This window comes from Mobula hypostoma, chromosome 19 (genome assembly GCF_963921235.1).
Source record: "Mobula hypostoma chromosome 19, sMobHyp1.1, whole genome shotgun sequence".
In the NCBI taxonomy this organism is placed as follows: domain Eukaryota; kingdom Metazoa; phylum Chordata; class Chondrichthyes; order Myliobatiformes; family Myliobatidae; genus Mobula; species Mobula hypostoma.
In genome coordinates, this window is record NC_086115.1 from 17267349 (window position 1) to 17328296 (window position 60948).

The 60948-nt window shown below is 47.1% G+C and overlaps 1 long non-coding RNA gene across 1 annotated transcript; it reads right to left on the reverse strand.

Moving 5' to 3' along the window:
• Nucleotides 1-31577: 31577 nt before the first annotated feature.
• On the reverse strand, nt 31578-45511 carry LOC134358679 (uncharacterized). The gene is made up of 3 exons (XR_010020920.1): nt 45450-45511; nt 37758-37869; nt 31578-34780 (listed from the first exon to the last, which is right to left on the reverse strand). It is a non-coding gene; the product is annotated as an uncharacterized LOC134358679 (long non-coding RNA).
• Between the last annotated feature and the right edge of the window lie 15437 nt (nt 45512-60948).

The window sequence follows — 60948 nt, forward strand, 5'->3', positions numbered from 1 at the left end:
TCAGTCCTGCCAGGGTCCCAGACAAGTGTTGATGCTAAATCCCCTCCGTGAGGTTTCAGCGAACCACAAAGATCACACATTTACTGAGATAGCTGCATGAAGAGCCCTGGGGCTCCAATCTCTGTCCCATCCCTCCCTACATAAAATGCTGAAGGAACTCAGCAGCTCAGGCAGCATCTATAGAGAGGAATAAATAGTCGACATTCCGGGCCAAGACCCTTCATCAGGACTGGAAAGGAAGTGGGAGAGAAGCCAGGATAGGAAGGTGGAGGGAGGGGAAGGCGTACCAGCCGGCAGGTGGTTGAGGAGACCATTTGAGGGGAAGGGCGGGTAAGTAGAAGAGATAAAGAACAAGGAATCTGATAGGAGAGAACCATGGACCATGAAAAGGACAGTCCCTCCCCTTTCTTTGGTTTTATTCCAGAATGCCAGTGGAACCCATCACTCCTTGCCTTTCCCCTTCTCCACCGTCTCAATTTGCCCATCCCCCACACACTCCTCCTTCCAGTTCCCTCTTCTTCGGGCTCCCTCCCCGGCTCCATTCTTTATTCCATGGCCCACTGTCCTCTCCTATCAGATGCCATCATCTTCAGCTGTTTGTAACTTCCACTCAGCACCTCCCAGCTTCCCACCTCGTCCCCCCCCCCCATCTACTTGTGGACTCCCTTCACCTCGATCCACCCATCACCTTCCTCGTCCTCTACCTCCTTACGCTGACTACCTGAGCTTTTCCTTCCAGTCCAGGCGGAGGGTCTCACCGGAAACATCCGCTGTCAGCTTTCCTCCACAGATGGTCATCCATGCTGACCAAGGTGCCAACCTGAGCCAGTCCCATTGCCTGTGTTTCGCGCACAACCACCTGCACCTTTCCTATCTGTGCACCCGTCCAAATGTTGTTTTTTAAAGCGTTGCTAATGTACCTGCTCAATCACTTTTTCTGGCAGCTTCTTCTATGTAAGGACCACCCTCTGGGTAAAAACGTTGCCCCTCAGATCCTAATTAAATCTTCCCCCTCTCACCCTAAACCTCCGCCCTTTAGCTTTGGATTGGCTTTATCGTCACGGGCCCTTCCGCCCAACAAGCCCAGCGAAGCAGACAGGAAAGTGGAACTGAGGCCAAGCGTGACCGTAGGCCGTGGATCCGGGGAGCGGCTCCCCCCCCCCCCACCCCTTTCGCTCTGTGTCACCGGCTGCGAGCGGCGGTCAGAAGGCGTTGCTGCTCCGACGGCGGAGTCGGAGGTAGTGCGGGAGCCGGGGTCCATGCGGAATCCGGAGTCAGCGCAGTTCTAGTTGCGATGCGGAATCCGGTAACGGTGCGGCTCGGTGACCGCGGACGAGAGTCGGGATCGGTGGCTGGGCCGCTGGTATGAATTGCCCGGGCGCTGCTGCCCCGCTCTGTCTTCATCTGTCAGTCGCGCTGACAGTTCGATCCATCTCCGCGCCGGGCAGGGAGCGGTAATTAACCCGCGGACCAGGCCGCCGTGGGCGCAAATGCGCCGCTGCCATCCATTATTGCTTCAGTCAAACCCCTGACGGATCCGTGTCAGCTCCCGGCACCTGCAATCTCCCCACAATCCTCCTGCACCCTACCACAGACCCGACACCCGGGGAAATAACCACTCACCTTCGGGGCAGCTGGGCCGACACTGACCCCGGGGAGGGAGAGGAGGAGGGGAATGGTTCCCCGTCGAGACACGCCGCGACTTAGGACGATGGGGTCTTCCCAAAGGTGGATCGGAGGAAAAGTGGAAGGGCGCTGCTGCGCGGCGGGCTGGAAGGCCGCCTCCGGGGCGGCGGAACTCCTTACGGTCCTGCCGTGGGCCGCGAGAGTTTGGCGCATCTCGTGCCCTCTCCCCGGACCATTCCCGCGCCCCTCTGTCCCCTGCCTCCCAACCCTGACCTCTCCAAAACGGAACGGAAGCTTAGTCATTGATCGTTGGGCACTGGGATTTGTTTGTTAATGTCACGCGTGCCCAGACGAAGTGCGGACGGTTCACATACACATCAAATCATTACGCTGAGCTAGAATAAAGTTAGTCAAAAACAATGCAGAATAAAGTGTAAAAACTACCAAAAAGTCTATTATATGATCAGTCCATCTCATTCCCCGAGTTCGCCTGTCCCGATGTCTAGGATTTGGGGTGGGGGGGGGACATCTCTAGGCGCAGTATTTCAACTTTCCCTCCCCACTCTGGACTCAGAGCCATGCTCTGCCGGGGCTACAGGGCAGAGATTCCTGCAGTACTGAGAGCAGAGCAGTGCCTGCGGTTTCGGGTTGACCAGTGCTGTCCGCACATGGGACAGCAAAGTTTACCCGGCACGGGAAACCTGAAAGAAAGTTGCTTCTTGAATTCAACAGAGCTCCAGCCGTCACAATACGATCTGGACTCCCTTCCCTCACTCGGAATCCTCACTGCAATCGGGCGGGAGCGCAATAAACCCCGCGGTACGGTAACACAGTGGTTAGCGTAACACAGTACAGTGCCATCTCTACAATGATCTCGGTTCAATTCCCATCGCCGTCTGTGAGGAGTTTGTACGTTCTCCCCATGACAGCGTGTGTTTCCTCCGGGTACTCCGGTTTCCTCCCATTTTCCAAATGCTTAAGGGTTAGGATTAGAAAGTCGTGAACATGCTATGTTGGCAGAGGAAGCATAGGGACAGTTGTGGGCATCCTCAGACAGTGTTGGTCTTTGATGTACATCTAACAAATAAAGCTCATCTTAAATCTTTATCTTTAAACGCTGCCCTACAGTTGGACAACTTCTGGCTCTGGATGTACAACATGCATTTGGAATGGTTTGATACCTGTTGCCTGTTCCTGGACACTTTCTCCCTCGACACCTCCTCCCTGGATTTGTGCTCCCTGAGCTCCTGCTCCCTAGACTCCTTTCTTGGTTTCCTACCCAAGTGTCCAGGGACCTGGTCTCTGAACCTTCCAGTGGTCAGACTAGGCATTACAATTTCTGTTGATATCAGCTGAAGGTACAGTCACAACCAAGAGACTGCAGATCCTGGAGTCTAGACAACAGACAATATACTGGAGGAGCTCAGCAGGTTAGACCATAAAACATAGGAGCAGAAATAAGCCATTTGGCCCATTTTTCCTCTCAGCCCCAATTTCCAGCCTTCTCCTATACCCCTTCATACACTGACCAATCAAGGATCTATCTACCTCTGCCTTAAATATACATACAGATGTGGCCTGCACGGCTGGCTGTGGTAACGAATTCCACAGATTCATCAATCTCTAGCTGAAGAACTTGCTCGTCTCCACTCTAAAAGGACATCCCTTATTCTGAGGCTGTGTCCTCTGGTCTTAGACTCTCCCACCATAGGAAACATCCTCTCCAATCCACTCTATCAAGGCCTTTCACTATTCAAAAGGTTTCAATGAGGTCATCCCTCACTCTTCTGAATTCCAGTGAATACAAGCCCAGAGCCATCAAGTGCTCTTCATATGACAAGCTGTTCAAATCTTGAATCATTTCTTCATGAACCTTCTTTGAACCCTCTCCAGTTTCAGCACATCCTTTCTAAGAAAATGGCCATAAAACTGCTCACAATACTCCAAGTGAAGCCTCACCAGTGCTTTTATATTCTAGTCCTCTTGAAATGATTACTAATATCGCATTTACCTTCCTCACCGCAGACTCAACCTGCAAATTAACCTTTAGGGAATCTTCCACAAGAACTCCCTAATCCCTTTGCACCTTAGTTTTTGTATTTTCTCTCCATTTAGAAAATAATCAACCCTTACATTTTTCTACCAAAGTGCATGACCATATACTTCCTGATACTGTATTCCATCTGCCACTTCTTTGCCCATTCTCCTAATCTGTCTATGTCCTTCTGTAGCCTCTCTACTTTCTCAAAACTACCTGCCCCTCCACCTATCTCCCTGTTGTCTGCAAACTTTGCAGTCTGTGGAACACCACTATTCAGCAGCAGCCGACTAGAAAGGCTCCTTATTCCCACTCTTCGCCTCCTGCCAATCAGGCTCTGTTTGATCCATGCTAGAATCTTTCCTGTAATCCCAAGTGCTCATAGCTTGTTAAGCAGCCTCATGTGTGGCACCTTTCCAAAGGCCTTCTGAATATCCAACTACGCAACATCAACCAATTCTCCCTTGTCTATCTTGCTTGTTATTTCTTCAAAAAATTTCAACAGATTTGTCAGGCAAGATTTTCCCTTGAGGAAACCATGCTGACTATGACCTATTTTATCATGTGCCTCCAAGTATCCTGAAACCACATCCTTAACAATCAAGTCCAACATCTTCCCAACCACTGAGGTCAGACTAACTGGCCTTTCTTTAAATTTCCTTTCTTCTGCCTCTTTCCCCTCTTAAAATATGGAGTGATATTTGCAATTTTTCAGTCTTTCAGAACCATTCCAGAATCTAGTGATTCTTGAAAGATCATTACTAATGCCTCCACAATCTCTTCAGCCACCTCTTTCAGAACCCTGGGGTGTACACCACCTGGTCCAGGTGACTTATCTACCTTCAGACCTTTCAGATTTCCAAGAACCTTCTCCCTAGTAATGGTAACTTCACACATTTCATGACCCTGACACCTAGAACTTACACCAAACTCCTAGTATCTTCCACAGTGAAGACTGATGCAAAATATTTATTCAGTTTGTCTGCCATATCGTTGTCCCCCATTCCTACCTTTCCAGCATCATTTTCCAGTGGTCTGACATCCACTCACACTTCTCTTTTACACTTTATGTATTAGAAGAAACTTTTGGTATCTTCTTTAATATTATTGGCTAGTTTATTTTTGTATTCTATCTTTACCTTAATTACTTTTTAGTTGCCTTCTGTTGGTATTTGAAAGCTTCCCAATCCTCTAACTTCCCTCTATTACTTCTCTTCTTTGCCACGGTTGTGTCATCTTTGATTTAAAATACTTCTTCCTCTTTGTGATGTATACATCCTGTGCCTTCTGAAGTGCTTCCAGAAATTCCAGCCATTGCTGCTCTGCTGTCATCCCTGCCAGTGTTCTTTTCCAATCAATTCTGGCCAACTCCACTCTCATATCTCTGTAATTCCCTCTACTCCACTGTAATACTGATACATTTGACTTTAGCTCCTCCTTCTCAAATTTCAGTGCAAATTCAATCATATTATGATCACTTTTCCCTAAGGGTTCTTTTATCTGAAGCTCCCTAATCAATTCAGGATCATTGCACAACAACCAACCCAGAATTGCCATTCCCCTAGTGGGCTCAACCACGAGCTGCTCTAAAAAGCTATCTTGTAGGCATTTTACAAATTTCCCCTCTTGGACTCCAGCATCAACCTGATTTTCCCAATCTACCTACATATTGAAATCCCCCCATGACTTTTACAACATTGCTTTTTTGACATGCATTTTCTAATTCCAATTGTAAATTGTAGACCACATCCTTACTACTGTTGGAGGGTGTCTGCATACAACTCACATCAGAGTCTTTTTACCCTTGCAGTTCCTTAGCTCTATCCATAATGATTCAACACCTTCCGACCCTATGTTACCTCTTTCTAATGATTTGTTGTCATTTTTTTACCAACAGAGCAACACCACCTTCTCTGCTTTCCTGCCTGTCCTTTTGACACAATGTGTATCCTTTGGCTATAACCTTCTTTCAGCCATGATTCAGGGACACCTACAACATCATACAAATCAATGTGCAACTGTGCTACAAGACCATCTACCTTATTCCGCATACTATGCACATTCAAATACAAAACCTTCAGTCCTATATTCATGCTTTTCAACTTTGTCCATCTTTTATGTTGCAAGTTATCCTGTTGACTGCAATTTTGCCCAGTCATCAGCCTCTCCTTGCTAGGAGTCTCACTACACATTGCCTCTGTTTGTAAACCAACTACATCATCTTCACCACTATCACTCCAGTTCCCATCCCCATGCCAAATTAGTTTAAACTCACACAAACAACCCTAGCCAACCTGCCTGCTAGAATATTGGCCCCTCCTCAGGTTCAAGTGTAACCTGTCCCTTTTCTACAGGTCATACCTTCCCCAGAAGAGATCTCAGTGATCCATGAATCTGAACCCCTGCTCCCTGCACTAGTTCCTCAGCCACGCATTCACTAGCCAAACCATCCTATTCTTACCCTCACTGCCACATGGCACAGGCAGCGATCCAGAGATTACTACCCTGGAGGTCCTGTTTCTCAGTTTTCTACCTAGCTCCCTAAAATCTCTCTTCAGGACCTCCCGACCATGTCTGCCTATGTCATTGGTGCCAATACACACCAAGACTTCTGGCTGCTCACCCTCCCCCTTAAGAATGCCATGGACCCGATCCAAGGCATCCCTAATCCTGGCACCTTGGAGGCAACATACCATCCGGGTGTCTCTATCATGCTCACAGAACCTCATCTCTGTTCCTCTGACTAAGGAATCTCCAATCAACATTGCAGACCACTTCACCTCTCTGCTCCTCTAAACCACAGCACCAGACTCAGTTCCAGAGACCCATTCACTATGGCTCCCCTGGTAGGTCGTCCCCTTCAATAGTATCTAAAGTTGTATACTTATTATTGAGGGGAATGGCCACAGGGTACTCTGCACTGGTTATGCATCTCCTCTCCTTCTCCTGACAGTCACCCAGTTACCTGTCTCCTGCAACCTAGGGGTGACAACCTCCCTGTAACTCCTGTCTATCACCTCCTCATTCTCCCATATGAGCAGAAGGTCATCGAGCTGCAGATCCAGTTCCTCAGCACGTTCTCTGAGGAGCTGCAGCTCGGCAGGTGTGGTTATCTGGAAGACTGGAGGTCTCCCAGGCTTACCCACATCCCACACAGGGTAGAAGACACTGCCCCTGGAGCCATTGTCACTAATCTACTCCGCCCCAACAGATTAGGAATGAACAAATAAGGACACAGAGAGAGTAATTTATGAGACAACATACCTCACCCAAGCCTGATGAGCCAAAACCACTCTAATGACTGGCACACTCCTAAAGAATGGCCGCTCTGCTTGTACTTGAATTATTTTTATTGGCCCTTTCTAATGAATCCCACTTGCTGATTAGTTAGGCAGCCTCTGGTGGAGTGTAATGGGAGAGGAGCTGTTAACTCTAATTTAAGGAAACCCTATCGACCCAAACCATTGACAATTCCTTTCTACCCACAGACCCCACTGAGGTTGCTGAGTTCCTCCAGCAGCTTGTTTGTTGTTTCATCTCCTTTCTGTCACCTCTTCCTATAAATAACCTCCTGATAGTTTAAAACAAATTATTTCCACTAATTCCCACTGATTCCCATTCTCCTGTTGTTTCTTTGCTCACCATAAAGCAGGCAAGTGACTGTTCCTGGCGATAATTCACACGATCCTTCACTGAAGCCAACGGTGGCTCAGATGATCCTAAGGATTCACTGGGGCCCAGCACCAGGTTCAGAGATGCAGGCATCAGTGAGGCCACAAATAAAGTAAACCCCGCACCACAGTCAGTATTAATTTCATTGATCTGCCCCTCCTGCCTACTGACCAACATGGTTCTGGAGCCAAGGACAATCTTCCTCACCAACTACATTAATATTTGAGTCATCTACCTACGTAACTTTGTGCTCAGTAGACAACCGCATTCTGCTAGCTGTCCTGTAGACTTCTGTACGTGTCCACTACACGTTTGTGAACCAGGCACGAGGAAACCCAGATCTCTCTGCATCTCGGCTCTTACACCCTTCACCAGATGGATAATACATTTCCCTTCTTTTAATCTTTTCCACCCACAGGACAACTTCAACATTTTCCATTTGCCTGATCATTTCAGCTCTGAGGGGAGACAGGCAAAGTTGTGGAGACTGAGGAGTGATGGACTGAAATATTCAAAATTAGCAGGGAAAAAGATAGAGCAGGTAGGTGGGAGATGTTTCCCCTCAGAAAGCATAGGTCTAACGAAAGGGGAAGGAGATAAGTACACTCTGAAGTTTTTGCCTGGAGACTGGTCAGAATCTGGAGGATGCTGCCTAAGGAGGCGTTGAGGAAGAGACTCACATAACAGCTGAGAAGTATTTAAATAAGCACATGGAATGCCAAAGCATAGAGGGCTGTGTAGTACACATAGATAGCTGATTACCAGCACAACATGTACAAAATGCTGGAGGAACTCAACAGCACATGCAGCGTTATGGAAAAGAATAAACAGTCTACAAGCAGAGGTCACGGAATAAGGGTGAAAGGTGAAAAGTTTAAGGGGAACATGAGGAGAAACATCTTCACTCAGAAGGCCGTGAGAGTGTGGAATGAGCTGCTAGCACAAGTGATGCATATGAGCTCAATTTCAAAGTTTAAGAGAAGTTTGGATAGGTTCATGGGTGGTAAGGATATGGAGGGCTATGGTCCCAGTGCAGGTCGATGAGAATAGGTAGTTTAAATGGTTTAGCATGGACTAAATGGGCTGAAGGGACTGTTTCTGTGCTGTACTTTTCTATGACTATGACGTTTCAGGCCAAGATGAAGTGTGTTGTTCTGGATTTCCAGCTTCTGCAGAATCTCTTGGGTTTATGATTACCAGCACAAGGGGGCTCATGGTCCTGTTTCTGGCCTGTGTGAGTCCATGATTATATGATTGTAGATGTAAGGGTTTCTCCATCAGTTGTACAAGGCATTGCTGAGACCGCAGCTGGAGAACTGTGTCCAGTAGTGTACAGGTATACTGTGTACAGCAGAGTACAGGTGTACCATTATAAGTGTACTGTATACAGGTGTACTCTGTAGGTGTACTGTATACAAGTGTACTCTGTCCAGTAGTGTATGTACTGTAGTGTAAAGTAAAGGCATCCGATAGTCTTGCGAGTCTTCACTCTCCAGGGTGCAGGCCTGGGCAAGGTTGTATGGAAGACCAGCAGTTGCCCATGCTGCAAGTCTCCCCTCTCCACGCCACTGATGTTGTCCAAGGGAAGGGCATCAGGACTAATACAGCTTATCACCAGTGCCGTCGCAGAGCAATGTGTGATTAAGTGCCTTGCTCAAGGACACAACACGTTGCCTCGGCTGGGGCTCGAACTCACGACCTTCAGGTCACTAGTCCAATGCCTTAACCACTTGGCCACGTGCCCACACATGTAAAGATGTATCATATATAGTAGTATATAGGTGTACTGCATACAGGTGTACTCTGTCCAGTAGTGTACAGGTGTACTATGTATGGCAGAGTACAGGTGTACAATATACAGTAGTACACAGGTCTACTGTGTCCAGTAGATACAGGTGTACTGTGTACAGCAGATTACAGGTGTACAATATACAGTAGTACACAGGTGTACTGTGTACAGTAGTGTACAGGTGTACCATTTACAGTAGTGTACAAGTGTACTGTGTACAGCAGAGTACAGGTGTACAATATACAGTAGTACACAGGTGTACTGTGTACAGTAGTGTACAGGTGTACCATTTACAGTAGTGTACAAGTGTACTGTGTACAGCAGAGTACAGGTGTACAATATACAGTAGTACACAGGTGTACTGTGTACTGTAGTGTACAGGTCTACTATTTACAGTAGTGTACAGGTGTGCAATATACAGTAGTACACATTTCTACTCTGTCCAGTAGATACAGGTGTACTGTGTACAGTAGATACAGGTGTACTGTGTACAGTAGTGTACAGATGTACTATGTACTGTGGTATACAGGTGTACTGTGTACAGTAGTGTACAGATGTACTATATACTGTAGTATACAGGTATACTGTGTACAGTAGTGTACAGGTGTACTGTGTACTGTAGTGCACATGTGTATTGCATCCAGTAGAGTACAGGGGTATATTGTGTACGATAGTGGAGTAGTAGTACCTTTAATAGTGTTGATGTGCAGGGGTATCTTGGGGTCCAAGTTCTTCGCTCCCTGAAAGTGGGTGCACAGGTTGATAGGGTGGTCAAGAAGGCTTATGGCATACTTGCCTTGATTAGTCAAGGCACTAAGTTCAAAACACAGGAAGTTCTGCTGCAGCTCCAGTGAGGCCACATCTGAGGTAACGCCGAGAGTTCTTGATGCCTCATTATAGAAAGGATGTTAGGATTTGGAGCGGGTGCAGGAGAGGTTTACCAGGACGCTGGCTGGATTAGAAAGCATCAGCTAGAATGAAAGGCTGGGCAAACTTGGGTTGTTTTCCAACCCAAGATTATGAGAGGTATAATAGAGTAGACAGATAGTATTATTTTCCACGGTTGAAATATCTAATACCAGAAGGCAGCATTTAAAGTGAGAGGGATTAATTTCAAAGAAAATGGATGGGCTAGTGTTTTTTACACAAAGTAGTGGGTGCCTGGAATGCGCTGCCTGGGGTGGTGGTAAGGGCAGAAACATTAAGGACTTTTAAGAGATGTTTAGATAGGCACATGAATGTGAGGAAAGTGGAAGGATTTGGACATTGTGCAGGAGGAAGAGGTTAGTTTAGTTTGCTATTTTATTACTAATTTAATTTGTTCTGCACAACATTGTGGACCAAAGGACCAGTTCCTGTGCTGCTTTCTATGTTCAATGTTTTACATTCTATGTACAGGTGTATTGTGTACTGTGCAGTGTGCAGGTGTACTGTATATAGGTGTATAACAGTGTACAGGTGTACTGCATACAATATTACACTTGTGTGCTGTGTACAGCAGGGTTCAGGTATACTGTGTGCACAGGTGTACTGTGTACAGGTGTCCTATATAACATACAGGTGTTCCATGAACAACGGTGTACAGATGTACTCTGTAATGTACAGGTAAATTGTGTCCAGTGGTGTACAGGTGTACTGTATAAAGCACAGGTGTTCCGTGAACAGTAGTGTACAGATGTACTGTGGACAGTATGTAGAGCTCTCCATACTAGAGCAAGGATGTCAATGGATAGTGTGTGTTTGAATTTGCAAAGGATACAAAGAGGATTGAAGGTTTCCCATTGTGCTTGGAATGGGGAATGCTGAAAAGTGGAATCCCAAATGCACAGTGAAGTCTCTTCCCCAGTTTCCATCTGACAGTAAACTCCAAGATAGTTCCTAAGTGTTTCTTTCACACCACCACCCCCTCCCATCCATCTCCAACATCCTACCACACACAGACACACACACACACACACACACACACACACACACACACCCCTCTGCCCTCCTTCCCATTGCCCCATCCCTACTCGCCCCCACACCTGCCTCCCAACCTCCTGACCACCGAGTCCAAGCTCTGGGCTGTCTCTGGCCTGTTCCCCACCCCACACCACACCAAACCGCACCCCCTCCCTCCATGTCTCTTCCCAGTCCCGGTCCCTGCATTAACAAGAGTCTGTCAAAGACTGAGCAAAATTTCATCACGGCCACTTTGCTTGAAGTCATTTCATTTTCCCAATTCATTCGCCCTATATTGGATATTATCGAGACTTCTAATTAAGTAGATAATCGTTAACACTGGGAGGAGCGGGGTAGGGGATGCAGGGATGAGCAGCTTGAAGAGCACCATCCATCTCCATCACTTTAATGATCATCCCCATTAATCTGTGGTAAACTAATAAAGTAAGCACTTTTTACCAGAACTTCATTAAATCCTTAGTACATTAATATGTCTTACTTAGTGTCCGTTAAGCATTTTACGCAGTGAAATTACCTGATCGACTATTCCCCTTGGAACCTGTGTGGATGAGGGAATTGTCAGCTGCATGCTGTCTCCTAGTCTGAGCCGCAACTCCACATATAAACCTGGTGCCTTAAAATTGAATTTGTGATGCTCGACATCAGATGAGCCTACAGTCACACATTAATTTGACTGATCAGGTTATAACACAGCAGGGGTGGGTAATAAATCACCGAGTTGTCAGACAGACTGACACTGACTGAACGGGGAGGGACTCACTACACACACCGGGCACTTTCCCTTCTACAGGGTGGGCTCTCCCTCCACAGGTCTGCCTGCCTGTCTCGGGGGCACCCAGCCCTGCTGGGCACAGGGGTGCATGTCGACAGCGACCCCGCCGCTGGGGGCTAATCGGACCCCAGTGAGTTCACGGTGAGGGGACTGGATGGGTTCAGCGGTGAGGGGTGTTGGATTCAGATTTGGATTAGATTATAGATTACTTTTATTTGATACTTCTACATCAAAACATACAATCCAGTGAAACGTGTCATCTGCATCGAACAGTAAAGTGATTAAGGCGCAGGAAACTTGAAATAACCTTGAAGACATTATAGGTTAAAGGTTAAGAGTGGATTAGCTTTATTTGCCACGTGTGTAGCAAAACGTACTGTGAAATGCATCGTCTGCGTCAATGGCTGGCACAGTCCGAGGATGTGATGGGGGCAGCCCGCAAGTGTCGCCATGCTTCCATTGCCCACAGCTCACGAACCCTAACCCGCTCGTCTTTGGGCTGTGGGAGGAAGCCGGAGCACCCGGAGGAAACCCGCGTGGTCACAGGGAGAGCCGACAAACTCCTCACAGACAGCAGCGGGCACTGAACCCCGGTCACCGGCCCCCTAAAGTGCGATGCCGCCGTGCCACCCAGTGTTAGAGCACGGCCCTCTGCCCCAGCAGGGAACGTGTCTGCGGGGCGGGTGCTGGAGGAGAGGAGTCCGCTGCGGTCCTGCCGCCCCCTCCCGACGTGAATATCAGCGAGGGCTTGGGCTGAGAGTGGGCAGCAAGGAGCCTACTGGAAGACCACAGTGAGTCGGGCAGCATCTGTGGGGTGGTGGTGGGGGGGGGGAAGAAGCGTGGTTACAACTAAGGGGGGGAGGGGAGGAATGTATGTTCCTGCTGTTGAGTGTGAGGGGAGACATGTTCAGGGCAGGGTATGCTCTTCCCCAGCCGGTGGTGTAAGGGTTGGGGTGATGGTGAGGCCGTGGCTGAAGAGAGATGGTGTTGAGGCTGAGGAGATGGGGGTGGGGGACCACTCCTAGATGTGAGGGTGGCAGGGTAGGGGGTGGAAGGCGAGGACTTGGGGGGAGAGGAGATTGAGTAAGCAGGTGGGAGAGGTGGGTGGTGATGAGGTGAGGTGGGTTGAGGAGGTTGGTGTGAGGATGTGGGTAAAGAAGATGGGGGGTGAGGTAGTGAGGTGGAGGGAGGTAGGGTGGGGGATGTAAGGGTGTGTCCAGGTCCACGCCTGAGTCCCTGGCTGCCTCTGGGTCTGGGTCCAGATATGTGTCTGGGTCTGGCTCAATGTCTGTGTCTGCCTCTTGGTCTGTGTTTGTGCCTGTTTCTGGGTCTTTATCTGAGTCAGTATTTGTGTCTGTGTCTGGGTCTGTGCCTGGGTCTGTGTCTGCCTCTGGGTCAACGTCTGGGTCTGAATCTGGGTCAATGTCTGTGTCTGTGACTGGGTTTGCATCTGGATCTGGGTCTGTGTTGTTTCTGTGTCGGGGCTTCGGTCTGTGTTGTGTCTCTGTCCAGGTCTGTATCTGGGTCTGGGTCAATGTCTGTGTTGTGGTCTGTGTCTCTGTTGTTCTCATGTCGGGGTCTGTGTCTGTGTTTCTGTGCTGGGGTCTGTATCTGCCTCTGGACCTGGGGATCCTGGGCCTGTCCTCTCTGCCGGGACTGGTTAATTCATTATGATTAATGCAGTAACTGCCCTCGGAGTGTCTCTGACATAACCAGCTAATGGAGTCAACAGCCCGTTCCAAAGTTAATAAACCCCTCATTAGATTCACAATTAGGCATAATTAAAGTCTCTGATGAAATAAAGTTCTTCAATTTTGCTGGAATTTAATTAGTCAGATTAAAATGTGCCGACGTTAGGGAGGGTGAAGGGGAGGGGCGGGAGTAGTGTGGGGTGGGGGATGTGGGAAGTAGGGAGAGGAGTGGACGGACAAACTGCACACCAGTTTGAATAAAGACACCACAGTGGAGCTGTACCCTCTCCTGTCAATACCAAACCACAGTGTACTCAAACACAACAAAACCACAGTGTACCTAAACACAACAAAACCACAGTGTACTCAAACACAATACAACCACAGTGTGCTCAAACACAATAAAACCACAGTGTACTCAAACACAACAAAACCACAGTGTACTCAAACACAATACAACCACAGTGTACTCAAACACAACACAACCACAGTGTACTCAAACACAACAAAACCACAGTGTACTCAAACACACACAGATTCAATATAAGCAACACATCAAAGTTGCTGGTGAACGCAGCAGGCCAGGCAGCATCTGTAGGAAGAGGTGCAGTCGATGTTTCAGGCCGAGACCCTTCGTCAGGACTAACTGAAGGAAGAGTGAGTAAGGGATTTGAAAGTTGGAGGGGGAGGGGGAGATCCAAAATGATAGGAGAAGACAGGAGGGGGAGGGATGGAGCCAAGAGCTGGACAGGTGATAGGCAAAAGGGGATATGAGAGGATCATGGCACTTATCCGTGTAAGCGGAACAAGTGCTACACATGCCCTTACACTCCCTCCCTTACCACCATTCAGGGCCCCAAACAGTCCTTCCAGGTGAGGCAACACTTCACCTGTGAGTCGACTGGGGTGATATACTGCGTCCGGTGCTCTCGATGTGGCCTTTTATATATTGGCGAGACCCGACGCAGACTGGGAGACCGCTTTGCTGAACATCTACGCTCTGTCCGCCAGAGAAAGCAGGATCTCCCAGTGGCCACACATTTTAATTCCACATCCCATTCCCATTCTGACATGTCTATCTACGGCCTCCTCTATTGTAAAGATGAAGCCACACTCAGGTTGGAGGAACAACACCTTATATTCCGTCTGGGTAGCCTCCAACCTGATGGCATGAACATCGACTTCTCTAACTTCCCCTATTGCCCCACCTCCCCCTCGTACCCCATCTGTTACTTATTTTTATGCACACATTCTTCCTCTCACTCTCCTTTTTCTCCCTCTGTCCCTCTGAATATACCTCTTGCCCATCCTCTGGGTCCACCCCCCCCACTTGTCTTTCTTCCCGGACCTCCTGTCCCATGATCCTCTCCTATCCCCTTTTGCCTATCACCTGTCCAGCTCTCGGCTCTATCCCTCCCCCTCCTGTCTTCTCCTATCATTTTGCATCTCCCCCTCCCCCTCCAACTTTCAAATCCCTTACTCACTCTTCCATCAGTTAGTCCTGACGAAGGGTCTCGGCCTGAAACGTCGACTGCACCTCTTCCTAGAGATGCTGCCTGGCCTGCTGCGTTCACCAGCAACTTTGATGTGTATTGCTTGAATTTCCAGCATCTGCAGAATTCCTGTTGTTTTCAGATTCAATATAAAACCACAGTGTACTCAAACACACACAGATTCAATATAAAACTCCAGTGTACTCAAACACACAGAGATTCAATATAAAACCACAGTGTACTCAAACACACACAGATTCAATATAAAACTCCAGTGTACTCAAACACACACAGATTCAAGATTCAAAATTGTTTGTTGGCATTCTTCAGTACAAAGTGTAAAGGAGAACAGGATCACAAACAAGAAAAAAAATCTGCAGATGCTGGAAATCCGAGCAACACACACAAAATGCTGGAGGAACTCAGCAGGCCAGGCAGCATCTATGGAAAAAAGTACAGTCGACGTTTCAGTCCGAAACTCTTCTGCAGGGCTGGAGGGTTTTGGCCCGAAACGTCGACTGTACTCTTTTGCTGCCTGGCCTGCTGAGTTCCTCCAGCATTTTGTGTGTGTTGCTAGGAGAACACAGGAATTGTTACTCCAGATCTGGTGCAGCATTAAAACTCACAATGAGCGCAATAAAATCACAATAAACTCGATCCCATAAAACGTAATGTCGAAGTGACTGAGTGTGGCCATATATGCACTCACATATGTGCATGAAAACACACAGAGACATCCATGCACAGATACACACACACACACACACACACACACACACACACACACACACACACACACACACCCAGATGCAGGGTTTTCATTGCCTGTGGCATTCTCAATGAAGAAAATCAAGCTGAAACCAGGGGAGTAAAGAGCAAGAGTTGCAAACACAGACTGTAGGTGCATGAGGCCCAGTCACAGCTGTTGTAGCCCCATGCAGAAGGACAGAGGCTTGGATTTGCTGTGCAGAGTTTTAGCTTGAGAAGGCAATCACTGAAGACACAGAACATAGAGCATGGAACATAGAAGAGTAGAGCATAGTACAGGCCTTTTAGCCCAGGATGTTTTGGCCTATTCAAAGACCAGGTCCCTTCCCTCCCACACAACCCTCCATTTTTCTATCATCCAGGTGCCCATCTATGTCTCTTCAATGTCCCTAATGTATCTGCCTCAGCACTACCCCTAGCAGGGAGTTCCACACACCCACAATGCTCTGTGTAAAAATCTTACCTCTGACATCCTATCTATACTTTCCTGCAATTATCTTAAAATTATGTCCCTTCATATCCCTCTGTCACACCACCTCTCATCCTCCGTTTCAAAGAGAAAAGCCCTAGTTCACTCAGCCTATCCTCATAATGCATGCTCTCTAGTCCAGGCAGCATCCTGGTAAATCTCCTCAGCACCAAACATCAATTTCTCCGATATAAATGACTATTTCCAAGCTTTCCAGTCTGCTGTTGGGACAAAATAAGGTGGGATTAAGAACACAAAAGCTCATGAAAATAGGAACATGAGGAGCCCACTCAGCCCCTCAAACCTGGCCCACCATTCAATGTGATCTTGGTTGATCTGGCCCAAGATGCAATTCCTCGTCATTGGTAGTTGCTCATCACCCTCAGTTCCACGATCTTTCAGGCATTGCTCTATCACCATTTTAATACTTCTAACAATCCAGCCTCCAATCTTTCCTGTCCCACCCTAAACTTATGACCCCAGGTTCTGAACTCACCTACCACGGGGAATGTTACCATCCACCTTATCTGTGCTTAATGATTCCATAAAGTCGCCCTTCATTTTCCTACATCCCAAGGAATATTGGCATAGGCTGGCCAAACTCTTCCTAAAACCTAGGCCCTCAAGACCTGGCAAGATCCTTGTAAATCTTCTCTGCATTCTTTCCATTTAACTTTGGCGGGAGGAGATGATGGTGACGCGACGCAGCTTGCAGTGGCCACTCTGGTGGTGATGTCTGTTATCTGTCAAGTAGGGTGCCGTGCACAATCCTGATTTGATGGAGACAGACGTGAGAGCACAGAGGAACATCTGGTGAAACTTCTGAAATGCCTGTTTCACTGCCGCTGCTACTGTGTGGTCCAGAATCTCCGGAGGGGAAGGCCCCAAGTCCTCGACTTTGCTTGTTGCTCGGAGGCCGGGGTGAGGTCGAAGCGTTCAGCAGAGGATGGCGCTCAGCGCTCGGTGTCGGAGGGCTGGTCAGAGGCTCAAAGTTTTCGGACAGACTCTGAGCCTACTGCGGTTGGGTGCTTCCAATAGTGCGGCATCGGCAAGTTTGTGGCACTTGGAGGTTCATGGCGGGGAGAGTTTCTCCCTTCTACCGTCTGCGTGAGATGATGGGGCTATTGGGACTTTGAGTCTTTTTTTTACTGTGCCCATGGTCTGCTCTTTATCAAATTACGGTATTGCTTTGCACTGTTGTAACTATGTGTTATAATTATGTGGTTTTGTCAGTTTTAGTCTTGGTTTGTCTTGTGTTTCTGTGATATCACTCTGGAGGAACATTGTGTCATTTTTTAATGCATGCATTTCTAAATGACAATAAACGAGGACTGAGTGTCCTCATAATCTTTTCTATAACATGATGGCCACTTTAGTGAATAAAACAAATCCAGTGTTTTCGGCTGACTGGGTAATGTTAATGTTCAGCATTACTGCACAGAGCTCTGTCACAGAACAGTTTGAATATAGCTTTATTGCAATTGTGTTATCCTTGGTAGGACCACACCTCTAGTAAGTACATGGAGTTTAGGAGCCTCCGCTTCAGAAAAGATATACTTGCCATAGAGCGAGTACAACAAAGTTTGACTTCACTGGTTTCTGGAACAACACACTTTCTGTTTAAGGAGAGATTGAGTGGGCTGCTATTCTCTAGAGGTTAGAGGAATCTCATTGAAATTTTTAGAATTCTGAAAGGTTTGAGGTAGGGAGGAGGCCAGGATCTGGGACACGGTCTCAGAGTGAGGGGTAGGACTGAGATGAGGAGAAATGACTGAACCTTTGGGTTAGGGTTCATTAGGAGATGATCATAACCGCACTGGAACAGAAATCCTGCGACATTGGAAGAATGGGGAAGGTGGTCTCATTGAAACCAATTGAATATTGAAAGGCCTACATGGGGTGGATGTGGAGAGGATGATTCCTATTGAGGGGGGGTATTGGATCAAAAGTCTTATTCTCAGAATAGGAGGATGTCCCTTTAGAACAGAGTTGTGGAGAAATTTCTTTAGCCAGAAGGTGGTGAATCAGTGGAATTCATTCCACAGATGGCTGTGAAGGCAAAGTCTTTGGGTACAGTATACTTAAAGCAGAAGTTGATAGGTTCTTGATTAGTAAGGGCATCAAGGGTCACGGGAGAGAAAGCAGGAGGATGGAGTTGAGAGGATAATGAATCAGCCATGAAGGAGTGGTGGCACAGACTCGATGGGCCGAACAGCCTAATTCTTCTTCTGTGTCTTATGGTCTTATGACGTTACAGAGTTGGTGGTAAATATCATGAGGTCAAATCTGCAGTAACCCTCCGAAGATTTTTAAAAGGTTAACTTTATTTGTCACATGTATATCAAAACATCAGATCACACAGTGAAATACATCATTTGCATCAACAACGAACAGAGTTAACGACGTGCTGGGGAGAGGCAACAAGTGTCGTCACACTTCCGATGCAACAAAGTATACCCGCAGTTTACTAACCCTGACTTATTGTCTCTGGAATGTGGGAGGAAACTGGATCACCCAGACAAAAACCCACACAGTCACCTGGAGAATACAGACAACAGTGGAACTGAACCCCAGTCACTGACGCTGTGAAGCGTTACGCTACTGTACCGCCTGCTCTGTGCCGTGTGCAGTTCAGTGTTGGGACATCGCCAGGGAGAGGGAAGGGCCGGGTCTAATACCTCACTCTCTGCAGAGGCTGAGGAGGTATGGTTGTAGGGAACTTCAGCCTCAGCTTGGTCTGGGTGTCAGAAGCACTGATAGTGGCAGGGTTGGGCAGGACACAGGGGTGGGCATGGGTCAGAGAGACAGATCATTGTAGGAGATCCTCTGACCACGTGTACATGTGATAAATAAATCTGAATCTGAATCGAGGACAGTCAATCACTTGAAATTGTCTCCCTCTCTCGCCTCCTGATTCCATACAAGCCCAACTCCTCTCCCTTTCTGCTACGGTACTGTATATTTTTCTTGGTGTCAACGTCTTGGAGATTCTAACCTGGGCCCAGCAAACTGATGTAAGCCACAGTGGCGGCTCTGCTTTGTTCGGAGTTTGAGCAGGTCTGGCGTGTTACCAAATGCTGTTGCAATTTTCTATAAATGCACATCGGAGGGCATTCCGAATGGTTGCAACCACACCAAGTTCAGAAAGAGCTGCAGAGAGTCATCGACCTAGCTGGCACCTCAATGGGCACAACCCTCCTCACCATTCAGGATATCATCGAGAAGGTAGCATCCATCCAGGGCATACCCTCCTCTCATCACCACAACGCGGGAGCAGGTACAAGAACCTGAAGATACACACTTAATGAGTTAGGAACAGCTTCTACCTCTCTGCCATCGGATTTCTGAATGTTCCATGAACTCATTATTTCTTTTCCCATTATTTATTTATTTTGTAATTTACAGTAATTTTACGTCTTGTACTGAACTGCTGCAACAAACAACAGATTTCACGTCATGCAGTAAGTCAGTGATAATCGATCAGATCCTGAGTCTCTTCACTCATCTCTGCCTACTTCATCTCCCCTCTCCAATCCCATCCCCTACCAACCTTCCTCACCTCCCCACCCCTCTCCCTCTGCTCCACCAGCCTCCCCTCAGCCCTCTGCCTCTACCTCCTTCACATCCATCCCTGCCCACCCTTCCTCAGCACTGGTCAGCCTCTTCCCGAATGTCTTGGTGCCACGGATTGGGAGGGGTTGACTCTCTCTCTGTCTCTGCTCACAGCCCAGCGTCACAGGGTCTGAACCCTGCAACACAATCCCCCTCCTGGGTTCAGGATCCACCCAGCCCTTGGACAGTGTTTGTTTAGCCGGCCCTGTCTGCTGTGATCTTCCCTTATCTCACACTCACTGTCTGCCCTCTTATCGCCACTGGCAGCTGCTTATTGGCTTTCACGTGTCGAAGTTGGCCCATTAGCCCCGACCTTTGACCTCCGGATTTATCTCTCTGTCTCATAGCCCAGGGCTACTGGTAGGAGGGAGCACAGACCACTCCTTGCTCCGGTTCCTCCAGAGCCCCGACACACAATCCCTGCAGGTGCTGGGTCCTTCTTGCACCTGCTGTCCTCTCCCAGGAGAGGTCAAGGGTTTGGGAGGGTCTGACCGAGCAGCCCGCACTGGGCTTTGTAAACGGTGGATGCTGCAGCCGCTGTGCGCTGGTGGGGGAGGCAGGGGATTTTAATGCAGGTGGGTTGCTCTGTCATGGATGGTGTGGAGCTCCTTCAGTGTTTGTCGGAGCTTCACACAGACGGAATTCAAACCAGAATCAGATTGGGCAGCATGCCTTATAAGAACAGGCTGAGTAACTTGGCGACGGAGGATGAGAGGTGACCTGATAGAGGTGTTTAAGATGATGAGAGGCATTGATTGTGTGGATAGTCAGAGGCTTTATCCCAGGGCTGAAATGGCTGACATGAGGGAGCATAGTTTTAAGGTGCTTGGAAGTAGGTACAAGGGGGATGTCAGAGGTAAGTTTTTCACATGGAGAGTGGTGGGTGCGTGGAATGCACTGCTGGCAAAGGTGGTAAAGGCAGATATAATAGGGTCTTTTAGGAGACTCTTAATAGGTACATAGAGCTTAGGAAAATAAAGGGTTATGCAGTAGGGAAATTCTAGGCAGTTTCTAGAGTGGGTTACCTAGTCCGCACAATTTTGTGGGCTGAGGGGCCTGTAATGTGCTGTAGATTTTTTTAAAATCTGTTTTATTATCACCGACATGTCTCATGATGAATAGCTTCAGGTTTACTTCCACTTAAAAATTCAGTGCGCACATGTTGTTGTCACCGGGCAAAAAACTGCCCAGCACAAGATGTTTGTGCACACTGGTCGTTACCACTGAGGAGGGGCATCGTGCCCATGATGGAGCCGGGAGCTTACAGCTTTGTCTGGCCCTGTGCAGTGGTGGCTCGATACCAGGTGGTAATGCAACCGGTCTGAAAGCTCTCCCCCAATCATCTGTACAAATTTGCTGCAGTCTTTTCAAATCTCTTCAAATCCTAAATGAAATATAGCTTCTTGTGTGCCTCCTTCATAATTGCATCAGTATTTTTGGCCCAGGATAGGTCTTCAGAGATGTTGGTGCCCGGGGTCTTGAAGCTGCTCACCCTTTCCACTGCTGGCCCCTCAGTGAGAACTACTGTGTGTTCTCTCAGGTTTGTGGCAAGTACTCCATCACACTCCAGACCTGTGACTTGTAAATGCTGTGAGGGCCTTAGAGTGTTGGGATCTGAGTCCCCTGCAGGGTCCCTGGTCCCTGATCCATTCTGGTAGTCACAGTATTTATGTGGCAGGTCTAGTTAGGTCTCTGATCCACAGTGACCCTCAGGGTATTAGTGGTGCAGGTCTTGGTGATGCAAAGATTACTGCACACCAAAACTGGCTGACAGACTCTCCCTTGTTGAAGATGGTCATTGACTGGTTAACATTAATTTTATTTGCTCAGGTAAGTAGCCGTGGTTTGATGCCTCTGTTCATAACACCTTCTGTCACTTTGCTGATGTTCGGGAGTAGACCAACTGAGTGGTAATTGGCTGGATGGGATTTATCCTACTTTCATTGTGACTAGGACGTGGCAGGGCAGGTTTCCAGTTGTTGGGTAGATCCTTGGTCAGTTTGGCCGGACACACAGCCAGTTCCAGGCGTTGGTCCTCAGGATGTCGTCCAATCTCACACCTTTGCTACAGTCACTGCACTCAGTTACTCTGTGGTGTCTAGGCTGGAAACAGCCTCCTCAGGGAACATCAAGGCCGCTAACACAACCACTAGAACATCTGTATCAATAGCAGCAGGGCGAGGCTGGCACTCAGTCCTGCACATCTGTACTGCCACACAAATGTATTCACACCTGTACATGTGCACGCACACACACATTCAACACATCCTCACACACACACTCCCTCCACACACTCAACACACTCTCTCACACACACATACTCACACTCTCTCTAACACACACAGACACACTCACACTCTTACACACATACTTGTACTCTCTCTCACACACACACTCACACACACACAATCCCTCTCTCTCTCACAAACACACACTCTCACACTTCCTTACACACTCACTCACACTCTCTCACACACAGACACACTCACACTCTCTTACACACTCACTCACACTCTCTCTCACACACACAGACACACTCACACTCTCTTACACACTCACACTCTCTCACACACACTCTTTCACACACACACTGTCTCTCACACACTTGCGCGCTCTCTCTCTCACACAACACACTCACACACACACTCTCTCTCAGACACACTCACACTCTCTTACACACACACACTCTCTCACACACTCGCGCTCTCTCTCTCTCTCTCTCTCTCACACACACACACACAACACACACTCACACACACACACAATCCCTCTCTCTCACAAACACACATACTGTCACACACACAGTTCTCTAGCTCTCTGTAACCCGAAGCGCGGTACTGGGATCGGCCGACAGTGACTGCGGACGCTCTTGTCTTGCTCGGCCGCCGTGTCCCTCAGCTCCCCCGGGGCTCGGACTTCTGTGTTTCCGCAGCACAAACAGCTCGGCAAAAACTTCCTAAACCACTTGATAATCTGTTTACTGTTTACCTCTTGTTCTCTCCGCCCTGTCATTCAACATCAATTAGTCGGCCTCTGCACCCAAACAAGCAGGCTACCATTCGGAAGCTTTGCAGAGTGTGAGACAGGCTGGAGCCGCGGACAGTCGGGGTGGGGGCGGTGGCAGCGGCCGAGAGTCCCCCTGTCCTCAGGCAGGAGGGGCGAGAGCTGCACCACTCTCCCAGCCAGAGTTTTAACAGCTCTAAACAACGAGGTGAGAAATGAACCGCAGGCCCATCAAATCAATATTATTGACGTGCACAATAAAGCCAACGGGAAAGCTTTATGGGCCAAACATGGAGAAATCAGACAAGTTTAGATGCACAACTTGGTTGGCATGGACGAGTTGGACTGAAGGGCCTGTTCCCGTGCAGGATCACTCAATGTCTCTAGCATCCTAAGCAAGACATACAAACCGAGAGAATGAGAGCAGCGTCCTCAGGAAAACACTACCAAATGCGGAGAGTCCTGCCTGGAGCCAAATACTCCAGGTAATGACAGAGATACACAGCTCATTCCTCCCGTCCTGTCCGCCTGTAACACCAGATACACTGACCCTGCCCCCCCCCCACCACCACTCCCGTCTCCCATCCTGTAATCCCAGATACACTGGTGCCCCTCCAACCCTCCCGTCCCTGCCCCCCCCGTGGTCCAAGATACGCTGACCCCACACCCCTCCCAAACCTCACCCCCTGTGATCCCAGATACTCTGAACCCCGACCCCTCCCGTCCTGTCCACCTGTAACCCCAGGTACACTGATCCCCCTCACCCCTCCCATCCTGTCCACCTGTAATCGCACATACATGGACCCGCACACCTCCTGTCCTGCCCTGTTGTGATTCCAGATACAATGAAGACCCACCCCTCACATCCCCACTCCTGAGATCACAGATACGCTGACTCCCCCACCCCTCCTGTCCTTTCCCCACCCCTCCTGTCCTGTCCTGTTGCGATCCCAGATACACAGACCCCCACCCCTCCCATCCCCTCCTCCTGTGGTCCCAGATACACAGACCCACCACTCCTCCTGTCCTGTCCTGTTATGATCCCGGATACACAGACCCCCACCCCTCCTGCCCTGTCCCCACCCCTCCCATCCTGTCCTGTTGTGGTTCCAGGCTGCAATTAAGCACTTTGTCTGATGTCAGAGAATTCCTCGCACTCAGGGGAAACGGTTTCCAGCTGGACTCTCACTGACAGCAGGGTGAGGAGGAGCCCATTACCATCGCCATCCTTCAGTCACCCAGGACCTGAGCTATGCGGCGGGGTCATGGGAGAAATCTAATGGTCCGAGATTGGAGGCAGTGTGTCCAGAGCTGTCAGACACCACTACCCACCCCCTCTCATCTGAGGCAGGGATGGGACAATGAGACATGGGGCTTGAGACCACACGGCTGTTCCTGCATCCTGGGAATCTTTGCCAGTTCCATTTTTCATCTCCTCTCTGTTATCGCTCCCTTTTCAGACACTGACCTTTGAGATGATGGGAACCCCACAACGATCCTAAAGCACTCTGCAATCTCTGCACCTCCCTCCGGGCTGCGCTGTGACCTCGAGACACTTCCCAGAAACACGAGGGAGCAGCGGGGCACCTGAAGGCATTTCAGAGCAGGTGAGCTGCACCTCAGGCCGAGAGAGGGGAGGTCCCAGGGAGCAGAGAGATGCAGCGGGGTCGGGGAGGGAATTGTTCTGTGCAACTCAGGATTCAGATTCAGATTGGGACTTATTGTCCGTGGAAATGTACAGGGAAATGTAGTTTACATTAACACGCAACAGCACCTGAGGATGCTGCTACCACACATTCCAGAACGCCCGCTATATTCACACAGAACAACAGCAGCAAAACAGGCCCTGTTCCTCCCTCTCACACACTCACCCACACTCCCCACACTCCTCACACTCACACACACTCACCCGCACTCATACACACACACACACACACACACACACACACACACACACACAGTTCTCTAACCCCAGGACAGGCCATCTCTGGCCTCCAGTGCACTTGTGGATTCATAGATACACTGGACCTTCCACTTCCCCAGCAGACTCACAGGCTCAGGACTCCAGCCATCGGGCCGCGACTTCAGGTCGGGAAGGGCCATCAGTGGTGGGGGGAATGATCAAGGGCCTGAACTACAGGTGCTCAGAGGACTGGAGGGTTGTACAGATGAGGGGGAAAGAGAGGGAATCTGGCTTCTCTCCCCTGTCAACGGGTAATTGAAACTGTCCAATGTATCACCGGCACCGGCCTACCCAACATCAAGGACATGTATACAGAAAGGTGCCAGAAAAGGGCCAGTATTATTATGAAGGATCCCACCCACCCTGCTCATGGGTTGTTTGTCCCACTCCCAACAGGCAAGAGGCAACATAGCATTCATGCCCTGACCACCAAACTCAAAAACAGTTACTCTCCCCAAGCAATAAGGCTGATCAACACCTCCACCCACTAACCCACCCCTCCACACCCCCAACCACCACTACTTTATCATTTCCTTTGTACTGACATTCTTAACATCACTTTATGAACATGTGTTTCAATGGTTCAATGGTTCAATTTTATATCAGAGGATGTATACAGCATACAGCCTGAAATTCTTACTCTTTGCAGGCATCCATGAAACAGAAGAAAAAAAACCTTGACATAAAACATTAGGACCCCAAAGTTCATTCTCCTTCTCAGGCACAAAGAACAGCAAAAGTGTAAACCATCCCCCCACCTGCCTCAGCAAAAACATCGGCCCCCATCACCCTCCATGCAAGCAATAACAAAGCCACCAGAGACCACAATTTAGAGTCTATCAAAAACTACTGTCCATCCCAACACTTTGACATCTCAAATAGGCCCTCCCTCTCTAATGTGGCAGAGAGAGTTATCATTCCTGCAACAGATGAGAGGAAGACCAACAGTTTGATGTTCCGATGTTACAATCTGCAGCGTCAGATCAAGTTCTCAGCATTCTTAAGTGGGAAGATAAATAGCCAGAGGTTGTGGTCCATGTAGGTACCAGTGACGTGGGTAGGATGAGTGTCAAGGTTCTGCAGAGGGAGTTCAAGGAGTTGGGTGCTAAGCTAAAGGGCAGGACGTCCAGGGTTGTGATCTCAGGATTACTACCCATGCCACATGCTAGTGAGGCCAGAACTAGGACAATTATACAGTTTAATAAGTGGCTAAGAAGTTGGTGTCGGAGGGAGGGAATAAGATCATTTCGATCATTGGGCTCTCTTCCAGGGAAGGTGGGACCTGTACAGAAGGGGCGGTTTGCACCTGAACTGGAGGGGGACCAATATCCTGACAGAAAGGTTTGTTAATGCTGCACGGTGAGGTTGAAACTAGAGTTGCAGGGGGATGGGAACCAGAATGCCAGAACAGGTAGTGGAGAGGTTGTGGATTCAGATGTTGGTAAGACCTCAGACAAAGTTAGGAATCAAAAGGTTGAGCATGGTGCAACTAGTGTCCTGAGCTGTGTATATTTCAATGCAAGAAGTATCGTAGGAAAGGCGGAGAGAGAGGTATCATTCCTGTAGAAGCAGAAGACTAACAGATAAGCAGAAGACTGACAGTTTGATGTTCCGATGTTACAATCTGCAGTGTCGGATCAAGTCCTCAGCATTCTTAAGTGGGAGAATAAGGTAGCTGGTATGGAAACTGAAGCAATGTGTAGTGAGGAGAGGTTCTTGATAGGGCAAAATTGATAGGGATGAGTAGCAATGTAAAAGGTGGACAAATTGAAAAGGGTGAATGCAGAACTGAAGATGCTGTACACAGAAGGAGTTGAATGTGTGCAGTATACAGAATAAGGTAGATGAACTTGCAGCACAGTTGCAAATTGGCAGGTATGATGTTGTAGGCGTCACTGAATCATGGCTGAAAGAAGATTGTAGCTGGTGGCTTAATGTCCAAGGATACACATTATATTAAAAGGTTGGGTAGGTAGGCAGAGAGGGTGGCGTTGCTTTTTTGGTAAAAAATGAATCAAATCATTAGAAAGAAGTGACATAGGGTCAGAAGGTTTTGAATCATTGTGGGTAGAGCTAAGGAAGTGTAAGGATAAAAAGACCCTGATGGTTGTATACAGACCCCCCAACAGTAGTAAGGATGTGGTCTACAAGTTACAACAAGAGAACATAAGAACATAAGAGATAGAAAATGCATGCCAAAGAGCAATGTTACAATAGTCATGGGGGATTTCAATATGCAGCTAGATTGGGAAAATCAGGTTGGTACTGGATTCCAAGAGAGGGAATTTCTAGAGTGCCTACGAGGTGGCTTTTTACAGCAACTCATGGTTGAACCCACTCGGGGATCTGCTATTTTGTTTGGATATTGTGCAATGAATGGAATTGATTAGAGAGCTTAAGGTAAAAGAACTCTTAGGGGAAAGTGATCATAGTATACCCAAATTCACCCTGAAATTTGAGGTGAAGCTAATGTCAGATGTGTCAATATTATAGTGATGTAAAGGGAATTACAGAGGCATGAGAGAGGATTTGGCCAGAATTGATTGGAAAAGAACACTGGCAGGGACGATGGCAGAGCAGCAATGGCTGGAATTTCTGGAAGCGATTCGGAAGGCACAGGATATATACATCAGAAAGAAAAAGAAGTATTCTAAAGGCAAGATGACACAGTTATGACTACCAAGAGATGTCAAAGCCAACAAAAAAGCCAAAGGGAGGGCATATAATAGAGCAAAAATTAGTGGGAAGATAGAGGATTGGGAAGCTTTCAAATACTGTACCAACAGAAGTAACTAATAAAGTCAATAAAAGGTAAAGATAGAATACAAAAGTACACTAGCCAATAATATTTTCAAGAGGATGCCAAAGTTTCTTCAGATACATAAAGTATGAAAGAGAAGGTTCTTGGGAAACTGAAAGGTCTGAAGGTAAACAAGTCACCTGGACCAGATAGTGTACACAGCAGGGTTCTGAAAGAGGCGGCTGAAGAGATTGTGGAGGCATTAGTAATGATCTTTCAAAAATTACTAGATTCAGGAATGGTTCCAGAAGACTGGAAAATTGCAAATGTCACTCCACTCTTCAAGAAGGGTGAGAGGCAGAAGAAAGGAAACTATAGGCCAGTTAGTCTGACTTCAGTATTTGGGAAAGTGTTGGAGTTAATTACTAAGGATGAGGTCTCAGGGTACTTGGAGGCATGTGATAAAAAAAGGCCGTAGTCACATGGTTTCCTCAAGGGAAATTCTTGCCTGACAAATCTGTTGGAATTCTTTGAAGAAATAACAGGCAGTATAGACAAAGGAGAATTGGTTGATGTTGTGTACTTGGATTTTCAGAAGGCCTTTGACAAGGTGCCACACATGAGGTTGTTTATCAAGCTACGAGCCCACAGTATTACAGGAAAGATTCTAGCATGGATAAAGCAGAGTCTGATTGGCAGCAGACAAAGAGTGGGAATAAAGACAGCCTTTTCTAGTCAGCTGCCGGTGATTAGTGGTGTACCACAGGAGTCTGTGTTGGGACTGATTCTCATTATATGTCAGTGATTTGGATGATGGAATTGATGGCTTTCTTGCAAAGTTTGCAGACGATATGAAGAAAGGTGTAGGGCAGGTTGATTTGAGGAAGTAGAGCGGCCACAGAAGGACTAAGACAGATTAGAAGAATGGGCAAAGAAATGGCAGATGGAATACAGTGTTAGAAAGTATATGGTTCATGCACATTGGTGAAACAAATGAAAGGGTTGACTATTTTCTAAATGGAGAGAAAATACAAAAATCTGAGGTGCAAAGGGATTTGGGCGTCCTTGTGCAGGATTCCCTGAAGGTTAATTTGCAGGTTGAGTCTGTGGTTAGGAAGGTAAATGCGATGTTAGCATTCATTTCAAGAGGACTAGAATATAAAAGCTAAGATGTAATATTGAGACTTTATAAAGCACCAGTGAGTATTGTAAGCAGTTTTAGCCCCTTATCTTAGAAAGGATGTGTTGAAACTGGAGAGGGTTCAAAGCAGGTTCATGAAAATGATTCCAGGTTTGAACGGCTTGTCATATGAGAGCGTTTGATGGCTCTGGGCCTGTACTCATTGGAATTCAGAAGGATGAATGGTGACATATTTCAAATGTTTCAATGGTGATAGGCCTTGATGGAGTGGATGAGGAGAGGATGTTTCCTATGGTGGGAGAGTCTAAGACCAGAGGACACAGCCTCAGAATAGAGGGGCATCCTCTTAGAATGGAGATGAGGAGGATTTTTTTAGCCAGAGAGTGGTAAATCTGAGGAATTCTTTGTGACAGGCAGCTGTGGAGGCCAAGTCTTTATGTATATTTAAGGCAGAAGGTGATAGAATCTTGGTTCGTGCCTTCATAGGAAATGAAGGGATGCAGGAATAGGCAGGAGACTAGGGTTGAGAGGAAAATTGGATCAGCCACAATGAAAGGAACAGACTAAATGGGCCGAATGATCTAGTTCTGCTCCTATATCTTATAGTCTTATGTCTTATTTGAGTTCCCTGACTTGAGGGCTTCCTTTCAACAGCAATCTCAATGTTAGAATCTCAAGCTACACTTCAGTTGGCAACACCAGCAAGGAACTGGGTCATCCACAGGGCCACATCCCGAAGGTGCAGCTGGTGATCCCGAGACTTGGGCCACTTGGTGAAGTCCAAGAGCAAGAACCCACTGCTATGAAGAACAGCAGTTTGAGTGCAGCTGTAGATCATAGACTCTGACCGGACTCCAGCCACCTTGCACAGGGAAGAACATTAAACTGCGGTGCGGATGAACTAGAAGTTGTTGACCATGTCTGCAAAAACTTCAGGCACTATGTTTTTTTACTCCTTCTCCCACCTATATACAATCAATATATATATAAGTTAAACAACAGGAATTCTGCAGATGCTGGAAATTCAAGCAACATACATCAAAGTTGCTGGTGAACGCAGCAGGCCAAGCAGCATCTATAGGAAGAGGCGCAGTCGACGTTTCAGGCCGAGACCCTTCGTCAGGACTAACTCAGGACTAACTGTTAGTCCTGACGAAGGGTCTCGGCTTGAAACGTCGACTGCGCCTCTTCCTATAGATGCTGCTTGGCCTGCTGCGTTCACCAGCAACTTTGATGTATGTTGCTTATATATAAGTTATCTCATGTATTTACATTTATTGTGTTTTTATTATTACTGTGTTCTGTATATTATTGTGTGTTTTTTGTGCTGCAGTAGAGCTGGAGTAACAATGATGTTGTTTTCCTTTACACTTGCGTACTAGCAATGACATTAAACAATCTTGAATCTTGTCAGGGGCCTTGTCCACCCCAAATCTGTCCCCACTCTACCATTATCCCTTCTCTTCACTTCCATGTTCTCTGTAACTGTCCACCCACCTTCCATAACAACCCCACATTCAACGACCCACCCTCCATAACATTTCCCCATCCCGGTGACACCTCCAGAAGAGCCTTCCCTCCTCTCCAGCACTCTGGAGGAAACATTCCAACTGTAACTTCCCAGTTTACCACTTATGTCCCACCATCACTCCCTCACGTAACACCAGACCTTTCACCCTCTGCTCTTCCCACCGTCTAGTGATCCAAGCATTCCCTCAGCAACATTTCACTTGTACTGTTTCCAACCCAGTAGACTGTAGCTACAGCTCATCCCATTTTCCCGCCACCTTAACAGTGATAGAGTTCCTCTTGTTGTTACCTACCACCCCATGAGCCTCTAAGTCCAACACATCATCCTCTGCCATCTCCAAAAGGATCCCACCATGAAAGACATCTTTACCTACCCCCTCCACTTTCTGCAGGGATCGCTCCCTCCATGATTTCCTTGTCCATTCATCCCTCCCCACTAATCTCCCTCCTGGTGCTTATCCTTGCAAGCAGCCTAAGTGCTACACCTGCCTATTCACCTCCTCCTTCACCTCCATTCAGGGCATCAAACAGTCCTTGCACTTAAGGCAACATTTCACCTGCAAATCTCCTGGAGTTGTCTATTGTTTCTGGTGCTCCTAATGCAACTTCCACTACATTGGTGAGACCCATCATAAATTGGGGAACTGCTTCATTAACCACCTCCTCTCCATTTGCCAAAAGCAGAACTTCCTGGTGGTCAAACATTCCCATTCCCATTCCAACATGTCGGTCTATGGTCTAAGGCCAGGAAGTCATCTTATTCCCATAAAACCCACCGTAAGGCTGAGAAACCACACTTCATCCTCTGAATGAGCACATTGCAAGGGCTCAGCAATGAATTCAACAGAACAGGAAATTCATAGGTCCAGCGAATTTGGTTCAATCCTGATTCCCAAACTCCAGTGCTGTCTGTGTGGAGTTTGCATGTTATCCCAATGACTACGTGGGATTCCCCTGGGTGTTCCAGTTTCAAAGTTCAAAAGTAAATTTATTATCAAAGTTCATATATGTCACCATATACAACCCTGAGATTCATTTTCTTGTTTGTATACTCAATAAATCTATAGAATAGTAGCCATAACAGAATCAATGAAAAACCATACCTACTTGGGCATTCGATCAGTGTGTAAAAAAACAACAAACTGTGCAAATACAAAAAATAATAATAATAAATAAATAAGCAGTAAATATCAAGAACATGAGGTGAAGAGTCTGTTGTAGCGTGGATGAAATCACCAGAGAGACAGAGTCACTGGTAGATACAAAGCAGCTTCTTTATTCGACACAACAAGGCATCATACGGATGGAGACGCTTTCCGCAGAAAGGGCTGCTAGCTCAATGTGGGCACAATATTTATATGCTAAACACAAAGGCAATCGCTACTCAAAAGTTATAGACAATGCATAGACAATGCTTCCTATTGAAGCATCACACCATCCTTTCCTCCCGACACCAACATGTCTGGGTTGGTATCCACAGCCTTTAGGAATGTAAGTTAAGTCTACCATACATTTATTTGGCATATCCCGTGCTAACATAGAAGACAATTAATATTTATAATGTGTAGGTGATACTGCCTTCGAAACTACAGCATCAGGTCAAAATACCAGAAGCATCTGGTATTCACACCTTTTAGGAAGCCCATTGTGGTGGACTCAATCCACAGTCCTTTGTCAAACAGTTAAAATAGAAGTCTGGTGGCCAAAGTCATTTAAGTGTAAACAAATCATCTACCCAAAAGAAATCCACTCTAACAGAGTCCAGGGAAGTGAGTCCTTTGATTGTGGGAACATTTCAATGAAGGTGAAATGTGAAAGTGAAGGTGATTGAAGATATTTCCTTTGGTTCATGAGCCTGGTGGTTGAGGGGGTAATTGTTTCTGAACGTGGTGGTCTGAGTCCTGAGGCTCCTGTACCTTCTTCCTGATGACAGCATCAGAAAGATGTTCTGAGTAGTGGTGGTCCCTGTTGATGGATGCTGCTTTCCTGCAACAGCATTTCATGTAGATGTGCTCAATGGTGGGAAGGGCTTTACCTGTGATGGACTGTTTCCACTACTTTTTGTCAAAGTTTCCATTCAAGGGCATTGGTGTTTCCATACCAGGCTGTGATACAGCTCGTCAACATACTCCCTACTCACTACACATCTATAGAAGTCTGTCAATGTTTTAGATGTCATGCTGAATCTTCACAAACTCCTGAGGAAGTGGAGGTGTTGCATATTTTCTTCCTATTTGCATTTAAGTGTTGGTCCTGGGAAAGGTCCCCCAAGCTAAGACTGAGAAAGGTAAAAGTTGTTGACCCTCTCCACCCCTGATCCTCCAATGAGGACTGGCACATGGATACCTGGTTTCCTTTGCCTGAGTCAATAATGAGCTCTTGGTCTTGCCAACATTGAGTAAGAGGTTATTGTTATGGCACCACTCAGTTAGATTTTCAATCTCCCTCCTATATGCTAATCCATCACCAACTTTGATTCAGCCTACAACAGTGCTGCTGTCAGCAAACTTGAATATGGCGCTGGAACTGTGCTTAGCCACACAGTCATAAGTGTAAAGCGAGTAGAGCAGAGACTTGTGGTGATCATGGAGGCAATACTGCTGCCAATTCAAACTCGCTGGGGTCTGCAAGTGAGCAAATCAAGGATCCAATTGCACAAGGAGGTAATGAAGCCAAGGTCTGGGAACTCATTGATTAGTTTTGAGGGGATGACGGTTTTGAATGCTGACCAGTGGTCGATAAAGAGCATCCCGATCTTTGCTGTCCAGATGTTCTAAGGCTGAGTGAAGAGCCTATGAGATGGCATCTGCTGTGGGCCTGTTGCTGTAGATCTGTTGCTTCGGTATGCAAATTGGAGCGGATCTGAGTCGCTTTTCAGGCAGGAGTTGATATGTTTTATCACCAACCTCTTAAAACAGTTCATCATTGTGGATATAATTGCAACTGGACGATAGCCATTGAGGTAGGTCACAGGTCCTTCTTGAATACCGGTATACATACATGAAGCATGCTTGCAGCAGGTAGGTACCTCAGACTGCCGAAGCGAGAGGTTAAAGGTTTCAGTGAACACTCCAGCCAGTTTATCGGCTTTTAGCAGTTGGCCAGGTATCCCATCTGGGCTGGATGCCTTCCGTGAGTTCATCCTCTTGAGGGGTGCCCTCACATCGTCCTCCCATATCCCAAACATGCGCGAGTCAATAGGTTAATTGTCCGCTGTAAATTGCCTCCTAGTGTTAGAATCTGATGAGAGAGGTGCGTTATCAGAAAGCGGAGAGAGGTTACAGGGGAAATTATAGGGAATGGGATTTATTGGTGTCCAGCATAGGCCTGATAGGGCGAATGGCTCCAGCCCCATAACACATGTCGAAATAATGTAAAAAGGTGGTGATGTGAGCATGACATGTCAAAAATATATGTTCAACACATTTGGAATATGCCTAAGGGCTGTTCAATATTCCGTATAGACGTATGAGTCCACAGGAGTGAACAGCTCTCTGCTTGCACAGACTTTGATAGAACAGGTACTACCCTTGGTATTAATGAAAACCTTTGTACAGACACAGCGTGCAGTACATGTCAGGCAGGTATTAAATGCTGCCTTCAGAGGTATCACAACAATGCGCAGATGCTACGCACAGCGTCCTCTGTAAGGAGTTTTGTACTAGCTGCTCCAGTTTCCCCCAAAAGCATGCGGGTTATTAGCTTGATTGGTCATTGTCAATTGTCCTGGGTTAAACAGGTGGGTTGCTGGGCGGTGAGGCTCGTCGGGCCGGAAGGGCCTGTTTCACACGGTATCTCTGCATGGTCGCCGAGGGTAGGTAGCAGCGCCGGGGCATAAAACGGGGACTCGGAAAAATCAGACCGGCTCTACAAGGATCAATAAATCCCCCGCAAAAAAAACCCACCGGAAACCGCACATACTGCAATCCAGAGAAACTCAGCGGGTCGAGCAGCGTCTGTGGCGGGAGAGGGGAGAGAGATCGTCCGCACGTTTCGGATCGAGACCGGATCGGGACAAATCAGGACCATCTCTTCCCACCCCCTCTGACACACACAGAGGTGATGCCAGACCCGCCGAGTTCCTCCCGCAGATTGCTGCCCCAGCGTATCGGGATGGAGGGAGACGGGGAGTGGGGACAGTAGAACAGAGGAAAGGAGGGGACCATGGGGTGTGGGGGGGGTCGGCTTTGAGGGGCAGAAAGAAAGAAGTTGTAGAGAAATTTGTAAAGGGTGGGATTTAGAGAGAAAGAGAAAGAGAGGAACAGAGAGGCAAGTGCCGGGCGGTGAGCAGAGAAATGGGGAAGGAGTGGATAGGGCCGATGAGGGTGGGGAGCGAAATGCGGCGCGGGGAGGGAGGGGGGAGGGGGAGGAACCACCTGCAGCTGCGCTGAGTGCAATCAGGGGAGAGAGGATGTCCCCAGTCACTGTATCCCGAGATAAGAGCTATCAAAAACAGCTGCTGATGCGGGACATCCGAAATAAAACCAGGCACGGCGGGTCAGGCATTGCATCTGTGGAGGGAGAGAAAGGAGTTAACGTTTCAGGTCAGGGTCTTCGCACTGAAACTTTTACCCCATTGCTTTCCACAACTGCCCATTCCATCTATGCTGGCTACGTTTCTATCTTCCACACCAATCTCCTATGCCGGTATTAATTCCATATTCCTCTGTGTTCTGCTTACTAAAGCATCAGTCTAGATGCCTCTTCAATGTTGTTACGGTTTGTGCCAACTGCTCTTCATGCGAAGAATTTACCCACCGGGTCCCGTTTAAACTTCTTCCATCCTTCCCTACTTTAAGAGAGGAGTCGGTGTGTGTAGCTGGGTCGGGATCATTTACAGTGCGGCTTGGGGCGGAATGACCTCGCTGGTCGCAGGGAGCTCTCTCCCTTCTCGGTCTGTCTTTTCCCTGTGGGGGTCTCTCTCCCTCTCCCATGATTGCAGGTTCTGAATCTGGTTCCCAGACCCTAGCAGCGACCCCGCCCCCGTGCCGGTTGAGGTTTGCCCCCTTGCACAAGTCATAGCTCGCAATTTCACCGTTACCAGAAGCGTAACGGCCTCGGGAACGCAAGGAGCCGGTGGTGTGTCAGAGTTCCGTCTCCTGCCTCTCGTTACGCGGTGGTGCGCTACCGATTGTCCGCGCTCAGCCCGGGCGTCGACCGTATCGGAAGTGGGGGGGGGGGTCACCTCTGAATTAGTTAATGTCCAACCCACGCCAGCGTTTCCCGGCACCCGTCCGCAACTTCGAGAACTACACGCCTCCATCGCCCCTCCTTCCCCACACACCCGCATAATGCCATAAACTCCACCGGGTCCACCTCCCCTCTGAAACAGTGTAACCTTCAAACTGGCGTCTCGCTGCCCTGAGGGCTTTCTGTCCTACATATCAGCCGCGCCGCACGGGTTCACAAGCGGCGACTCTGCAGCCGGAGTCGATGTAATTAACACGCAGAGCGTGCACTGGTGTGAACGCGCTTTGTCTCAGACTGAGCCCCACTTTTTGTTGCAAAGTAACCCCTCGATCTAAAGACAGGGACAATCGGGTTTTATATAAAATAGACATTTATACATTATACACATTCATATCCACTTTGAGATCTAAATATCGTAGAATTGCATTGAGGGAGGATAATACTTCGTATCTTAAGAAGATTTATTTACATTATGAATTTAAAACAGTTTCATTTAATTGCTATAAGCTTTCACATTTATATTTATTTATAATAAAAGTGCATATAATCGAGATATATAAATTAGACGTGAAAATATAAAAGGTAAACAATCCTAACGTATATTGTTATAATAGATAATCAAACCACATGTATAATTAAAGCTAATCGAATAATGTAATTGAGATACACAATAATTTACATCATAATCTGGAAATTATTTGGATAACAGTATTTTTTACTAAATACCGATGTTTCTACAAAATAGATTTATGGATGATAGATTGTGATCTACTGACATATAGATTTACCGCAATAGATTTTGTTATAACAGATTAGCGCAAAAAATTATTTTGGATTAAAGTAGATTTATATACAGAATAAATCTGAATAAGAGAGAAGAGTGTGTAAAATATTTATATAATGTAGATTAATGCACTTTATGCACTTTGAGATGGAACGAATTTATATCTGACACCGGTTTATGGTGGTAAATTGTTCTTTGAGTTACGACCATTGATCGGGTAAGGAGCAGATAACGAGAACGGCCCGTGACAAATCCGCGGCTCGCTCCCTCCGGTGAGACGTTCTCGCACAGGAACAGAGCGGGGCAAGGCAGCTGAGTCCCGACTGGGGTGGAGGCCGCGTCCTCGCCTTAATGTTGAGGATTGTACCCATCCCTGAATCCCAAATCCAGACCCGCAGTCCACCTCATTCCTGAATCCCAAATCCAGACCAGCAGTCCACTTCATTCCTGAATCCCAAGTCCAGACCCGCAGTCCACTTCATTCCTGAATCCCAAATCCAGGCCCTCAATTCCACTTCATCCCTGAATCCCAAATCCATGCCCTAAATTCCAGCCCCATTCCTTGAATCTCAACCCCATTCTCTGACTCTCAGCCCCATTCCCGAATTCTAAATTGATGCTCTGGCTCCCAGCCCCATTCTTTGAACTCAAATCCAGAACCTGGATCACAATCTCTCTCGTGGGGGAAGGGGGAGGTGGGCAGGCAGTTCGGAATGAAAATAATAAATACTGGACTTGTCTAATAATGATTTGTGTTAACTAATGAAGAGGTGTATAACTGGACCTTGTCAGCTCACTGGTCTGAGTGCTACTGGTAACATGTAACCCAGTCCTACCTGTCGCATGGTCAGGTGGTCGGTGACTAAACCGGCTCCCCCACCAGGCTTGCCTGGTGAGGAGGGTGGCTAGACACCCTGCAGGACGAAAGACAAGACCTGTCAAAGGGCGGACGAACCCTCTCGAGTCAACGGCCATCTAGCAAACACGGGCCGTGAAGCGTGGAAAGGACATCCCTTCCATCGAAGCCTGGTCTGGCCATCCACTGCAACAGAACTTCCCCCAGCCGTCCTGGACCCCACCATGCCGCTGGATCCGGGAAGGGATGTCGAGAGGGTGGGTCTGGACCTGTACAACCCCTTACTCACCTAAAATCCACTCACGCACACGCTGTTCCTTTCTGAGGAGTGGGGTATCAACCCACTAACTGACTGAAAGGAACCATCATCATCCTATGGGATGGATAGCCAGAGAGTATAACTGGAAAGAAGCGATTGGTAAAATTGTGGTCAGCGTAGATGGCTGTCAAAGTATACAAACATGGGCGGAGAAATATCAAACGGGATTTAGTCCGGGCCAGTGTGAGGTGTTGCACTTTGGGAGGAGTATGGAGGTATGTTAACGGCAGGACCTCTATCAACACTGATCTACGAAGAAAATTGGGACCCAAGTCCATTGTTCCTTATAAGTGACCCACAAGTTAACTAGGAGGTGTAGAAGGCGTATGAAGTGCTTACCTTCAATGGTCGGGGCATTCAGCAAAAGAGTAGGAAAGTTTTATGTACAGGGGATTCTCTAGATGCTGGAAATCCAGAATAAAGCACAGACAATCATGGAGGAACTCAGCATCTATGGAAAGAAATACACAGTCGATGTTTCGGACCCAGACAATTCACAAGAAAGTTATACAGTATTTCCATTCCATAGACTTGGAGTACTGTGTGAGATTCTGGTCGCCTAATACAGCAGGATGTTGAGGCTTTGGAGAAGGTGCAGAAGAGGCTCACCAGGATTAGAGGGCATCTGCTGTAAGGAAAGGTCGGACAAACGGCTTGTTTTCTCTGAAGTGTCCGAGGCTGGGATTGAAGTTATGACAGGCATAGACAGGATAGACAGATCGAATATTTTTATCAAATAGAATGTAAAATAGTAGCATGGATTTTTGTTGGGGAGGGGGTTAGAAAGAGATGTACGGGGAACGGTTTTACATACAGAGTGGAACAAGCTTTTAGGGGTGCTGGTAGAAGCAGGCACGATAGAAACATAGAAACATAGAAAATAGGTGCAGGAGTAGACCATTCGGCCCTTCGAGCCTGCACCGCCATTTATTATGATCATGGCTGATCATCCAACTCAGAACCCCGCCCCAGCCTTCCCTCCATACCCCCTGACCCCCGTAGCCACAAGGGCCATATCTAACTCCCTCTTAAATATAGCCAATGAACTGGCCTCAACTGTTTCCTGTGGCAGAGAATTCCACAGATTCACCACTCTCTGTGTGAAGAAGTTTTTCCCAATCTCGGTCCTAAAAGGCTTCCCCTCTATCCTCAAACTGTGGCCCCTCGTTCTGGACTTCCCCAACATCGGGAACAATCTTCCTGCATCTAGCCTGTCCAATCCCTTTAGGATCTTATACGTTTCAATCTGATCCCCCCTCAATCTTCTAAATTCCAACGAGTACAAGACCAGTTCATCCAGTCTTTCTTCATATGAAAGTCCTGCCATCCCAGGAATCAATCTGGTGAACCTTCTTTGTACTCCCTCTATGTCAAGGATGTCTTTCCTCAGATTAGGGGACCAAAACTGCACACAATACTCCAGGTGTGGTCTCACCAAGGCCTTGTACAACTGCAGTAGTACCTCCCTGCTCCTGTACTCGAATCCTCTCACTATAAACAGCTGTTAGACACACAAATATGCAGGGAATTGAGGGATAACGATTGTGTACGGGCAGAAAAGATTTAGGAATCATGTAGGCGGCAGACATTGTAGGTGAAGGGCCCGTTCCTGTGGGTTATGTGTGGGTAAATCAAACTGGCCCTTGCTTCACCCACTGTTGGAGCTCTGCCCTCGAACAGATGCGTTGGATAAGACTGAAGGGCGGATTGACAAGGGTGGGCACAGGGTCAAGGACAGTGCGAGGGAAGGAGGGACGGTTTCGGGGGTCTGATGAAGAATTTCAGGTTATGCCAGGTCTCGTTGGGTGAATGTGGACAGGATGATCCTACCAATATTTATAGGAAAGATGTCAACAAAATAGAGAGAGTACAGAGAAGATTTACTAGTATGTTACCTGGGTTTCATCATCTAAGTTACAGAGAAAGGTTGAACAAGTTGGGTCTTTATTCTTTGTAACGTAGAAGGTTGAGGGGGGACTTGATAGAGGTATTCAAAATTATGAGGGGGATAGATAGAGTTGACGTGGATAGGCTTTTTCCATTGAGACTGGGGGAGATTCAAACAAGAGGACATGAGTTGAGAGTTAATGGCAAAAGATTAGGGGTAACATGAGGTGGAACTTCTTTACTCAGAGAGTGGTAGCTATGTGGAACGAGCTTCCAGCAGAAGTGGTTGAGGCAGGTTTGATGTTGTCGTTTAAAGTTAAATTGGACAGCTATATGGACAGGAAAGGATTGGAGGGTTATGGGCTGAGTGCAGGTCGGTGGGACTAGGTGAGAGTAAGAGTTCGGCACGGACTAGAAGGGCAGAGATGGCCTGTTTCTGTGCTGTAATTGTTATATGGTTATATGGTTAAGATGAGACGAAGCTGGGTGGCAGTGTTAACTGTGAGGAGGATGCTAAGAGGATCAGGGTGACTTGGATAGGTTGGGTGAGTGGGCAAATTCATGGCAGATGCAATTTAATGTGGATAAATGTGAAGTTATCCACTTTGGTGGCAAAAATAGGAAAACAGATTATTATCTGAATGGTGGCCGATTAAGAAAAGGGAGGTGCAATGAGACCTGGGTGTCATTATACACCAGTCATTGAAAGTGGGCATGCAGGTACAGCAGGTGGTGAAAAAGGCGAATGGTATGCTGGCATTTATAACGAGAGGATTCGAGTACAGGAGCAGGGAGGTACTACTGCAGTTGTACAAGGCCTTGGTGAGACCACACCTGGAGTATTGTGTGCAGTTTTGGTCCCCTAATCTGAGGAAAGACATCCTTGACATAGAGGGAGTACAAAGAAGGTTCACCAGATTGATTCCTGGGATGGCAGGACTTTCATATGAAGAAAGACTGGATGAACTGGTCTTGTACTCGTTGGAATTTAGAAGATTGAGGGGGGATCAGATTGAAACGTATAAGATCCTAAAGGGATTGGACAGGCTAGATGCAGGAAGATTGTTCCCGATGTTGGGGAAGTCCAGAACGAGGGGCCACAGTTTGAGGATAGAGGGGAAGCCTTTTAGGACCGAGATTGGGAAAAACTTCTTCACACAGAGAGTGGTGAATCTGTGGAATTCTCTGCCACAGGAAACAGTTGAGGCCAGTTCATTGGCTATATTTAAGAGGGAGTTAGATATGGCCCTTGTGGCTACGGGGGTCAGGGGGTATGGAGGGAAGGCTGGGCGGGGTTCTGAGTTGGATGATCAGCCATGATCATAATAAATGGCGGTGCAGGCTCGAAGGGCCGAATGGCCTACTCCTGCACCTATTTTCTATGTTTCTATGTTTCTATTAGGCAATCACTCATTAATCAAAAGGGGTGTCTGAGGAGCGGGGAGTGGAGCACGCTCTCACAGAGGGCCGAGGCGAACAGCAGAAGGGAGATCAGGGGGAGGAGGGCTAAACTCCAGAGGGGAGGTGTGATGGGAGCGGAGTGAAAGGAGAGTAGAAGGGAGCAAAGCTCCAGACCCAGCACCACGGGGAAAATGGGGAATTGGGCAATTGTTCCTGGACAATGTAATGTGAACAACAGCAAAAACATTATTGATTGTAATGCTGCATTAATATTATAGAAGGGGTAATCGTAATGACAAAATCGTAAAGAGTGTATGAATGGAGGGGAGATATCATTCTGTAGCACACAACGGGCCGAATGCCAGGCCGCGAGTGAATGTGTAAATGTAACTGGGAGCGTGTTTACGGATATTTGTTTATTTATTTAGATATACGGTGTAGAACAGACCCTTTCAGCCCAACGAGCCGCGCCGCCCGATCACAGGACAACTTACAATGGCTAATTAACCTTGTAATTAGTACTTAAACCTTGTCATCTTTGGACTATGGGAAGAAACCGAAGCACCCCGGAGGAAAACCACGCGGTTCACGTACACGTGGATTACATACAAACTCGTTAGAGATGGCCCGGGAATTGAATTCCGAACTCTGCCACGCCCCGAGCTGTAACAGCGTCGCGCTAATCGCGGCGCCCAAAGAGGGGGTGAACGCGAATGTGTGCCTCGGAAGGTTTGTAACTGCGCGCTTGGCTGTTTCTGTGTACGTCCACACGTTAGGCCGAGTTTCCGTCGTTCAGAAGGTGACTGGAGTTTTCGTTGCTCTTATAAACTGTGAAAGGACTGAGAAATTACTGGTCGCTGAAGCGAACCGATCAGTCCCGAAACAGGCGGAATTAACTGGAATCTCTGAACATCGGCTGCTGCCCCGGGGTAAACTGACCCTCCATAGTGAAAAACAGGAGTTCATACTTCGGTAATGTCAGCATATGTAGTCCATGCTGACCAATAACCACTGCCTACGATGTGTACACGGTATTTAAAAGAGTATTTTCAAATTGACGCATTAAATACTTCTCTTGCACATTATATTCAAATCATGTAATATCTGTGCGGTGTATGGAATTTACCTCACAATTCGATTTAGTTTCCCGATATGTTTCTACCCGTGTATTTGGCAGGTAGTGCGGGTAGTTATTGATCCCAATGTCCCGCCTGTGTACATTTTGCCACTGGAGCGGACGTGGGGTTTGTGTAACACCTACTGATTCGAAATGTGAACCTTTCCGTCTCAGTATCTCATTCCAACCAAAGAGATTTCGTTCCGTTAGATGCGCCTCCGTCCTCCACGGATTGTACCGGCTACCGGCGCGGGGGCTTCTCGTTTAGTTTGGATTTGTTATTGAACTTTGGTGCGGTTTCACATTCCCCAGAGGACAGCAGTTTCGCGCCCATTTCCAGTTCTTTTCATTCCCCGGCGTGCTGACCAGACCAGCTCAACGACAATGTTTGACGATCCCCAGTGGGCGGCGGAGTCTTTCTTAAATGTTTTTGCAAAACCTCTCTAGAGAGAGAGAGAGAGAGAGAGAGAGAGACAGACAGACAGACAGACAGACAGAAAAGTGACAGAGACAGAGAAAAAGAGAGCGAGAAAGAGAGGAGAGAGGCAGAGAAAAAGTGTGTGTGTGCGAGAGAGAGAGAGAGATGCGGCTGCGGGTCACAATAATCACAGACAGACATAGAGGTAATCAAACAGACAGAGGCAAAAATAGAGAGGCGAGAGGAAAGTAAGAGATAGATAGATAATTGTGAACGGAGAGACAGAAGGGTGGAAGATGGAGAGAGGGGTTAGGTAGGGAGAGCTGGGGAGAGATACAGAACGAGACCCAAAGGCTGGGCGTAAATGCGATAGAAATGGGGGGAGGGGAGAAAACAAAGGCTGTAACTGAGACACAGGATCAGAAAATCAACATTCAGAAGGCATTGACAGACAGGGAGTAGCGTCAAAGGGAACGAAGAAACGAGAGCGCGCACTGTGTGTGTGAGAGAGAGAGAGACCGAGTCGATGGATATCGGGCACCCAACAGGGCTGCTGTCAGCTGTATGCTCAGGGAGAAATTAACGGGTCGACCCACCAGGAAAAGCCACCAGACATGCCCCCGTGGGCGCAGGAGGTACAAGGGGTCGGGGTAAGCGGGACCACTCAGGTGGGCCAGTTGCCACCACATTATCCACTCCGCGCCGGGACGGGCCGAGACTCTGCGCTCTTTGGGAACGATCTCACTTTTCACTCATTTGGGCGCGGTGTCGCAGAGTGGCAGCGGCGCGTACACCCGAATGAGGCCGTCGGAAACCTCCTCCCGGCCCCAACAATCGTGCGAGGAGCTCGAACTCAGAGCTGGATCCCGTTCTCAGGAATGCAACTACCCGCCAGCTCCCTGTCCCCACCGGCCTTCCCAGTGTCCTCCAACGAGGGCGGGGAGGGGGTCGCCGGTCAATACCCCAGGAACCACACCTGGCGGGGCGATGGGTGGGTCTATACTGAGACAGAGGAGACTACAGACACTGAAATCTGGAGCTACAAACAGTCTCCTGAAGGAACTTAGCGGGTTTGGGGAAAAGGAAGCGTCGGCGTTTGGGGTTCAATCTCTGCATCAGGACTGAGAGTGGAGAGGGGAGATGGCTGGCGTAAAGAGATGGGTACTGGTGAGACAGAGGCCCGAAGGTAGTGATGAGACAGGAAGCCGAGGGTAGAGGTGAGACTGAAACCCGAGGGTAGTGGTTAAACAGAGGTCCGAGGGTAGTGGTGAGACAGAGATCTGTGGGTGGTGGTGAGAAGAGGCCCGAGAGTAGTGATGAGACAGAGATCTGTGGGTGGTGATGAGACAGGGGCCCGAGGGTAGTGGTGAGACAGAGATCTGTGGGTACTGGTGAAACGAGGGCCCGAGGGTACTGGTGAGACAGGGATCGGAGGGTAGTGATGAGACAGAAACCCGAGGGTAGAGGTGAGACTGAAACCCGAGGGTAGTGGTTAAACAGAGGCCCGAGGGTAGTGGCGAGACAGGGATCCAAGGATAGTGATGAGACAGAAACCCGAGGGTAGTGGTTAAACAGAGGCCCGAGGGTAGTGGCGAGACAGGGATCCAAGGATAGTGATGAGACAGAAACCCGGGGGTAGTGGTTAAACAGAGGTCCGAGGGTAGTGGTGAGACACGGGCCCCAGGTGACTGGAGGGGGTTTGTTATTGTCAGGTGTACAGAGTGAAAAGCTTGTTTTGCATATTGTTCATACAGATCAAATCATCAGGCAGTGTTGATGTAGAACAAGGTAAAGCAATGACAATGCAGAATAAAGTGTAACGTTTACGGAGAAAATGCAGTGCAGGTAAACGATAAAATGCAAGATCATAATCCCCTGAATCAGGAGCGGGTTTAATGTCACTGACATGGAGTGAAATGTGTTCTTTTGCGGCAGCAGTACATTATAAAACATCCCAATACTAAGAGTTGCAATATAAAAAGAAATAAATAATGCGAAAGAGAAATAGCGGGCTCGTGTTCTTGGTTCATGGCCCGTTCATTAATCTGACGGCAGAGGGGAAGAAATTGTTCCTAAAACGTAGAGCGCTGGTGTTCAGGCACCTGTGCCTCGTCTCTGATGGTAATAATAAGAAGGGAACATGTTCCGGATGGTGAGGTAGATTGTGAGGACGGGGAGGGGGAGTGAAAGATGACGGGGTGGTTGAATCAGTTCGAGGAGGGGGGTAGCTGAAGTACCGAGGCAGATGGACAATTCACTCCCTCCCACGAATGCTGAGCGACAAGCTGAGCTGATCTAGCAGATAACGCGCTCTTTGTAAAGAAACGTTCAGGGGAGTGCTGGTCACCACAGGGATAATGACATAGAGGCTGCGACAGAAGGAGTTGCGGATGCTGCGGATGGAGGCAGTATTTTTGTGTCCTAACCTGGGGTGAGAGATGGTAAGGTGTCTCCCTCCCCCCCCCACACACACACAAACACACTTTCCCGCTGTCTGCCCCATCATTCTCTCTGTACTTAGTGTCTGAGCTGTAATACAGACACCATTCACAGACAATTATCATCTATGATTTCTGATTTTAATGCGATTAATTAAATAAAAGGTACGATTCCCCTTAATGAAACTGTCGAACCTAACAAGGATTGATTGCATTGGGTCTCATTACTCATCCAATCCATTCCGGCTGGATTAACCCTTCAAGGCGCTCGAAGCGCGCTGTGTCATAACAGAGGGCGCGCTGTATTTCCGGCTGCAGCGGGGGATTTGGGGTTGATAGAATTCACTGTGGGGCGTCGCTACTTCGTGAAGAAGTGCCGTCGGGGACAGGGCGGGTGTGAACTGACACCAGCAGTGAATCGGTGATATTTTATCCGTCTAGATAAAATCAGATTGAAGCCACCAGGTACGTAACCGTCTCCTGATGAACGGGGAATTTACTCGGCTCCTCAGACCAATTCAAACACTTGCAAACACGAGAGATTCTGCAGATGCTGGAAATCTTGAGACACGCACGCAAAATGCTGGAGCAATTCAGCAGATCAGGCAGTATCTACGGAGGGGAATAAACGGTCGACGTTTCGGACGGACATCTTTAATCAGGACCTTCGTGTCTAACCTGCTGAGTTCCTCAAGCATTTTGTGTCTTGTACCTGTGAACTAACTCCATTCCTTACAACCACGTCCGCCAGCCCGGTATCGTCACTTTACCATTTCTTTTCCCGTTACTCCAGTTTGCACTTCTATGTTGTCCACCGCTCCCGAGCTTCGCTCTAGTCGCTGTGCTCATTATAACTACGTACACTACTTAAAGGGTTATTTGCCACATATACATCGAAACATAGCGAAATGCGTCGTTTTGCGTCAAATCAAATCAGCGAGGACTGGGCTGGGCAGCCGCAGTGTTTCCATGCTTCCAGCACCAGCGTAGCCTGTTCGGAATTCACTAACCCTAACTGAGTCATGGCGAGGGGTCTCGGCCCGAAACGTCGACTGTTTATTGCCCTCCATAGATGCTGTCGGCCCTCCCGATTTCCACCAGCTGTGTGTGTGTGTGTGTGTGTGTGTGTGTGTGTGTGTGTGTGTGTGTGTGCGCGCGCGCGCGCGCAATGCTCTGGATTTCCAGCATCTGCAGAATCTCCTGTGATTATGATTTGCTAACTCTAACGAGACGGCTTTGGAATGTGGGAGGAAACCAAGAGCACCAGGAGGAAACCTCGCGGTCACGGGGAGAACGTACAAACTCCTTACAGACAGCGGGGGAATCGAACAGTTTACTTTGTGAGCAAGGGGACTCGTTGCAACCTGGTGTGTGGAACAATAAACTGATCCGAATATGAAAACCATTCAGAATAATGTCCCGGGTGGGGGAGGGGCTATTTCTCCCTGTCACACCATCCCAGGGCTACACAGTCATTGTGATATGAGAATATTACTGATTATTTTTCATGGCCCCGCAATGAAGCATCAAAAAATGGGAGTTTCCGGGATTGCAAACCCGGGTCAGTGACCAGGCCGATCGATTATTGTGTCAGGAGCGAGGCAGATGCTCGGGCAACACGCACAAAATGCTGGAGGAACTCAGCAGGCCAGGCAGCATCTATGGAACAGAATCGTCGTTTCGTGCCGAGACCCTTCATCCGGTCTGAAAGGGAAGGGGAAAGGAGTCAGACGAAGAAGGCGTTGGCAGGTGACAGGTGAAACCGGGAGAGCGGGAGGGGGTTGAAGTAAAGACCTGAGAAGTTGATTGGTGAAAGGGCTGGAGGAGGGGAAATCTGACAGGAGAGGTTAGAAGACCACAGAAAAAAAAAGCGGGGGAGAAGCACCAGAGGCAAGTAAGGAGATAAGGTGAGAGAGAGAAACGGGAATGAGAATGGTGAAGGGGGGCATTACCGAAAGCTCCAGAAATCGATATTCATGCCACCCAAGTTGGAGGCCACCCAGACGGAATATAAGGTGTTGCTCCTCCATCCTGAGTGTGACCTCTTCGCGGTAGTAGAGGAAGCCATGGACGGACATGTCGGAACGGGAAGTAGAATTGAAATGGGTGGCCACCGGGCGGAGCGAAGATGCTCGACGAAGCGGTCTCCCAGTCTACATGGGGTACCGGATGCAGCAGATGACCCCAACGGACTCGCTGGGGAAGCGTCGCCTCACCTGGAGGCACTGTTTGGAGCCCCAAATGGTAGTGAGGGAGGAGGGGTAGGGGCAGGTGTGGCACTTGTTCCGCTGGCAAGGGTCAGTACCAGGAGAGAGATCGGTGAAGAGGGATGAGTGGACACGGGAGCGGCGAAGGGAGCGATCCCAGCGGAACGCGGCAAGTGGGCGGGCTGCTGGTCAAATCAGTGTGGAGCGGAGGGGAGGGGGGGGGAGACAGAAGGTGGACAACGAGACGGTCCCTGTTCGAAGTGGCTGATCAGTACAACAAAATTTCCCATAAAAAGTGATCCTCTGTTCCGAGAAGTACTTTGAAGTAAATTGAAGTTTTATTCTGTTAATGCTCCAGACAGAATAATCCCGTTTATAGATTTAAGTAGACCCTGAGTTGTTCATTAATTTCCCACACCCCACCCTAAAGTTTGGGAAAAATCCTGTTGACACTCCGAGATCGTGACGATATTGCCGCCTCCAGATCTCATCGCCACTCGCTTAACGAACACGGAATTTTTAATCTCTTGCTAACTTTTCCTTCAGTTAGTCTCATCGCCACTCGCTTAACGAAGAGAACACGGAATTTTTAATCTCTTACTAACTTTTCCTTCAATTAGTCCTGACGAAGGTTCTCGGCCTGAAACGTCGACTGTACCTCTTCCTAGAGATGCTGCCTGGCCTGCTGCGCTCACCAGCAACTTTGATGTGTGTTGCTTGAATTTCCAGCATCTGCAGAATTCCTGTGGCCAGCGAATTCTTCTCGGCTCTAACAACGCGGGTCAACATTGGCAGTGGACCTGCAGGGCGCGTACCCCGGACTAACTGCATCCGTGGGGTCGGCGGTATGATTAAAGGATGTCTATCGTTGGGTAACTGAATTGATTGATCGCCAGGCCAGGTACTAGAGTAACCAATACAGCGGAGTTCCCCCCGCCCACCGCCCCCACCGCCCAACAGCGGACTTTCAAAAACGGATGCACACCATCCAAGTAGAATGGAACAGGTGTTCCACGCAGTGAGGTGTGATAACTGTATTATGCAGTAGTTTATAATTGCACTCTGGGGTGTATGGGGTGTCCAAGGAAGGGTAGCACCCCTGGAGAAGGGGCTTGTGTCCATTCTGGGGCAGCCCACTCAACCTCGGTTCCCACCGGGCACAGCTCCCACCTGCAGCTCCAAATAGCTGCTTGCATGCGACGGCGGCCACTTCCCCGGACACCGCTTCGACAGGCGGGCTAAACTAGGTGAGGACAGCCGGCGGGCCTTGTATCCTGGCGAGATAGGGACACGCCTGTCCTGGCCTGCGAAGACAACACTGGCGGACTGGGCAGATGAGACCGAGAGAGATATCCAACGGTCAGCAGGGCGGCTCTGCAAGGCTCCGTGGAGAGCGAGGCCCATTGCAGGGCACAGAAGACGTCATGGTCACCAATTGCAACCAAGGAAGACCTCAGATTGTGACGACGACTCGTACCACTGGACCCGGACTTGCGAAGGGGAACGGCCTCAGTGCAACGGCTTTAACATTGAAAAAAAACTTTCCCGCGCAGAACTCCTGTCATTGGTGGACAACCACCAGAGTGGCATTCTGACATAGTTTAACAGACTGGAAAGAGGACGAAGGCCCAACCCGTTCATTTCAACCAAGATCCCTAATTTTTATATCTTTCCCTGAGCTAGTCCCGTTTGTCTGCGATTGGCACATATCTCTCTAAACCTTTCCTACCCGTGTCTTTTAAACTTTGTAAACGTACCCGTCTCAAACACTTCCTCTGGCACCTGGTTCCATAAACCCAACAATCTCTGTGCTGCAAAAAAAAATCCCTCAGGTCTCTTTTAAATCTTTCTCTTCTCTGCCAATAAACCTGTTGCTCTAGTTTTAGACTCCAGTACCCTGAGAAAAAGACCTTTCCCGTCCACTTACCTGCGCCCCTGGTGAAACTATATGCCTCTGTAAGGTCACCCCTCAGTGTCCTTTGCTCCAGGAAAAGAGGTCCAGCCTGTTCAGTATTCAATAGCTGCAGGAACGTTTCAGTTTACAGATCACAGTGACTGTCATTGAATGAGCCAACACGAACAATCTCAGCATCAGATTTGGCGCAGCCCACTGAGTTCATTCTTACTCCAGTAGAAGAAACCCATCTCATCGTGTTACTCCTCCACAGCCCGACAGGGGAGCTGCCAGGAGACTGAGGGGCGATGAATACGGTACCTTTGTCCAAGATGGTCAACAGTGAGTCCTACATCGGGGGAAGGAAATTATTGTAAAAATCTCTGAAGGCCAGCAATAGTCTGGCTTCACAGAGACAGGGATTGATCAGGACAATTTGTTGTTTTGATGCTTCTTGTGTTCTGTTGTGTCCTCTGTTGTTCAGCCTAGCATTTGGGGTATTCCGTGTTGGGGACTGAATATGTGCCAACACTTGTGGGCTGCAACCAGCATGTCCTTAGGTGTGTTGGTGTTACTACAGAAGATATTTCACTGTTTGTTTCAATGTACATTGAGAAATAAATCTGAACCTGAATCTGCATGACATTGTTTATGGGAGATGTTCTATGACTAATTTGAGTGGGGTTTTTTTGAGGTTATAAGGTGTGCTGATGAGGGCATTGATGTTTATGTATAGTTCAGAATTTAACACCATCATTCCTACAATCCTGATTGAGGAGTTGCAGAACCTGGGCCTCTGTACCTCTCTCTGCAATTGGATCCTCGATTTCCAGACCAGAAGGCCACAATCTGTGCAGATTGGTGATAACATATCCTCTTTGCTGATGATCAACACTGGCACATCTCAGGGCTGTGTGCTTAGCCCACTGCTCTACTCTCTGTATACACATGACTGTGTGGCTAGTCATAACTCAAATACCATCTATAAATTTGCTGATGATACAACCATTGTTGGTAGAATCTCAGGTGGTGACGAGAGGGTGTACAGGAGTGAGATATGCCAACTAGTGGAGTGGTGCTACAGCAACAACCTGACACTCAACGTCAGTAAGACAAAAGAGCTGATTGTGGACTTCAGGAAGGGTAAGACAAAGGAACACATACCAATCCTCATAGAGGGATCAGAAGTGGAGAGAGTGAGCAGTTTCAAATTCTTGGGTGTCAAGATCTCTGAGGATCTAACCTGGTCCCAACATATCAATGTAGTTATAAAAAAGGCAACACAGCAACTATACTTCATTTGGAGTTTGAAGAGATTTGATATGTCAACAAATACACTCAAAAACTTCTACAGATGTACAGTGGAGAGCATTCTGACAGGCTGCATCACTATCTGGTATGGGGGGGGTGCTACTGCACAGGACTGAAAGAAGCTGCAGAAGGTTGTAAATCTAGTCAGCTCCATCTTGGGTACTAACCTACAAAGTACCCAGGACATCTTCAGGGAGCAGTGTCTCAGAAAGACAGTGTCCATTATTAAGGCCCTCCAGTACCCAGGGCATGCCCTTTTCTCACTGTTATCATCAGGTAGGAGATACAGAAGACTGAAGGCACACACTCAGCGATTCAGGAACAGCTTCTTCCCCTCTGCCATCCGATTCCTAAATGGACGTTGAATCTTTGGACACTACCTTACTTGTTTTTTAATATACAGTATTTCTGTTTTTGCACATTTTTAGTCTATTCAATATACGTATACTGTAATTGATTTACTTGTTTTTTTTTCTCTGCTAGATTATATATTGCATTCAACTGCTGCTGCTAAGTTAATAAATTTCACGTCACATGCTGGTGATAATAATCTTATTCTGATTCTGAAATTCAGTAAACTTACTGGCACTGGATTACATTTCACTTGCCTCTTTCCTGCCCAGTGGTATTTTCCATCAGTCTGAAGCTTTCCCTCTTGCTGTCACACAGGTGGCCAGATTTTAAATCAACAACAAGCTTAATTATCATATCTTAAATAAAAAAGCTGCAGATCCTGACAACCTGAAATAAAAACAGAACATGATGGAAACTGTCAGTTGCCTGATATGCTGTGCATTTTCACTTTCTGTCCCTTCGTCAGGCCCCAACACTTGACAAACACCACAAGATGCAAGGGACCAACTCCACTGGGACAGCCTTTTAGTCTCAAAAACACACATCAATCAGAACAATCTGCTTCTGAGTCTGACCCTGAAATATATCTGGATCCAATATTCCATCATTTCAAATTCCAAGAGGGTCCAGATTCGTGACCTGCTTCTTCTGTAGGACACTGTCAAAAGCTTTGCTGAAATTCATGTATACTTTGGATAAAGTTCAAAGTAAATGTATTCTCAAAGTACATGTATGTCACTATATATAACCCTGAGGTTCATTTTCTTGCTGGCATAGTCAATAAATCCAGAGTAGAATAATAACTATAATAGAATTAATGAAAGATTGCACAGGATTGGGTGTTCAATCAGTGTGCAAAAGACAGAAAGCCGTGCAAATAGAGAAGAACAAAATAATAATAATAAATACAGAAAACAATAAATACTGAGAACATCAGAGGAAGAGGCCATAAAAGTGAGTGCATAGGTTGTGGAAACAATCCAGTGACAGGGAAAGGGAAGTTAAGTGAAGTTATCCCCTCTGGTACAAGAGCCTGATGTTTGTGGGGTAACAACTGTTCCTGAACCTGGTGGAGTGAGTCCTGAGGCTCCTGTACCTTCTTTCTGATGGCAGCAGTGGAGAAAAGAGCATGGCCTGGAGGTGGAGGTCCCTATCGATAGATACTGTTTTCCTGCAACAATGCTCCATGTTGATGTGCTCAATGGTGGGGAGGGCTTCACCTGTGATGGATGGGGCCAGAACCACTACTTTTTGTAGGCTTTCCATTCAAGGGCATTGGTGTTTCCATACCAGGCTGTGATGCAGCCAGTCAATATACTTTCCACCACCCATTTATAGAAGTTTTAGATGTCAGGCTGAATCTTCACAAACTGTTAAGGAAGTGGAGGCTCTGCCATGCTTTCTTTGTAATTGCACTTACATGCTGGGCAAGGACAGATCCCCTGAAATGATAACACCAAGAAACTTAAAGTTTCCAACCCTCTCCACCTCTGACCCCCCCCCCCCCCAATGAGTACTGGCTCATGGGCCTCTGGTTTCCTCCTCCTGAAGTCAATAATCAGCTCCTTGGTCTTGTTAACACTGAGTAAGAGGTTGTTGCTGTGGCAACATTCGACCAGATTTTCAATTTCCCTCCTATATGCTGACTTGTCACCAACTTTCATTCAGCCTATGACAGTGGTGCCATCAGCAAACTTGAACATGACATTGGAGCTGTGCTTAGCCTCACCATCATAAGTATAAAGCAAATAGAGCAGGGGGCTAAGCACACAGCCTTGTGGTACACCTGTGCTGATGGAGATTATGGAGGTGATATTGTTGCCAATCCAAACTGACTGGGGTCTGCAATTGAGAAAATTGAGATCTAGTTGCACAAGGAGGTATTGGGACCAAGGTCCTGAAGCTTACTGATTAGTTTGATATTGAATAATTAGATGGTATTGAATAATGAGTTGTAGATAATAAAGAGCATCTTGATGTATTTATCTTTGCTGTCCAGATGTTTCAGGGTTGAGTGAAGAGCCAGTGAGATGGCATCTGCTGTGGACCTGTTGGGCCAGTGGGAAAATCGGACTGGATCGAAGTCACTTCTCAAGTAGGAGTTGATATGTTTCATCACTAGCCTCTCAAAGCACATCCTCATTGTGGACGTAAGTGCTACTGAATGATAGTCATTGAAGCAGGTTACCACGTTCTTCTTAGGCACCGGTACAAGTGAAGCAAGTGGATACCTCGGACTACTGAAGAGAGAGTTTAAAGAGTGAAGCCCTATTGTCACCCATGTCACTTCATTTTAGCTCATAAGAGATGATAGCTTACAAGCCCTGCAACATCTGTCAAGCATCCTTCGTTGATTCAGGTTTAATAAAGAATTGCCACTTTGCACGAGAGGTGGCTTTCTGGACATCATACCTGGACTTCTTGTAAGTTTCTTGGTCTCCAGACTTGAACGTCTCTGATCTGGCCCTCAGAAGATTGAGAAATTATTAAGGGCCAGATGTTGTGTGAGATATTGCATTTTGGGAAGTGAAGTCTAGGTAGGACATTCACGGTGGATGGCAAGGCCCTAGGGAGTGTTGAAGAACAGAGGGACCTATGAGTACAAGTACATGATTTTCTGAAAGTGGAGCCACAGGCAACGTTCCCTCTAATTTGTAATGACCAGTGGACGCAAAAATCTTGTGTTGTGCAAATTTTTGCTCAGTGACAACAACATGCGCGCACTGAATTTTTAAGTGGAAGTAAACCAGAAGCTACTCTAAGGATAATAAACTACCAAGTCCAATTTGCTGTTCATTGTTTAAAAGAAATAAAATAATACACATCAATGAGTCTTCTTTCTCATATCCTATACTACAGCATATAATTATATCAATCCTTTCACACGTTATTAAAGTTGTTTGAAATAGTCAAACAAAACATAAAATTTCAAAGCTAGTTGTACATAAATATTTCTCCTAGCTGCATGTTCCTGACCTCACGAGCTTTCGGTGTAGCAGTTTCCACTGTTCCATAAAGCCATTCTGCTTTAAAGGAACTAGCAGTCCTTTTGCACTTCACACCCTTTGTTTCTTTGGAATTTGACAGTGGATCAATAATTTCTTCAATAAAAACAATATAAATAAGCCAGTTCTAAAATCTGCAGAGAAATCTTTGCAAACTCCATGTTGTCAACACTGTCCACATCAGAAACTGGAAAAGGAAATGAAATTGTGTACAATTGTGAAATATACTTAACTTGCCTTGGTAGAGGGTGACAACCTCTTGTGCGCAGTTTAAAATTCCCTTGTGTGCTGCTAGCAAAAGATTTGTGTGCACATACATGTGCACATCTTAGAGGGAACATTGGTCACAGGCAGACAGGGTGATGAAGAAGGCCTTCATAAGTCAGGGCTTCCAGTACAAAAGTTTGGGAGGTCATAAGGAGAGGCAGAGGAGGCTCTCGATCAAGAGCAAGTTAATGGAAATAGGCAGATTATTATTTTGGCATGGCCTAGTTGGGCTAAAGAGTCTGTTTATGTGCTATACTGCTCTATGCCTTTATTACAGTGGCGGGACCAGACAAATTATTGTGTTCAATTTTGGCAGCTCTGCCATCAGAAAGGTGTTATTACACTGAAAAGTGAACGGAAAAGTTTTACAAGGATGTTGCCAGAACTTGAGGGGCTGAGTTACAGGGCGGGGTTGGATGTGTTGCAACTTTATTCCTTGGAGAGTAAAAGACTGAAAAGTGATCTTATAGAGGCATATAATATCCTGACGGACACAGATAGGGTGAATGCACTCAGTCTATTTCCCAGGGTTGAGGGATCAAGAGGTGGAAGATATAGCTTTAAAATGAGAGAGGAGAGATCTAGCAGGAACTTGAGAAGCAACTTATTTTGCACAAAGAGTGGCGTAGATCTGGAGTCAGCTGTCAGTTGAAGTGGTTGAGACAGGTAGAATAACAACTTTGAAAAGACATTTTGATGTGTTTATAGATTGGAAAGGTTTAAAAGGTTATGAGCCAAACAGTGGTCAATGGCGCTTGCCTAAATGGAACATCTTGATCAGCAACGACCAGCTGGGCTGAAGAGTTCTGTTTACATTCTGTATGACTTTATGATTCTATGACTACATAAAATGCTCCACACTAACCCATCCCATGTGCTACCTCTTTGAAACATTCAAAAACAAGTCAGATGTTATGTCCAACAAAACCACAGTGACTATCTGTGATCAATCCATGCCATTCCAAATCACTCTAGTAATTTTTCATACTGGAGTTTAAACAATGGGCCAATGTTAACACCATTCCCACAGTCTATGAGTTGGAAAACAATGGTCAAAGTCTCTGTAGTTTCCCTATTTGCATCTTTTAACTACTGTCTGCGGGAAAAGGATTTCTTCACATTCCCAAACACAAGAAAATCTGCAGATGCCGGAAATCCAAAGCAACACACACAACATTCTGGAGGAACTCAGCAGGTCAGGCAGCATCTGTGGAGAAGAGTAAACAGTCGACATCACGGGCCGAAACATCAACTGTTTACTCTTTTCTATAGATGCTGCCTGGCCTGCTGAGTTCCTCCAGAATTTTGTGTGTGCTCCCTCACATTCCCACTTTGCCTTTCCCCATTTTACTTTGAAGGAGACCCTCGCCTCACTGTCCACTTGCTCCCTCCTTCCTGTTCAGGAGGATCCGCTGCAGTGCAGATAGGTCCAACCTTCAGATCAGATGTTAAACTAAGGACCTCAAGGCACCCTTGTGTGGATCCTTTTCAATGTTTTTCAGGAAAAGCATAGATTTCCCTCATTGTTCTGTCCAGTTTCTTTGAGATACATAGCAGGAATAGCTAATACCCTTCGGCCATCAGACTCCTGAACCAGCATAGATAACTTCCTTCGCCACAACTCTGAACTGATTCCACAACCTATGGATCCACTTTAAAAGACTTTTTACAACTCATATTCTCAACATCTTATTTGCATCGTTTGTCTTCTCTCACAGATTGGTTCTTTGTCAGTATTTATTTATGCATAGATTTTCATGAAATTCTGCTGTATTTTTAAAATGGCTGCAAGAAAATAAATCTCAAGATAATAAATGGTAACATATAAATACTTAGATCATAGATTTACTTTGAACTGTTGACTACTTGGAAGAAGCCGATTCTGCAAGCTTTTCTGAACTCTGTTAGTTGGGTTTAAGTCCTTACCAATTTTATTGATGCACTATAGAAAGCACCCTACCCAATGCATAATGGCTTGGTGTGGCCCTGCTCTGTCAAGATCACAAAGAAACTGTAGAGTGTTGTGGACACAGCTCAGCATATCATGGGAAACATCCTCCCCACCATTTACACTTCTCGCTGCCTTGATAAAGTGGCCAGCATCACCAAAGACCCCACCCACACCGGGCATTTTCTCTTCTCCTCTCTCCCTACTGGCAGAAGAGACAAAAGCCTGAAGACATGTACCACCAGACTCAGGGACAACTTCTACACAGCTGTCACCAGACAGTTCCCTAGTATGATAAAATGAACTCTTGACATCACAATCTACCTCACTAAAGTCTTACACCTTATTGTCTGCCTGCACTGCACCTTCTCTGTAACTGTAACACTTTATTCTGCATTCTGTTATTGTTTTACCTTGTTCTACCTCAGTGCACTGTGTAATGGTTTGATCTGTATGATCAGTGTGCAGGACAAGCCTTTCACTGTATCTCGGTACACGTAACAATAATAAACCAATTCCAGTTCCAAAGTCCTGCAGACTGTGCCAGTCAGTGTGGACCTAACTCTGGTTTTGCATTCATTGAGGCGCTAACATTTAGTCATGTGGATTTCAGAACATGTACTCTCATCCTCCCAGTCAACCGTCACCCTATACTGACCCAGTCCAGAATTATCTCTGTTCTAAAGTTCTTCCGCTGGACTTCCCTATCTTTCAGTGTCTTCATCTTCCCTTTGTTCCGCCTCTTGCATCCTACAGCTTCCTGAGATCCCTGAATGTAATTGTTCCCTCACAACAGTTGTACCCTCTGCTGACTGTGCCTGAGCTTGAGAAGCCAACCCACCCCCCACCTTCCTAAATCTCTCTACCTCTCCCCATCCTTACATTCCCCTTATCAGCTTTTTGCCACCCTCCTGATATCACCTGCAAAGCTTGGTATGAAACTACATCTCATTTATGCTCCTGTGAAGTGCCCTAGGGTACTAAAGGCAGTTGGAGCCATATCAGCAGCAGCTCCGTCATGACCCTAGGAGCGCTTGTGTCTCTGACCCTACCGGCACCATTCACCGAGGAAATGATTGCTATTACAGCTGGCAGCTGAGAGCCCATGACTTTGGTGGCTGGACTTGCATAGAAGAATGTGTTATTGTAACAAGAGCCATTAGTTACAGAGCTAACCCCACTCCTAGATGATATATTATGATTAAGGCCATTGAAGGAGAGTGCATGTCATGACCTGTCAATCAGCCTCTTCTCTCTGCGTGAAGAGAGTGAAGATGATTTAACATTAATCTTCTGGCTGCCTTGATGTAGCCTTCCTCGACTAGCAGCAGCAGTGGATGCACTGCATTGGAGCTATCCGAACCACTCTGACAGGCAGCCTTCATGTGCTCTGATTAGGATTGACTGACAATCGAGTCTAAATATTCCCCATGGAGTCTGACTCCAACAATTGCTGTTATTTGTTGGCATGGAGTTTACAGAAGCTGATGGTTTCTGCTTGGGAGCTGTGACTTGGTCTGGGACCACAGTCGAAATGGTGGCTCTTTTCAGTGAGTCTCACCATCGTGCATCTTCACACAGGGCCATCAATCAACACGGAACACAGAACATACAACACAGAAGGTAAAGCGCAGAACATACAATATAGAACATATAACATTCCTCACAGGACAGGCCCTTCAGCCCACAATGTTGTGCCGACCTTTTAAACTATCTAAGATTAAGCTAACCCTTCTCTCCCACATAGCCCCCCATTTTTCTATCATCCACGTGCTTAAGAGTCTCTCAAATGCACCTGAAGTATTTGCCTCTACTACCAGTGTCTCTGAGCGCGTAACATGCCAAGCTACAAACTGGATGGGCTACAGCAGCAGACCAATAACATACAATCAGTGGCCACCATGCTAGCTACAGGACACACCTAATAGAATGGCCACTGAGTGCATACGTACTTTGATAATAAATTTTCTGCGACTCATGATGCTGAGTTTACCCTGCAACGAAGAACATTAACATCAAGTTGTGTGTATTAAAATGGAACGAAGGAGCAAAGGAGATGAACAACAAAGGGAATGAGGGAAGGGATGAGTATGTAGAACATAGAACATTTCAGTACAGACGAGGCCATTCGGCCGATGATGTTGAGCTAACCTTTAAAACTACTCCAAGATCAGTCCAATGCACCTTTCCCTTCTTTCGTCCATGTGCCTATCTAAGAGTTTATTAAATGTCCCGAGTGTACCTGTCTCTCCCACCACCCCTGGCAGTGAAAGAAAAGGAGAGAAAGAGAAGAGAAGGAGTGAATTACATTTCTGCCCCCAGTTCCAGTTCCACACTGCCCCAGCTGGATTCATTCTGGTCATAATAATATCATTCCTATTTGTTATTTTATTTTGATGGGAGAGGCTGTGTGAAGTTTGCGTGACTCTGAGGCAATGCTTCAGGAATTGTTGCATTCAACATCTCTTTGACATTCTTCAGAGTTCGTTTGACTCTCTGCATACGCCAGATTGTTTAATTTATGACAACTCTGCCCCGGAGCTCAGCGTTAGATCCTGGAAAGGGAATTAGCTTTCTGTATAGCACTAAGTAAATATCAGTATATCACAGAATAATTGTAGGGTGGAGCCACTCAGAGAAAAGGGTAATTAACTGCACTGATTAATGGTTGGTTAATAGAACTGGAATGGACCAGGTCTGCGGTTTTCATTCTGCACCACAATCCTTATGGTAGGATAAAAAATTCCAATTTTGTTACTCAGACCCTGTCAAAAGGGTAACATTTAGCTTTTGAAGTTCATTATAAACTAAGTCAGTGGGAGGTAATGGCTTCACTCTTGGTGTTTATGCCTAATCTCTGTTACTTTAGTCAATACCCTCTCAAATCCCTATAGAATCATAGAATTTTACAACCCATGAATCCACTTGGCCCATTAAGCTTTTGCTTGCCCTTTGAAAAACTCTCCAATGAGAGAGAGTCTTTCAAAGGGCTGAGGCTTAATAAGGCATTGGTCAGACTGCACTCTTATTTCAAAAGGGATGTGTTGTCAGAGGAGGTTCATGAGAATGTTCCCAGGAATCAAAGGGTTAATATATGAGGAGCATTTGATAGTTCTGGGTGTGTACTCACTAGGGTTTAGAAGAATGAGGATGGATCTCATTGAAACGTGTTGAATATTGGAAGGACAAGATAGGCCGCAAGACCGTAAGACATAGGAACAGAATGAGGCCATTTGGCCCATCGAGGATGCTCTGCCATTTCATCATGGCTGATCCATTTCTTTCTCAACCCAATTCTCCTGCCTTTTCCCCGTAACCTTTCACACCTTGATTAGTCAAGAACCTACCAATGCCCACCTTAACTACACCCAGTGTCCCGGCCTCCACAGCCACATGCGGCAATGAATTCCACAGATTCACCACCCTCTGGCTAATGAAATTCCTCTCAGCTCCTCTCTATTCTGTGGCAGTGCCCTCTGATAATAGACTCCCCCACCATAGGAAACATCCACTCTATCTAAGTCTTTCAAAATTTGATAGGTTTTTTTTCCTAAATTACAGTGAGTAAGAGCCCAGAGCCATCCATCACACCCCATACTATAAGCCTTTCATTCCCGGAATTGTTCTCGTGAACCTCCTCTGAACCTCCTCAAATGTCAGCATGTCCTTTCTTAAATAAGGGGCTCACAGCGGCCACTCCATGGTGATGTCTGTTATTTGTCAAGTAGGGTGCCATTCACAATCCTGATTCGATGGAGATGGACGTGACAGCACGGAGGACAATCTGGTGAAACTTCTGAAATCCCTGCTTCGCTGCTGCTGCTACTGTGTGATCCAGAATCTCCGGAAGGGAAGGCCCCGAGTCCTCGGCTTTGTTTGTTGCTCGGCAGCCGGGGTGAGGGGGGGGGGGTTGAAGCGCTCGGCAGAGGATGGTGCTGGGAGAGGCTGTGTCAGAGGCTCAAAGTTTTTGGACGGACTCCGAGTCAGCTGCGTTCGGGTGCTTCCAGTGGTGCTACATCAGCAAGTTGGCGGCGCTTGGAGGTTCATGGCAGGGAGAGTTCCTCCCTTCTACCGCCTGCGTGAGATGATGGGGCTATCAGGACTTGAGACTTTTTCACCATGCCCATGGTCTGCTCTTTATCAAATTATGGTATTGCTTTGCACTGTTGTAACTATTTGTTGTAATTATGTGGTTTTGTAAGTTTTAGTATGGTTTGTCCTGTGTTTTCTTGTGATATCATTCTGGAGGAATTATTTGTTGTGTCATTTTTTAATGCATGCATTTCTAAATGACAATAAACGAGGACTGAGTGTCCTCATAATCTAATATAATCTAAAAGTTGCTCACAATAAAGTGAGGCCTCACCAGTGCCTTATAAAACCTATGCATTACATCCTTGTTTTTATATTCTAGTCCTCTCAAAATGAATGTTAACTTTCCATTTGCCTTCCTCACCACCAACTCAATCTACACAATAACCTTTAGGGAGTCCTACACGAAAGCTCCTAAGTTCCTTTGCATCACAGACTTCTGAATTTTCTCCTCATTTAGAAACTAATCTATGCTTTTATTCCTTATACCAAAGTGTGTGACCATACGCTTCCCGACATAGTATTCCATTTGCCACTCTTTACCCATTCTCTTAATCTATCTAAGTCTTTCTACAGCCGCCCTGCTTCCTCAATGCTACCTGTACCTCCACCTATCTCCAAATCATCAGTAAATCTGGCCACAAAGCCATCAATTTCATTATCCTAATCACTGACATTCAACCTAAAAGAGTCGGTCCCAACACGGACCCCTGCGGAATACCACTAGTCACTGGCAGCCAACCAGAAAAGGCTTGTTTTATTCCCACTCTTTGCCTCCTGAGGATCAGCCACTATTCTATCCATGCTAGTATCTGCCCTGTAGTACCATGGGCTTTTACCTTCTTAGTATTCTCATCAGCGTCCCTTTGTCAAAGGCCTTTTGAAAATCCATGTAAACAACATCCACCAGTGCTCCTTTGTCTCTCTTGCTTGTTATTTCCTCAAAGAATTCTATAACAGATTTGTTAGGCAAGATTTCCCCTTTAGGAAACCATGCTGACTTTGGCCTATTTTATCATATACCTTTAAATGCCCTGAAACCACATCCTTAGCAATCGACTCCAACATCTTCCCAACCACTGAGTACAGATTAACTAGCCTATAATTTCCTTTCTTTTGCCACTCTACCTTCTTGAAGAGTACAGTGACATTTGCAGTTTTCCAATCCTTCAGAACTCTAGTGATTTTTGA